At 36.4% G+C, this 71,768-nt stretch overlaps 4 protein-coding genes and 3 long non-coding RNA genes across 13 annotated transcripts; 4 read left to right on the top strand and 3 right to left on the bottom strand.

Annotated features, from left to right (window-relative positions):
- Positions 1-7,844: 7,844 nt before the first annotated feature.
- Positions 7,845-13,163, bottom strand: LOC126764930 (uncharacterized). 6 transcript variants are annotated; one of them, XM_050482609.1, is made up of 4 exons: positions 12,984-13,163; positions 11,125-11,176; positions 8,407-8,527; positions 7,845-8,361 (listed from the first exon to the last, which is right to left on the bottom strand). In XM_050482609.1, exons 1-4 carry the CDS (start codon positions 13,079-13,081, stop codon positions 8,324-8,326), a joined length of 309 nt encoding a protein of 102 aa, XP_050338566.1. In that variant the 5' UTR covers positions 13,082-13,163; the 3' UTR covers positions 7,845-8,323. The 6 variants fall into 6 exon arrangements, 1 of the variants encoding a protein (XP_050338566.1); XR_007668115.1 differs by having other exon boundaries at positions 7,845-8,338; positions 11,125-13,163; XR_007668117.1 differs by having other exon boundaries at positions 7,845-8,527; positions 11,125-11,159.
- Positions 13,164-23,609: 10,446 nt separating this feature from the next.
- LOC126764840 (trifunctional enzyme subunit alpha, mitochondrial) lies at positions 23,610-41,803 on the top strand. The gene is made up of 5 exons (XM_050482422.1): positions 23,610-23,799; positions 23,891-24,603; positions 24,654-25,564; positions 40,871-41,006; positions 41,138-41,803. The coding sequence occupies exons 1-5, from the start codon at positions 23,733-23,735 to the stop codon at positions 41,639-41,641; spliced, it is 2,331 nt and encodes a 776-aa protein (XP_050338379.1). The 5' UTR covers positions 23,610-23,732; the 3' UTR covers positions 41,642-41,803.
- On the top strand, positions 25,575-40,864 carry LOC126764871 (uncharacterized). Its single transcript, XM_050482511.1, has 2 exons — positions 25,575-33,093; positions 36,393-40,864. Exon 1 carries the CDS (start codon positions 27,471-27,473, stop codon positions 28,647-28,649), a length of 1,179 nt encoding a protein of 392 aa, XP_050338468.1. The 5' UTR covers positions 25,575-27,470; the 3' UTR covers positions 28,650-33,093; positions 36,393-40,864.
- Positions 41,804-41,897: 94 nt separating the features above from the next.
- On the top strand, positions 41,898-43,338 carry LOC126764898 (uncharacterized). Its single transcript, XM_050482576.1, has 4 exons — positions 41,898-42,342; positions 42,409-42,515; positions 42,579-42,756; positions 42,821-43,338. Coding segments are annotated over exons 1-4 (771 nt in total). The 5' UTR covers positions 41,898-42,341; the 3' UTR covers positions 43,306-43,338.
- A 186-nt stretch (positions 43,339-43,524) lies between these two features.
- LOC126764943 (uncharacterized) lies at positions 43,525-63,048 on the bottom strand. 2 transcript variants are annotated; one of them, XR_007668139.1, is made up of 3 exons: positions 62,664-63,048; positions 44,542-44,644; positions 43,525-44,477 (listed from the first exon to the last, which is right to left on the bottom strand). It is a non-coding gene; the product is annotated as an uncharacterized LOC126764943 (long non-coding RNA). The 2 variants fall into 2 exon arrangements; XR_007668138.1 differs by lacking the exon at positions 62,664-63,048 and having other exon boundaries at positions 44,542-45,044.
- A 735-nt stretch (positions 63,049-63,783) lies between these two features.
- Positions 63,784-67,462, bottom strand: LOC126764947 (uncharacterized). Its single transcript, XR_007668144.1, has 3 exons — positions 66,865-67,462; positions 65,801-66,793; positions 63,784-65,527 (listed from the first exon to the last, which is right to left on the bottom strand). It is a non-coding gene; the product is annotated as an uncharacterized LOC126764947 (long non-coding RNA).
- Positions 67,463-68,290: 828 nt separating this feature from the next.
- On the top strand, positions 68,291-70,859 carry LOC126765003 (uncharacterized). The gene is made up of 3 exons (XR_007668220.1): positions 68,291-68,573; positions 68,669-68,771; positions 68,846-70,859. It is a non-coding gene; the product is annotated as an uncharacterized LOC126765003 (long non-coding RNA).
- The last annotated feature ends 909 nt before the right edge of the window (positions 70,860-71,768 follow it).

Below are 71,768 nucleotides of genomic sequence, written 5' to 3'. Positions count from 1 at the left end.
ACTCTTCCGCCCATTACCGTGATTTCAAAGTTGGCCAGTTTTGTTGGTAACTGTAGCCTGTTTTGTGCCCTAGACGCTATAAATGATCGTTGTGATCCTTGGTCTATTAAGGCTCTGAGTTTAAACAGTTCTCCTCGATGTTCGATGGAGACAACTGCTGTGGGTAATAGTACCCTACTGTGGTTTTCGCTATGTAGCGTTTGGGTTTTCATCGCCTTTGAGCTGCATGGTGCTTCTTTGCAGTTTTCAGAATTTGTTGTGGCAACTAATCCTGTTGCTCGTTTTACGTTTGCATTGTGTGGGGGTGAGCTGAAAAAATTGGTTATATGTAACATAGAGTGATGTCTTTTATGGCAATAAACGCAATTAAATTTGCTTTCGCAATCTTTAAGCGTATGCGCATGTGACAGACAGTTGGTACATAATTTTTCGTTCTTACGAAATTGTTTCGATCGCTAACATTCATTTTTTTGAATTTTTCGCATGATTTTAGTTTGTGACCTCCTCTACAAAGTTCGCATGACGTTTGCTTATATTGTTCAGAAGTGAACGATTGATTTTTAAAAAAGCTTCTATTTAAATTATTGTGGCTACTTGCTTTGGGTCTATTGAAGCTTCTATTGAGGTCGTTTTGAACGTTTTTAGTTCTGACTAGTTTTTTATCTACCCTTTCTGCTATTTCATATTGGGTAGTTAGAAATTCTTTCATTTGCTGCCACGTTGGGCACTTTCTTCGCGATGAGAGCGATTGCTCCCACAAAAGTAACGATTTTTCTTTAGTATTCATTAGTATCGTTACTTGCTTGTCGACCAATATTCTCTCGTTTTCGTAACGTGCTTTAAGAGCTTCCCAAGAAAAATTTTAATTTTCGTCATTAAGAGCGAACTACTTGACTATTACGCCTGCCTGACCTTTGGTTTTGTATCTGAGGTGATACAACTTCTGCGCTTGTGATAATTTAGGATGGTTGATGTACACAGCTGTAAACATGTCCCGGAAGGACGGCCACTGTTCATAACCACCATGAAATATATCTGTGTCGCATACTGGCACTTTGAGGTGAATGCCTGAACTTGCCTCTTGAGCTTGTCTTTGTGGCAGCTCTACTCTCGGTTGTGGAGTAGGTGCACTTGCTCTTAATAGCTTTAGTTGATCAGAAATCAATGCCTTTGTGTCTTCGATTGGTCTATGCAGTGTTCATACTTGGTGTATGCCGAGGATTTAAAATTTTCCGGTAGATCTGAGTCGTCAGATTCTACGATTGCGTCATATGGCGCTTGGAGTCGTGACCAGAAGTTGTCTAAATTGTCTTTCTTGATTTCTAATACCGATTCAGAATTGTCTTGAATCGGTGAAGAGGAAAATCGAGTGCAGTATCGTATCAAACTGTCACTCTCAGCAATGAATTTTGTATTAGTAATATCTTTACCCCTCTTTAGTTTTGTAGCACCTTGCTTTGAGCGTGTAGCTTCAGCCGGTGTACACGGACTTTTTTCGTCTGTAATCATATTTGGAACTTTTAGCAACTGAGTTGTTTTAGGTTCCTTTGAGTCTGAGCTCATTTAAAAGATGTATATAATAAATCAAAACGTCTTAGTGAAAACTAGACTTGTAGATGTTTTGAAAATATTTCGTATTTTAAATGTTGAATAGAAGACTCTTTTGTATACAAGAGTCTCAAAAAAATCAATAAAACCGATGGGTTTTTGATAAACCGAGAATCAAATAATATTTCCGTTTATATATGTATATATTTATGTATATGATTAGACGGGAACTCTTAAGTAAATAAAAGTTTTGAATGAACTTGATATGACGAGAAGCTTTACGTATTTGATAGTGTGTGTAATCGCGAACTCTTTTAAGTTAATAAGAGTTTTGAACGAAATTTTTAGACGTGAACTCTTTTAAGTAAATAAGAGTTTTCAAGTAAAATATTACGCGTGTGCAGAATATCGCTTATATTTGATTTAATTATTTGTTGTTGACCGGAAATATTTTATTTGTTTTATTTTTCTATATATATTTGTTTTATGTATATTTTATGTCCTGTTCTATAGGGTATACCTATAGGTGGATTTTTTATTTATTATGTGCTAATGAGCGCTCGTTTTAGAGATCACTGCACTTTGTACATATGCATGTATGCACATATGTATTACGCTTTGGTTGGTTACACAATCCTGCTTGTTTTTGTGATCAAAAACCAAGGGGTATTGCGGGAAACATGCCAATGTGGACTTTGAATATATTATATACGCAATCCTGCTTGATTTTGTTAGCCAAAACCTAAGGGGTATTGCGGAATATATGCCAATGTGGACTTTGAAGTAGTGAGCGTATCTACATATGTATGTGACAATACGCATATGTAAAAATTTAAGTATGTTAAATAATATTTTATGTTATATTTAAGTTGTACCCGATGTCGATATATATGCCGGTAAAATTTTCAACCGGTTTTATTTATGTATGTATGTGTATTTTTATTTTTTTTTTTGTGTCCGTAATTCTTATTGGTTATGTGCTAATGAGAGCTCGCTTAGAGATCACTGCACTTTGTACATACATATGCATATACTTATGTATAACGTTTTATATGCAATCCTGCTTGTTTTTGTCGGCCAAAGAACAAGGGGTATTGCTAGATGTATGCCAATGCGGACTTTAAAGCGATATTTTTGTATCGTAAGTGTGGTGAATTAATGTATTAAACCGCGTAATTTTTGGTCGTTTTGCTTTAGAACTATCCGTGTGCCGTATGCACATATGTATATGTACGTATATATGAATATGCGTGTTTGCAATATTCCTAACGTGAGATCCAAAGAAAGCGCATATAAAATATATATATCTTTTTTTTTTAAATATATATGTAATAAATATATACGTGTATATAAGTAAATGCAATTGGAATATAATATATGTATGTTTGTATTTTGTTCTAAATATCGTTTTTTTTTTGCTTATTCCGTTTTCTCCGTTGAGATGTAGGAGAAATAAGAATACCGATAGTTTTTGTGTTTGCGTTTCGCTAACGTTATGATACCCGTTTTTTGAACCTGTTTAAATGGGGTATATGACTACAAACATACATATATGGTGCAAAAAATATTTTTTTTGTATATTTTGTATTAGGATGTACTTTTTGTTTTTTACAAATCTGCCTTCGCTTACGGTTTAAGCAATCCTGCTTAAAGGGGTATTGCGGAAAATAGTGCAAGTACTTAGTTAAATTTTTATTGTATTTGTATTTTTTTTATGAATATCGGCTTTTTTTCCGTTTTCTCCGTTAAGATGTAGGAGAAATGAGAACACCGATATTTTTTTGTTTTTGTGTTTGGTTAACGTTCTGGTACCCGTTTTTTGGAACTGTTTAAACGGGGTTTACCAGTTCAAACATACATATATGATATAAAAAATGGATACGATACACTTACACTGACTCGCATCAAGGGTATTTTTGGTTTTGACTTTGGGGGGGACAAGTGTTGGTATGTTTCCTTTATGACTACTTTGCGGTCAGTGGCCTCCTTTCCTTAGTGGTCAGCTGCTCCCCTTTTTTTTTGTTTTTTCCTGTTCCTCTGTGCCAGTCTCCTTTGTTGGTGTTGTAAGTGCGTTCCAGCCCAGGCGTGTTGATATTTTTGTTGTTTTACTTAGTTGGTTTAATTTCGCGCCCGTTTTCCGTTTATCGCGACCGGTTTAGTTATGTATTATTAATTTAGTCTTTTGTTATCGCGCCCGTTTGTTGGTTGCTGAACATACATATATGTATGTATGTATGTAAATATGTATTTTTCAGTACCGCAACTCCACCCTTTACTATTTTGGTTTAGTTTAAGCTCACCACTTTTTTTTTCGTTTGGTCTTGTTGTCACTGCACTCACTGCACTTTTTGCCCTTATATATTCACTTCACTATTTGATGTATTATATATATATGTATGTGGTGGTATTGTTCACAGTTTTGTCACCTGACGTCTCACAACTTTTTTTTTTTGTTTTCACCGCGCGTTTAATTTTATATTTAATATATGTATGTATTTGTTAATTTATATTACAAAAAATTTCTATTTTTTTTTTTCACAATGCTTTCACTTTTAATATTATCCCTTTGACCACTGGTGCCATCCGGTACGGCTTCGAAGGACCATAGATATTCTTAGAGTTTTTTTTTTAAGAATTTCGCGGCACTTACCTCACAGTATGGAATGTGTATGACGGTGGGCAACGAATGTAAAAGAGAGTGCACGGAAGAACGTACGCTGACTAGTCGAGTTCGCGGTGGAAATCAAAAAGAGGCTGGTGCCTTGTCCGTCAGTCCCTTTTGTTCTTTTTTGTGCGGTGTCCTCATGTGTGTAAAATTCGTGATGTTGGTATTGTGTGCGTGTGATGTGGAATGTGAAATGAAGATGTGGTGTAGAATGATGATGTGTGGAAGTGTAATAGTGTGAGGGGGGTCTGAGACTCATTTAGCCACCTGTGATGCCGCTATGAATAAAAAGCCGCACAGAGAAAGCCTGCTTATTGGTGGAATCGAGAAATCGAATCTCTGAGAAGTGGCAAATGTCAAGCGCCTACGTGCCCTTCATTACTCAAAAATGTTGTAGAAACCCTATTCCTACAACAAAACCAAGAAGAAGGAAATTTTTATCGCGAAGAAATCGAAGATGCGCCAGAAATCACCGAGCAGGAAATTGTTCAAGCTGCTGAGCGCTTTGAAAATAGCAAAGCACCAGGATTAGATGGTATTCTGAATAGGGCTCTTAAAATTGCAATCAGCTATCATCCACAGCCATTTTGGAAAGTGCAACGGCTGGTACTTCTACAGAAGCGAAACAAGCTGGCCGGAGAACCAAACTCCTATCGACCGCTCTGTATGAACAATACGACGGGCAAAATCCTGGAGCGGATAATCTGTACCCGTCTGGAAAATCATTTAGAAGGAGATGGTGGTCTTTCTGATAACCAATACGGCTTTCGTAGATAGGGTTCAACTCTTGATGCAATCAAGAAAGTTACAGGTATAGCAGAAAAGGCTGTTGAAGGAGACAGGTGGATATATGGGAAAAAGAATATTGTGCGGTCGTCACATTTTATGTGAGAAACGCGTTTAATTCGGCCCATATTTCTTGTACTGACGAAGGGCCAAAAAAGTATAGGGTAACGGGTGGTGTGCCACAAGGGTCTGTGCTCGGCCCACTCCTTTGGAATGGCAAATAATTGGATACGCAGATGATATTCTTGTGATAATAGTAGCTAAGGAGCTCCATCAAATAAAAAGTATTTGTAGTGATAGTGGCTAACTAGTGCAAAACTCGAACTTGCCGGCTACAAAATGGAAGCAGTGCTTATAACTAGCAGAAAAAAACTGGAAACCATTTCGCTTAACATAGACGAGCACAAAATTACAACACAGTCCGCTGTGAAATACCTTGGTGTAACGATTGATGCGAGGCTCAACTACAAAATGCATGTTGAAAAAGCGCCTTATCAAGAATAATGGCAAACATTGGAGGGTCGAAACAGAGCAGGAGAGCCTGTATGGGGACCAGCATTAATACATAAGACAAATGCTTGAGTGGCACAATCGGTGTTCCGGTTGAGCGCTATCAGAATAGTCAGTGCATTTCGCACGGTTTCTAATGAAGCTGTCGGGGTTCTAGCTAGGGTTGCCAACTTTTTTTGAGAATAATAAAGTATAACAGCCCTTGGATAAGAAAAAAATAAAGTATTTCCAAAAAAAAAGTATATTTCCAATACATCATTTTTTTATGCATATTTCTGTGTTCTTATAACACATTTTTAAAAATACAAATAAATAAAATACAAAAATAATGAAAATTTAAATGTACATAAATTTAAAAAGTAATTAAAGCGTATTTACATACAATTTACATTTATCTCTTAAAAGTATACTTTTGGGTGCTTCGAGCACAGGATATCAATTTTTCATTGTTTTTAAATATTTCAAAAATATTTTGGCAATCATAATTAAGGTTACAATTTATAAATAGCTCGTTTTTTATTAAAGTTAAAGCAGCTCTGTTCCTTTCTTCTCGCCACTTTAGATTCATTATTGAAAACACTCTTTCAATAAAAGCTGAAGTGGCGGGAACAGAGAGTATGTAGCTCATAATTTTTTTTACATTTATTACATCATCACCTGCATTTTTAAAGACATATTGCCATTTTTCAGCAGTACTTTTCTCTGAAAATTCATTGTTACTATTTTTTTATTTTCTTTGGATTTCTTTAAGTCTTATAGTTTCGGAATATAAGTCATCCATCTTAATATTTAACTTGTCGTTTAATTCAGTTTTTTGAATTATTTTTTCAAAGTGACTAAACGACGAGTAGAGTCGAAATCCGGATGACTGTCTGTCCGTCCGTCCGTCCGTCCGTCCGTGCAAGCTGTAACTTGAGCAAAAATTGAGATATCATGATGAAACTTGGTTCCTTGGCTCCATAGGAAGGTTAAGTTCGAAGATGGGCAAAATCGGCCAACTGCCACGCCCACAAAATGGCGGAAACCGAAAACCTATAAAGTGTCATAACTAAGCCATAAATAAAGATATTAAAGTGAAATTTGGCACAAGGGATCGCATTAGGGAGGGGCATATTTGGACGTAATTTTTTTGGAAAAGTGGGCGTGGCCCCGCCTCCTACTAAGTTTTTGTACGTATCTCGGAAACTACTATAGCTATGTCAACCAAACTCTACAGAGTCGTTTTCTTCAGGCATTTCCATATACAGTTCAAAAATGGAAGAAATCGGATAATAACCACGCCCACCTCCCATACAAAGGTTATGTTGAAAATCACTAAAAGTGCGTTAACGGACTAACCAAAAACGTCAGAAACACTACATTTTACGGAAGAAATTGCAGAAGGAAGCTGCACCCAGGCTTTTTTTTTTAAATTGAAAATGGGCGTGGCCTCGCCCACTTATGGACCAAAAACCATATCTCAGGAACTACTCTACCGATTTCAATGAAATTCGGTATATAATATTTTCTTAACACCCTGATGACATGTACGAAATATAGGTGAAATCGGTTCACAACCACGCCTTCTTCCAATATAACGCTATTTTGAATTCCATCTGATGCCTTCTCTGTATAATATATAGTACATTAGGAACCAATGATGATAGCGGAATAAAACTACAAAAATACGGTATTTGAAAAATATGTAAATGACGTATAATGAAATCTCGATTATCACTTTATCACGCGAGAGTATAAAATGTTCGGTGACACCCGAACTTAGCCCTTTCTTACTTGTTTAAAATAACTTATGCTGATATTAATAAAAATGCAAAAGTTATTGATAACAATTTTGGCTGTTTCTGGTGATGACTTTTCAATTTGTTGTAATCTCACCTTTGATTCATAACCAAAGTATTTATCAGTTTTTTGTTCTAATTCATTTTTTAAACCATTCATAACATTATAGACTTCCAATATGGTTACACCATTTCCTTCTAAGCGTTTTATTGTTTTATTAAATATATTTAACATATGATTTGTAAAGTGTAGATAAATTCCAACAACTTTCCGTTCCTGTGGGTCGTTTATATTTAACAATTTTTGAATAATTATCGGACAATCATCACTTAAACTTTTGAAATAATTTAGTATGGCTTCCCAATTAATCAGTAAAGTGTCAACGGCTGGAAGTAGGGGTAACCAACGTGTACCAATATGGCGTTTAATTTCGTGAAATTCGCCGTCAACCTGAGAAACAAATTGCTTCAAGTCTTCTCGTCTACAAGCGGAAACTGAGAAATGACTGTATAGTTTCAAAACAATATTTTCTACATCACAAGACAAGTGGCTCAAAGCATGTTTCACTGTATTATGGACGATATGTGCATTACAGTTTCCTTTTATTACATTTGGGGCTTCTTTTTTAATATTTGTGTACAATGAGTGGTGAATACCAAAATTTGCATTACAATTGTCAGCACTTAGTCCCGATACTTGGTTGAGTGACAGTTTTAAAGAGTTCATAGACTTCTTAATAGCTTCAAACATACCATCGGCGGATTCGTTAGAATTTTCGTAAAAATCTAACAGTTTTTGTTCGATTCCTTTAGTTATGGAAAAATATTGTATCACCAAAGGAAAGAGTTTAATGTTCTTTTTGTTTGATGCATCTGTCTAAATACAGAAAAATATATTTTTGTCTTTCAAATCATTTATTACACTTTCCACGGAATAGGGACCTAATACATCCGTCACTATAGCTTCCATTTTTTTCTGCCCAGGCGTATTTTATTGGCTATTTTGGAATCTGCATAGACAACTCTGCATAGTTTATTAGTGCAGTCCATGCTGTTGTAAGATATGTTGTGTCACTGTGTGAAAAGTTAATGCTAATTCCACTGCTGCAATATTGTTACCTTCACTTGATACTGAAGAATTCGACTCAGTACTTGATGTAAGGAAATTCTTTAATGCACCAGATGTTTTTTTGGCTTCAGCTTTAAACTTGTGTTTTTGAGTTTCTTGATGTTGCTTAATCTATGTATAAAAAGGAAAATTAACCAAAGCAATAATATTTTATATAGAACACTTCATAGTGAATTACACTTTAACTTAAATATCACTGTAAGCATGTATATATTATAATAGAAATAAAAAACTACACAGACCGCTTTAATCTATATAAATAAAAATGAATACCAAAAATGTATGTACGCGCATAACTCAATAACGCCTGGACCAATTTGGCCAATTCTTTTTCTTAAATGTTTGTTGAAGTTCAAGGATGGTTTTTACGGCGAGAAAAATTCGAATAGTTTCCGGAAAACCCCTAAAAACAGCCCTTTTCTTTTCCCCATACAATCGTTACAATAAATATGAATGTTTGTTTGTTAGTAACACTAAGAGAACGGTTGAACCAATCTTAATGAAATTTTTAAAGGTTGTTTGTTGTGGATCGGGAAAGGTTTAGAAACAAAATACCTTATACTTTTCATGAGGAGAAGTCGGAAAATTAGACAATTCCAAAAAGTAACATTTTCCATACACATTTTTTTAAATTTTTGTTTGTTTTGTTTTTCAATATTTTGATTTGTAAATTATATGAATCGTTCAATTGCGGTCGCTTACTTTTTTATTCCGGCTATCCAAAGGAAAAATTATTGAAAATTATTCAGTGAAAACTTTATGTATGTTTGAGACGATGTGATCAATTACAGATTGAAATTTGTTACGAAGCCACGAAGAGGTGGCGCTAATATTGGTCGGCGTTCTTTTTGCCATCAACATATGGCAGCCCAAAGAAAGGCAAGAAGTACTCCCAAAATGCGATGACATACGTGCGGAATTATGGATCGCGGTCAATCAGCTAGCGATCGTAACGATATCACAGCACGACTTTTTAAACAATAGCTGCGATGTTTGATGGTCTTTATCTTGAAGCAACCTATGGTATATATGATGCTGTTAGATGCTGAATGTGTTCTGTTGAGTAGCAAAAAGAGGTTTGCCGCACGCACACATTCTTCTTTGGATGCGGATGGTGATTACACCAGATCAAATTGATGAAATCATTTCAGCGGAAATTCCTGATTCAGAGATAGATCCAGAATTATACGAAGTGGTGAAAACCAATATGATTCATGGACCTTGCGAACCTTACAATCCCATTTTGGTTTGTATGTTTGACAATAAATGCATGAAACACTACTCATGTGCTTTTCTTTCGGAAACGGGGATGGGAAATGATGGATATTAACTGTATCGGCGTCACTCACCAGACGACAATGGCAGAACATTTAGCATTTAGAGGCGTGAATATCGACGTTAACAACACATCGAAGTTGACAACACATGGGTCGTACCTTATTCGCCCCTTTTGTTTAATTCACATTCAAAACTCATGTCAATGTTGAATATTGCAGATTGGTGTAATCGATCAAATACGTTTGCAAGTACGTCACCAAAGAAAGCAACAAGCAAGACACAGCAGTATCAAATGGGTCGATATGTGATCTGCAATAAAGCGCTTTGTAGGATATTTACTTTTGCAATTCATGAAAGTTTTCCGACTGTTTTGCGTCTCGCGGTTCAACTTCATTTAAGTCATCGCGTATTGTGAATGGTACAGTGTGTGCAACATTTTGAGAAGCATGCCAGCAGTAGCATTTGCTGGAACATGATAATCACTGGAAACAGACGAAGGACAATGCGATAGTACTTCGCATGCCACTGAGGTTCGCATACTTTTCGCGAAGATCATTTCGACATATCAGCCTTTAAATTCGCGTTAATTATGGGATACGAAAAAGTGGCATTGCCGATGACATTTTACATTGTATTCGCTAAGAATTGGAAATAAGCAAATTTCGGTTGATACTTCCAGTGGTTTGATATCAATTTCACCTCCCTTTTGTCAATTCACTTCAACGGAAGATGAACTCATCACGAATGTTTATCCGAACATTGGCCAAATTATCGTAACTGCGATAGCTTGAGCACGAGCATTTTTAGCTGCCAAAATTACCGATGTTAGTGATTTAAACTGGAAGATTCAAAGTCAAGTTCCGGGAGGTTTGCGCTCATATAAATCGATCGATCGTCTTGACAAGGAAGACGAAACCGTAAATTATCCAGTGGAATTTCCAAATACCATATCAAGCCTGCCCCAGCATCATTTGCGTCTTAAAGTTGGATCTGTCATTATTATGTTTCACAATCTTCATGCGCCGAAACTGCGTAATGGAACCCGAATGATTATGACGTAGTTATCGAATACAAGGGACAGCCATTTCAGTTCAAGCGTATTCAATTTCCAGGGAAAATTGCCCTTGCGTTGACAATCAACAGGACACAAGGAAATCGGGAAATGCTATGTATTTCACACGACCAGATATATGTGGTGTGTTGACGAGTTGGAAACCCATCTTCTCTATATATTTACGCACCAGAACAGAAATCAAAAAATTATGTTTATTAAGTTGCGCTACATAAAAAAAGTTTAGAAAAATCGTAAATAAATCATTTTCGACAGAATATAATTTCAACTTTTTTTCATTTCAAAACACATAATTTCACGCAGAGCAACGGCTGCGGGGTCAGCTAGTATGTTCATAATATTAAATGAAATAATTCACCTGGCCAATGCCACCTGAACCGATTGTAAAATTCACTGCGCAGATTGTACACCTTGCATTAGTTTTATTTTGGGAATCACTTGTTACCCGGGGGATGTTCGAGCAAGAAAATAACTGCGGCAATATTGCAACCCTGATGTTTTTTTGCAGATACTCAGCTGATACTTAAACAAACATTTTGCGCGGCGTGCAGGTGCATTGAAGAAGTGAAGTTTAAGAAGTCTTAAACATGAATTTTTAATCAATTTAACAGTGGATAACTTGGTGGATAGTGAGTGTAGTTTGCTCTTAAATACAAAAAAGCAAGGAAACAAAGTTTTTTGCGTAAAAAAGTGGCTTATGACTGGAATTTTAAAGAAGAGGGCAATAGTAAAATCGTAAAACTTCTTTAAAACAATTCGATGTTATCCTCCAGATATATGTATATTTATCACATTTTCGGATGTCTCGTGAAACACAATTAATGATAATAATTAGTTAAAAACAAAAATAAAGAACGATTTCGGGTCGGCTTTAGTATACCATCCCACGATTTCAGGGTTAAAAGTGGTATGGTTGGATAGTGCTGATGCTCCAGATTAAGAATATATATAATTATTGCCGCCGCAAATTTATAGTTTTCGACATATTTGCATTTAAAGTTGAAAATTTTGCAAATTTAATTTTGCAATTTCTCGACTTATGGTTAGTTTTTCTTCCGTATTATGCACTTTTTATACACTTACAATTCACTACAATATTTCTACATATTTATTTTTTATTAATATTTTAGATGTTTGCTTAAAATAAGCATTTTATATTTTACATAAATATTATTACACGCACAATAACAATAAGTGTTCCGTGTTGTCAAATAATAAGTATTGCCATATCTACACATTTATCAAACGAATAATAAATAGGTTTATACGCCAAACACATAAATCATTATCCTTTTTCTTGCTATATCATGAGTAATAATCAAAATAGGAGTTTTACTCGAAAAAAAACCTGACACACCCTGTTGTTGGCACACCCCGGTGTTGGATCGGCCAGGGTTATTTTTGTGAAGCGCGGCCGAAGGCCGCCAACGCAAAAGGATGTTTTACTCGAAAAAAACCTGACACACCCAGGTGTTGGCACACCCCGGTGTTGGATCGGCCAGGGTTATTTTTTTGAAGCGCGGCCGAAGGCCGCCAACGCAAAAAGGAGTTTTACTCGAAGAGAAATCTGACACACCCTGTTGTTGGCACACCCCGGTGTTGGATCGGCCAGGGTTATTTTTGTGCAAACGCAACGCAAAAGTTTTACTCGAAAAAACCTGACACACCCAGGTGTTGCCACACCCCGGTGTTGGATCGGCCAGGGTTATTTTTTTGAACCGCGGCCGAAGGCCGCCAACGCAAAAAGGAATTTCAATCGTAAAAACCTGACACACCCAGGTGTTGGTCGCCCAGGATAATTTTTTTCATGCATTTGAATTTTTTTTATTTATTTTTATTGTTTTCTATCATTTGTGATATGGCAATACTTATTGCAAAATTTTCAACTTTAAATGCAAATATCTCGAAAACTTTAAGTTTGCGGCGGCAATAATTATATATATTCTTAATCTGGAGCATCAGCACTATCTAACCGTACCACTTTTAATCCTGAAATCGTGGGATGGTATACTAAAGTTTCCCCGCGATTTCCCTTGCCTCATTTTTCCATCATAAATTTTGTTGATGCCGATTTTGTCACTTTTGCGGGCAAGAAATGTCAAAATTTGAGTTGCTCGAACGTTTGACATTTGCAAAAGTTGCTACATTTTTGCGTCGAATATGATGCTTTGCAATATTGACGCAGTGATTGAGACTCGAACATTCCCCCATTCGTACTGTTTTTCCCACTCGGGTTTGTATTTTTGCATTAACTTTTTTTTTGGCGTAGCTGGTATATCACTATCAGAAGAACACATTTTTGGAAAAAATAACATTTACTTTGCAATGGACAGAAAACTTGACTTTTGTAAGAGATTGCACGAGTAATTTGATATTTAAGCGATAGCACATGCCACAAAATTGTAAGAGATGGGACGAACATATTACATTTGTGAAAGATGGCACCAGTAACATGTATCGGTGTGTTTAGCAATTAATGATAATTTTCATCGTACGTTCATTTTAATTGAACTTAAACTCACGTCACTGTTGATAGTCATAACTTTGAAGTCGTAGACAATTTCGTCTATCTTGGAACCAGCGTAAAAACCACCAACAATGTCAGCCTAGAAATCCAACGCAGGATAACTCTTGCCAACAGGTGCTACTTCGGACTGAGTAGAATTGAGAAGCAAAGTCCTCTCTCGACAAACAAAAACCAAACTCTATAATTCACTCATAATTCCCGTCCTGCTATATGGTGCAGAGGCTTGGACGATGTCAACAACTGATGAGTCGACGTTCCGAGTTTTCGAGAGAAAAGTTCTGCGAAAGATTTATGGTCCTTTGCGCGTTGGCCACGGCGAATATTGCATTCAATGGAACGATGAGCTGTAAGAGATTTATGACGACATTGGCATAGTTCAGAGAATTAAAAGACAGCGGCTACGCTGGCTAGGTCATGTTGCCCGAATGGACGGAAACACTCCAGCTCTGAAAGTATTCGACGCTGTACCCGCCGGGGGAAGCAGAGGAAGAGGAAGACCTCCACTCCGTTGGAAGGACCAGGTGGATACTTTATAATAAAGTATGATTGGCAACCCTAGTTCGAGCAGGAATTATGCCTCCAGACATAATTGTCCTCGAACTTAAGCGAATATAAGATAAAAGTAAAAGCGCAGGCCGGTAACTAACGGTGGCAGAGCGTAGAGTAGAAAGACAAGCCAACTTACACGAATGGCAAACCCGCTGGGATACATCAAACAAGGGGATATGGACATACCGCTTAATCGGTAACATACAAGCATGGATGGAACGAAAACGCGGGGAGGTAGCATATTACATGACGCAGTTCCTAACAGGGCATGGATGCTTCAGGGAGTACTTGCATAAGTACGGCCACGAGAAGGGAGTAGCTTGCTCTTTCTGTGGAAGCAATAACGAGAACGCAGAACACATATTTTTGGATGTATCCAACCGAATAACACCTATGTGTTGCACTCGAGGAATGTGTGGAATTTAATGGAGAAGATGGCCGAACAGCAAAGAAGGAGTGAATCTAGAGCAGCGAATATCGCTCTAATGACGTGAGCTCACAGGCTAAGCTTGCCCTGCGATGAAATGCCTAACGGCGGTCCCACAGGGCCTCAGTAAAGCTACAGGAGACGGAGTTAAGGTTTAGTACCGTTTCGCAAGTCCAGAAGCAACAGTAGGGATTATTGACTGGGCGTGGTCCCGAAAGAGCGGCACCTATAGCGGATTATATACCGAATTTCCGTATAAATGGGGTATGTGCGGAAAGGGGAGCTTCTCCAGGGAAGAAATATCCAAAAATAATATAAAAATAACTTTTATTTTTTAAAATATTGACGATTAAAAGTTCAAAAATTTGCACTAATAACACATGGTATTTCTCTATGTTTCACTAAATTTTTTTACGTTTTTCACTCTGAATATTTAAATGTGCACTCTGAACATTGAAATAAGTTCACATTTCAGTTTTATTTTGGTATATTTTACCTAAATTTATTAATTTAAAAATCACTTAGCGCATTCATCGTTGAAAAGGTTAGATTGTTTACAATTATGAGGAAAAGAAGCCTTTCCACATCTCAAACAGCAAATATGTAGGATTTTTAACAATTTTTCTTTATTTGTTTTTTCGCATGATTCTTTTTTCTATATTAACTATAAAAAAAACTTTCTACATATGTATATGTGTAATATGTGATTTATGTGACTGAAGTACTTTCGCGTAGTACTCTTTTCTGCGTTGGCGGCCTTCGGCTGCGCTTTAAAAAAATAACCCTAGTCGAGCGAGTACCCGGGGTGACTGAAGTACTTTCGCGTAGTACTCCTTTCTGCGTTGGCAGACTTCAGCCGCGCTTTAAAGAAATAACCCTGATCGAGCGAATACCCGGGGTGACTGAAGTACTTTCGTATAGTACTCCTTTCTGCGTTAAAATAAAAAAAAAAAATTTTGAGTTTCGTTATAAAGTGGTTATATTTTTTGGTTACCTTGCACAGATATTGAAGCACAAATTGAGTCAGCGCTTTCCATTTTTTGTTGTATATTAGGTGACAACATATATACAATTATTATATAATATTACTATAATATATTATATTACTTATTTGTTTTTTTAAATTAAATAAAGAACATATCCATATGAATGGATAGAGGAATTTTTGGGAAAAAAGGAATTTCAGCGAATTTCCTTATTTGCACATGGCAGCGCTCCATTTCGTCGTAATTTTTAGCACACACATGATGTTCACTACGAGTGTAAAATGTAAATTTTAAAATAAAGATTTCTTCGGTGAAAAAACTGTTAAAAGTGTAAAATGTGGATTTATTTAAAAGTTTATAGTTTAATTTAATTAACTTGAAGTGAAAAATGTGAGTAAGGTGTTTTTAATGTGGTAAAATAGCTTGTTGAAATGTTCGAATTTTGGGAATTTTTGAAATTTAAGGTCGAATGTCTCGAAAACTAAGCGTTTGCGGTACCTATAACCCTATATATTTTTTAATCAGGAGGACTTCCTCTTTCTAACGGTACCTTCAAATCGCGGCGCCAAAGAAATCGGAATTGTGCCCCCCTCCGGCACAAAAAAAAAACATAGATCGGTATACGCACAAGCGCATACAGGAGTAAATTGCAATCGCACGCATAGCGATCGAACGCACATGTGTGTCGTGTATGGCCACTTTTATGGAAAAAATGGGAAAACAATAAAATCCATGAAATACGTGCATCAGGCAAGGCGTTAAAATTATTGCTTAATAAAAATACTTTTTCCTGTAACATGGTATAAGGCGTAAGTATAATTGGTGATAAGTGAGGACAACCCGTAATGGTGGTTATATTTAGTACTAGTGATGTCGGAAATGGAATAAGTATCGATATATATTGTATCGGTAATTTTTGAGTATATTGATATCGATATTGATATTTTTATTTAAAAATATCGGTATATCGGTATGATATGAAAAAAAATATTTGGCCTAATCTATTTTAGTCATCTTACATTACTAGATAAATACTAATTAATAGACATAATTTTTAATAAATCAAGAACAACAATTAAAATCTTAATTATTTATTATTCAAACCAATATCTATCTGATACAGACATAAGAAAAACTCTTTGATTTACGTGCTCGGCTGTAAGCCGACTTCTGGTTTTGGGAACTGCGAGATTCACAGCAAATGCCACTCTTTTTGAGGAAACCGAGGACGGAATTTGGTGTAATATTCACTTCACTTGACCTTGCGTTTTTATTTTTAAGTTGCAAAAACGCATGGTGATGCTTATTTTTTAGATGTGTAGATAAATTCGTCGTATTGCCGCTGGTTTTATATCAGGAATAATGGGATGCCGAACTTATTCCAGTGTGAGAGCGCCTCAAAATAAGCGTTTTTTATAACATTTTCCATTATGGCCAGATCGAACAAAATAACAATTTTTGGGCATTTATTAACCCAATACCTAACATTTAGTACGAATATAAATTACTAAATAGTGGTTATTTATTATATGGAGAAACTATTTAAATCTTATTAAAGAATATTATAACAACTGACTTTTGTCCTTTAGGATTCAAGGTTGTTAGCTCTCAACTGACTTTTGACCCTTCAATACCCAATAAAAGGATTTAAGCGTGTTACCTCTCAATCATTAAATGTTTTTAATCATTTTCCATTGAAAATAATACTATGATGTTTCAAATTACAAAACATTTCATCAAATACCTTTAAATTTCACAAATTTATTTAATTTTCATTGTTTTGCATTTTTGATAAGAGGTCTTGAACGATGCAACAAATCCCTCCGTTTATATATTTTTTTTGGTAAGATTTCAATCTGGCCATCGCTCGTTTCCAATTGCTAAACGTCACAACCTCTCCAATCAAGTCAACTGTCAAAGTTTAGGTGGTTTTGACGTTTAGCAATTGTTCTCTCTTTTCCAGTGAGAGAGGAGTTGGGCATCCCATTATTCCTGTTTTATATGTTTTTCCACACACATTTCACGAAACGTTTTGTCTGTCTATTTTTTTGAAAAAGTTCCATACAACACTAGACATGACTGGAATGCTCGAATGATTTTGTTTACATACGTAAATTGATTATTGATTGAATTTTTATTTTATTTATTTATTTAGAAGAGAAATAAATATAAATAGTTATTCCACTTATATACATGTAAAGCACTGGCTGCTAGGGCCTTCGGCTTGATTAATATTTACAGATTAAGTTATTACATTTTTATTACTTAAGACTTAAGCAAATTAAATATAGTTTGTACTTCAATTACTTGTATATTAAATAATTAATTTACATACTTGCATATATTTTATAAAAAGATTAATGTTATTGTCATCTGTCCGATCGAGTAAGTCAGATGGTTTGTTGTTACCAAAAATCAAGACTCTTTGTTGTTGTACGTGTGCACAGTGATCGAGGATATGAAGTATTGTGAAATCTTCCGAACCACATAAAGTGCATATGGGTTTGCTTCTACCATTCAAAAGGTGTCCATGTGTCGAAATTGTATGCCCGATTCTTATGCGTGTGAATGTTTTTATATTTTTACAGGTGATTGGTTTGGAATAATGTGGTTTTTGGCCTATTGGATTAGCACGTTTATAGTAGTGGTTATAGTGTCTCCAATCGGTTAGACAACATACCGAGTTATGTTGTTTGGCGTATTTCTTAATATCCTTTGTGGTGAAGTATGCTGACGTATGCAAAGGTTCTTTGTTTGCTTCTTTCGCTCGTTTGTCAGCCATTTCATTTCCTTGAATCCCTGCGTGTCCAGGTATCCACATAATTTTGATTATGTTATTGTGTTGAAAAATAATGTTTTTTATTTTTGTAATCAGGTAGGACTCGTTTAATTGGTTAAAAATAGCATCTATGTCTGATTTACTGTCGCTGCAAATAATAGTTTTCTTACCATTCCTAGCGGCAAAACGAACCGCTTCCAATATTGCAGCTGTTTCAGCTGTAAATACCGAGCAGTACGAATGCAAAACAAAAGCAGCTATAGTGACACCGTTCTTGTTTGTCAAAGCAAATGAGGTGGATGTATCACTTTTAGATCCGTCTGTAAATATAAGCTCCCAATCATCTCTATAAGGTTGAATGGTTTCTTTATATAGCTGAACATAATCGTAATGCGTAAAGCTGATACAACTTGAAGATAATGTCATGGAAGACGGAATTATTAAAGGTTCAACCATTGTAAGGCTATTAATTATCCCTAGTTGCTTGGAAATGGTTAGACATCGCATTCTAGTTGTGAGTTTGTTGAATCTGCGTGGACATTGGAGAGTGCTATTTACATTCATGAGTGTTAACTCGTTTCTGCATAGAAGCAACTTTGGAATGAGTAGCATTGTGTTATGTATGGTCCTTTGCTGAATATCTGATAACCCGGATTCTTTTAAAATAGCTTTGATTGGGGATGTTGGGAAGGCACGAATACTCCTTCTCGCTGCCGCATGGTAAGGTGCATTTAAGAGTTTGATATGAGTTTTGGGACAGTGTCCGTATATTGCAAGTCCATAGTAAATTTTTGATAACAATAGTGCTCTTGTCACATTAATGAGAGTGTTTGGGTGACACAAACAATTTTTTGATGATAAGTACTTTATAATGTTTAGTCTTAGAAATAAGTTTGATCGAATATATTTACAATGTTCTTTATAAGAAGGAGTTTTGTCAAATATTAAGCCTAGAATTTTGAAGTTATGAGTATGGGGAATTTGTGTATTTAAAAAGGATAAGGTGGGAAATGAGCAATTATGTTTTCTACAAATATGAAATGTGGAGCTTTTGTTTAATGAAATTTTTACACCTGAAATTTCGAACCATTTGTTGACATCACTTAAAATTTTTATAAATGCATGTTTAACTTGTGTTAAGTCTTTAATTTTTGTAAAGATCACGACGTCATCTGCGTAGATAAAGTGTTTTATTTGTGGGTTAGTACTAATTATGGAGCTGACTTTATTAAACGCAATGATGAAGAGAGTTGCCGAGAGTGGTGAACCCTGGGGTATACCATTGTTCAACTTGAAAACCTGTGATTGGCATTTATTGGCACTAACGATAAATTTCCGTTGATATAAGAAAGATTTTATAATGTTAAACATTTTGTTTCCAATTTTCCATTGCTTAAGTTCACTTAGTACCATGTGAGCTCCAACCCTGTCGAAGGCTTTTTCTAAATCCAGGCTTAGAACTGAAACGTGATTACGGGTTGTCAAGTTAGTGGAAGCGAAGTGTTCAAATTGTAACAGGGGGTCTATTACTCCTAATCCTTTGTGAAAACCGAATTGGTGCGAACTTATGAGTCGATTTACTTTTGCATACCACATCAGTCTCGAGGAAATTGTTTTTCTAATGCCTTGGACATACAAGGTAAAAGGGAAATGGGTCTGTAATTCTCAATGTAGGAAGAAGGTTTATTAGGTTTAAGAATGGGAATGACTAAGGAAACTTTCCATTGTTGAGGATATATACCTGAGTTTAGCATTTTATTATAGAGGTTCACAAGTCTTACTTTAAGCGAGTATGGGAGATTTTTTAAGTGTCGTATCGAATTCGTTAATTGTAATGTCAGCTTCAATGTGAAGTGCATTTGGAGAAGGTGACGAGTTAGAATAGGTTTCATTTTCTATTCGTTTTTTAATTGCGTTAAATGTAGGAGCAAAGTTTGTTTCAGAGGAATATGATGACCATGTTTCTGCAAATTTTTCCGCGATTTCTTGGGGTGTGTAAATAGGCCCTGAAGGTGTGTTAATGTGGGATATACTGAATCTGTGTGTGAATCCTGTTAGCATTTTTATATCGGACCATATTTGTTTCGGCTTCGTAGTTGGGTCTATATTGGCTGTTAATTTTTTAATGATTGCCTTTTGGCCAACCTTAACTCCTTTCGAAAGTTAGCATTAGCCTTTCTATATTCAATTAAATTATCGTCAGTTCTGTTGTGTTTGAATGTTGTCCACAAAGACTTTTTCCTATTTCTGAGGATAGATAATAGATTAGACCAATACGGTAATTTTGCTGAAAACCTTTGGGTGTTATTTTGGGGAATGGTTAAATGAGCTGCTGAACGAATAATAGTCTTAATAGCAGATGCTTCAGCATTTACGTTTTCGCTAGAGCTCCTAGTATTGGATAAACTTGCTGAAATTTTAATGAATTTTTCCCAGTTTGCCTTATCGGTTAGAAATTTGGATCTTGGCTTAACATTGTACGTTTTAGGGATGGAGAGGGATGTGACTATGGGAAAGTGATCGCTACTGTGGAGGTCATCGATTGTATGAGAAGAGAGTTTGGGTGCTTTGTGGATGAGGCCAGGATAATGTCGGGATGTGTGAAGGTGTTATGTGTACATAGAGAAGTGGGTTGCTTTACCATCGTTTAGTACGATAAGATCATTTGAAATGACTAAATCTTCGATGATTTCGCCTCTTTTATTCGCTGTCGATGATCCCCACAATGGACTCCATGCATTGAAGTCTCCCATTATGATAATTGGAGTAGTAAACTGTTTTATGATATTGTCGAGTTCTCTATAAGTAAAATTTTGATGAGGTGGTACGTAGCAATTAATAATTGTAAATTTAAATCCAATTTCTATTTCAATAGCTAAGCACGAGATGTTGCTGACGATTGAAATTTGCTTATGATTTACAGATTTCTTGACGAAAACTACAATTCCTTGTTTGGCGTATAAGTTTTGTAGTACACATTTATTGTGGAAATAACAATGATATTTATTAGGAGGATATACCTTTTTTTTGTAAGGGGTGTGGGTTTCTTGGAGTGAAATAATTTTCGGGCAAATTTCATTGATAAGGATATTTAAATCAGGGTAATTCAGGTTAAATCAGGTATTAAGTAAGCCATTCATATTCCACTGTAAGATTCGCATTGTTTACTCTATCATTTCATTATCTGTTGTCAGAGAGGGGAATATTGTAGGTTGAGGTGAGTTTATTGTTGGTGTTGTTAGTATAGGAGCTGTAAGGTGAGTAAGCAATGATGAGATTATTTCGTGGGTTTGAGAGTCATCGACTGATACTATTGTTGTTGCACCTGTTACATTTGCTGTGGTGTAATTGTTTTCATTTACTTCTTTATCTTGTGATTCGTTATGCATATTGATGGTAGGTTTGTTGTTTGTAATAGAAGGAATATTTTCTGTAGAAGAGATTTGTGAGAATTTGTAATACCTGAGACAGACATGTAGGAACAATACCATAGTAAAGGTATCATGGTATTCTGTTTACTACGTTGGTGACACACATGGCAATGTAGTAAACTGAAATACTATCTCTGTTTCATAGGCATTAAATATTTCAAAAAAAAATGTAAACAATAAATATGTATGTAGATGTGTGTTATGGAAAAAATAAGTATAAATATTTCAAATACTGTAAAGTTAATCTATTTTCATCGCGAAAAAGCGATTTGGTTAAAGTCTCTCTAGAATCCTCACATAAAAGGAGGCATTGTCTGCTTTTCCGGAAGAAAACTTTTGAAAAATATTTTGTTTTCTATTTCAATAATTAATTTTTTAAGTCATTTTGACGGATTATTTCGAAGAGCTTTTGTGAAAAAGCTTTTAGCAAAGTTTGTTACCTGCTTTTTAGCTGTGTTTATACAAATACCACAATGAAACATCATAGTATTGTTACCAGCAAAATACTACATTGCTCATATGGTATTTTACTGGTATTTGGTGACACACATATGGTATTTGTACCATATATGGTATTGTTACTACACGTCTGTCTCAGGTATTATTTTCCTCTGCGTTGTTGGTCGCATTTTTTGCCATACTATCGAATGTAGCAAAGTTTTCACTGAGTGCAGGAGTAAACTGGGTTTTTTTTGGAATTTTATTGCTTCTCGCATGGAGCACTTTTTGTCTGTTTTTATGGTTATTATTTGTTTCATTTGTATAAATTTGGGACATATTTTGTCAGAAGATGCGTGATTACCTGAACAGTTTATGCAAAAGGAAGTACAAGGGGATGGTTGATGAGGTGGGAGAGCGCACTTGTCGCAAGCAGCGGCTTTGGTACATCGCTTTGTGGTGTGACCTAAAAGTTGACAGTTTTTGCACCTCATAGGGTTTGGATAAAATGGCCTTACCTTAGTTGTGTACCAAGACACTTCAATTTTTTCAGGAAGGTGATATTTATCAGAGGTCAGGAGAACGACTCCACTAGGTACTGGCTTTTGATTAATGTATTTAGGGAATTTGAATATTGATACAACTCCCTGTGCTTTTAAGTGTTCAATGATTTCATCGTCGGAGATTTCATTGAGGCATGGTGCGTAGATTGTTCATTTTGTGTAGTTAAGGTTGTTGTGGAGTTTTATTTCTACATCACATATGCCATATAAAGTTTTCCTTGATATGCATTTTTGAGCTATGTTGTTGTTTTTTACTAGTAATAAAAGTTTTCCGTCTCTAAGTTCTGATATGTTTATTATTTCGTTGCTTATATTTTTTAACGCTTTGTGCACCGCAAAACACGAATATTTGCTTATGGGTTTTTGAGAGTTCATTGCACTCAGCACTAAATATCTTGGGTTATCTTTTGTTGTTGGAGGAAGGCTTGGGAAATCGTTATTGGGAAATCGTTATTGGGAAATGCTTGTATTTTTTTCTTTTTGATTTAGGACTTGTTCATAACAGAGATAATCTGTTATCACCAAGAGAGTGTCCCCCTGGGGCATGTTGTTTGTTGTTCACTATACTATAATATATGCAGTCTTTAACACTTGCTTTAAATGAAAGTTCTAGAAGTTAGAATGCACTTACGAAAAAGGTGTGAGAGAATAGCAAAAAAAAAACATCAAAAGCACTACAAAAACACAACCGTTCGCTTCAAGTATCAGTCGATGAATTACTTAGTTATATTGTTTGAGAACTACATAAAGAAAAAACAGAAATACGCTCGGGCTCGCGTTGAGGTTATAATACGCGGGACGGATAACAGATTGACACTGACAGACGACAGTTGAATTGAATTACAGACACTGACACTGAAATGACATTTACACTTGACAGACAAAGTTGCCAACTTAAAAGCCAACTTTAGTACTAAATTAAAAAAGCAGGAAATCGAGTCGACCATAAACAAAAAAAGTTAAAAAATGTTAGTATAAAAAAGGACTTAGAATTTTTTGATCATAAAAATATCGATTTTTATACCTTTTCAAAACTTAATTATAATATTATATCGGTACCTCGATATATCGAAACAATAAATATCGGTCAAAAATATCAATACATTAAAAAAATTATATCGATATATCGATATTTTTTCGACAAGCCTATTTAGTACACTCAGAATAATTGAATTATTTTAGTGTATGTTATCTTTATTCATATTGCAGATTGTGTACTATAGTTTTAGTTTAATTTAAATTATTGAAAAAACGAAATTTTAAGATATGGCAGCTAATCAACTATTGAGAGTTCCAAAGTTCATGTCAAGGACAGATCTATTTTGCCGATTTGGTAAGAATTTGATTTCGGACTTTGGACCCTTACTTAATGGTGTGAATGTACTTTTTAATATATTGTTAATTTATATTTATTTTATATAAAGGTGGATTAATGAATACAAAAAAGTTTGCTTCTACCATTGTTAAGGATGGGAGTGCAAAAGACTTACGGACAAAAATTGTAGATGACGTTTTAGTTGTTACTTTGGATTTACAAAATGCAAAAGTTAATTCTTTAAATGTATCCATGACCTCTGAGCTAAAGTCAATTTTACAAGAGCTCGAAACAAATAGCGCTATCAAATCAGCTGTGGTAATTTCTGGTAAACCAGGGTGCTTCATTGCTGGAGCTGATATAAGCATGCTTGAAAAATGTAGGACCTTGGAAGAGGCTTCAAATATTTCGAGAGAAGGACAAGATTTCTTTCATCAAATGGAAAATAGCCGAAAACCCATTGTGGCTGCTATTAATGGAGTATGTCTCGGAGGAGGTTTTGAATTAGCTATGGCGTGTCATTTTCGTATAGCAACAACATCAAGGACAACAAAACTCGGTACACCGGAAGTTTTATTAGGTCTTCTTCCTGGTGCTGGTGGTACAGTTCGGCTTTCGGAACTTAGTAACGTGAGAACAGCTTTAGATTTGTGTCTCACAGGAAAACGTGTATCAGCGAACAGAGCGAGAAAAATAGGATTGGTAGATTTGTTAGTTAATCCCCTAGGGCCAGGATTAGCTCCAAATGAAGAAAATACCATGCAATATTTGGAAAAAATCGCTATCCAAGTAGCAAAAGATATTGCCAGAGAAAAATTAAAGGTTTGTATATGATGTATTTCGCCCCATAAATTGTAACTTTTCGTATCAAGGTAAATCGTGGAAGTAAAAGTTTGATGGATAAAGTTTTGAAGGCCTCTATGGGCGTAGATTTCATTAGAAATAATATATTCAAAACTGCCCAAAAGCAAGTTTTAAGTCTATCAAACGGCCTTTATCCCGCACCTTTGAAAATAATCGATGTTATTCGAACAGGTATTGAAAAAGGAACTTCAGCTGGATATGAAGCTGAAAGCAAAGCATTTGGAGAACTTGCTATGACTCCGGAGTCAAAAGGCCTTATTAGCCTATTTCGTGGTCAAACTGAATGTAGAAAGAATCGTTTTGGACAGCCAAAATTGGAAGTTAAAACTGTCGGGGTGTTAGGTGCTGGCCTTATGGGTGCAGGCATTGCCCAAGTATCAGTTAACAATGGATATCAAGTTTTTATGAAAGACACATCCATTAAAGGACTAGCACGGGGAGTGGAACAAATCCAGAAAGGATTAGACGCTCAAGTGAAGAGAAAAAGAATGGGCGTAGTGGAATGCAATCAAATAATATCAAAATTAAAACCTACACTCGATTATAAAAAGTTTCAAAATGCAGACATAGTCATCGAGGCCGTATTTGAAGATTTAAAAGTCAAGCATGCAGTAATTTCAGAATTGGAGTCTATAGTGCCTTCTCATTGCATAATCGCAACCAATACAAGTGCAATACCTATCAAAAATATCGCTGAGGTCAGCTCAAGACCTGAAAATCTGATAGGCATGCATTACTTTTCACCTGTTGACAAAATGCAATTACTCGAAATAATTACACATCCGAAAACTTCTAAGGAAACTACAGCTAAAGCTGTGGCTGTAGGCCTTAAACAAGGAAAAGTAGTGATTACAGTAAACGACGGCCCTGGCTTTTATACAACACGTATTTTATCAACTATTTTGTATGAAGGAATCAGGTACGTATATCTTATTACTCACTTGTTTATGTAGTTTGTTCTTTGGGTCGGCTTTAATATACCGTCCCAGGATTTCGGGAATAAAATGGGTTGGTCGGATAGGGGAGATTCTCCAGATCAAGAATATATATAATTATAGCCGCAGGAAGCTAATTGTTTTCGAGATATTCGAGTTTAAAGTTGAAAATTACCACTACATATTTTTATTACGTATTTTCTCGATGTACAATTAATTTTGCACTTATATTTTCCACTTTTTTATTTACTAACACATCACTAATTCGTTTTGTATTAATTGTAGGGTTTCGCGGCACTCACCTTCTACTTTTTGATAATTGAAAGTTGAAAATAAATGCGAAGAAAAAATAATAAATTATGAAGATGGGTATGTAATGTGTGCGATGTAGCAGCGTGTGATGCGGCCTGTTGCATATTTGGCACAGACCCCTGGATTCACATTCTTGAAGCCTATGCCTCTGCGATAAGCAGTTTTGACAGTGCCCATGTGCCTGGCCAACTTGCTGTCGTTGTAATGGCCGCAGTTTTGACAGTGCCCATGTGCTTGGCCAACTTGCTGTCGTTGTAATGGCCGCATCCCTCTAAATATCCCACAATGGTCGAATCCGTGAGGAACGGTGGCCTGTTGCACGTGCTGTTGCCGGTGCTGTTACCGCGGCTGTTGCAACTGCAGCTTGGGTTAGGCCCGGTGCGTTGCACGCTGGTAGCCGACCGAACGCTTGGCGTGGCTAACCCTGGCGTATCTACGTCCATGGTAATCTTTGTATAAAGGCGATTCTTAATGATAAATCTGTCATACAATTAGATATGGGTGATCGTTAGGGTGGGTCGATTCCGGACTTTTTTCGTTTCGGGATTTCTAATATGTAGTGCGGGAAAGTTGCCTTAGTACTTCCTGATTCCAATGCAACTTTTTGTTTTGAGATCGGATTGCATCTTCAACCCCAACTCCGGCCTTGAAATTTCGGAAATTCGCCTAAAATCGTTAAATTGTCTACCTAGCGCCTGAAATACGCATCTCAAGGCAAAATGTATCAAATAAAAGTTATTTGTCACGTCATTTGCTACCGAAATGGTATATGTGATCATGGCCGTAGGACGAACCGTTCACGAGATACGAGCGAACAGGCGGCGCGCCACAGCGCAAGCTGAAAATCGGCTTGCGGCCACACTTCTTGACGTTGATTTCGCCGAGTGCTATCAGTCACATTCATTCACCTACGCCAAGGGACACGTTCGGATAGGTCTCCACACAAATATTGTTTCATCGAGTTCCTTCACTCTTGTCGGTGATTTCGACGAGTTCTATCACTTACATTTATTTCCCTGCGCCATACGACACGTTCGGACTGGTCTCCACATAAATATTTTTTCATCGAGTTCCTTCACTCTTGTTGATTTCGCCGAGTGCTATCACTTATATTCTCTCAACAGAACACAGAACTCAAAATGTCTGTATCTAAATTTAAATATAGACAGAAATGTCCTGTGTTTGGCATATATCCGTACAATCTCTCTGAGTCCCAGTTACCGACTTACCAGGATGTTTTGTGTTATCAGTTTGAAAGATTTCGTATAGGACGACTCCAAGGCGACAACTATGAACCTAGGAGTAAAGAGGTTACAGAAATAGTTGCAAAAAAGGTTGAAATTACTTTCAAAAAGTCATCTATTCCGATAGTTTCACACATCAGAGTTGTACAAATGCTCACTACATACCATAAGAAATTTCTGACTCTTAAACAAATGTTTTTAAGGAACCCAATAGGTTTGAGCTCTAAAAGAGACGACTTTGGCTCTTCTACCGGAAAATTATTTGACATCGCTGCTTGTAAATGCATTTATTTTTCTTCTTGCACTTGTCCAAAGGAAAGGAAAGTTCCTATCAATGAACAACCATTTCTCTTGGACCAGAGAACCAGAAGAATTGGTCGCATTTGAAGTGTTGATCTACCTGAAACAAAAAAAGATTACAAAGAAAAATGAACGTAAAGAAAAGCTTTCAAAACGTCATTCAACATCAACACTTACCAGAAAAGTATCAGCTAGAACACGTGACCATTCAGATCAGCCAGACTCTCATACAGACGACAACAATGTAGGTGCGTCGCACATGGATTCTTCCAAAAACGATGCTGATGATGAATTTTCTCTTACATCCTCTAAAACCAAACAAAACACACTAGTATTAGAACACACTGCTATAGCTGCCCAAAGATTTGGAGTAAGTGATAGAGCAGCGGCCTTGATTGTTTCATCTGCTTTTCTGGGTGCCTTGATTGTTTCATCTGCTTTTCTGGGTGCCAAAAAAGCAGGTTTGATAACAGAGGATCAGGGTAGCTTTGTCACTGACAAATGCAAGATTAGTCGGGCAAAAAAAAATGTTGGAGTTAAGCTCCAAAACACCGAAAGTATTGACTCTGTATATGGGCTGTATTTTGACGGCCGCAAAGACAATACACTTACACAAGTCAGCGAAGGTGAAAAGTACTACCGCGGCACTGTCAAAGAGGAACATATTTCTCTTATAGCGGAACCTGGTTGTCATTATTTTGGCCACGTCACCTCTCCTTCCGGGTCAGCTGAGGATGAGACCCAAGCTATATGGCAACATTTACAAGACAATTCAGTTGATGTGGAACATCTAGAAGTTGTCAGTGCTGATGGCACCAAGACGAACACTGGTTGGAAAGGTGGAATCATTCGGAAACTAGAAGAAATAATAGGTAGGCCATTACAGTGGGTTGTTTGTCTTCTACATTTCAACGAACTTCCATTTCGTGCTCTTTTCGAACACATAGATGGTGTCTCAAAGAGTCCAAATACATTCTCTGGCGACATAGGTAAACTGCTCCCTGATTGTGAGAAGTTGCCTGTTGTCAAATTTGAAAGTTTTCCATCCTGCCAATTACCTTCTGAGGTTATTATTCCGACCCAACTTAGCACAGACCAAGCTTATCTCTATAAAATATCAGAAGCTATTATTTCCGGTGAATGTTCCTCAGATTTAGCGTCGATGCATCCAGGTAACATGTGCAAATCTCGCTGGCTCACCTGTGCAAATTGAATTCTGAGATTATACATTTCTACTGACAAACCAACAAAGGAAATAAAGATTTTGGTCAAGTACATACTTACAGTTTACTCACCTTTGTGGTTTTCAATAAGATTCAACAGTTCAATCAAAGATGGCTCGCGCCATCTCTATGCTGCAATTCAAAGGTCGCGATACTTACCTGCTAAACTGCGTAAGGTTGTCGATTCATTCGTTCCACAGAATGCTTTCTTTGCTCTTCCAGAAAACATTCTCTTTAGTATGATGACTGACGAACGGATAGAAGTCAGAAAGTTGGCCCTTGACCTTCTACTGGCAGCCAGAGAAGCAGAGTCTGACACTGTAAATGGAAGGGTTAGATGTAATAAAATGCCAAAGCTGAATTTCAAAGCTAATAATTATTACGATATGATTAACTGGAAGACTATTACCTTGACTGTTCCACCAGTTCTTTGATCAGTTTCTAACGAAGAACTCATGAAAGGGCTGTCGGGAGACAACTGCAGAGGTATGGAAATTTAGTGTATTCACCTCTCACACCGTGGCAGGCGAGAGAACCGTCAAACTGGTGACAGAGGCATCTTCTTAAGTTATTGGCCCCCGATCTCGTGATCGTTTTATACGCTCTACACTGAAATCTAGGCAACAGGTGCCAAAGTTTAGTATAAAATCTGATTTTATCAATAAATTTGACACAGATTCAGACTAAAACAAGCCTGACATATGGCTGGTTGGTTGGGTTGGGCTTGGGAGGAACCCGAAGAGCTGCCACCTCCACGCGGTGGGTTTTGGTGACCAATACAGGTTAGCTGAGAGCTGCAACAATTTTCACCTTGCGCTGTGGCGCGCCGCCTTTTCGCTCGTAACTCGGGAACGGTTCGACCTACGGCCATGATCACATATACCATTTCGGTAGCAAATGACGTGACAAATAACTTTTGTTTTATACATTTTGCCATGAGATGCGTATTTCAGGTGCTAGGTAGCTAATTTCACGATTTTAGGCGAATTTCCGAAATTTCAAGGCCGGAGTTGGGGTTGAAGATGCAATCCGATCTCAAAACAAAAAGTTGCATTGGAATCAGGAAGTTCTAAGGCAACTTTTCCGCACTATTAGAAATCCCGAATCGAAAAAAGTCAGGAATCGACCCACCCTAGTGATCGTGCCACGATATGTGGCATGAATGTGTCGTCGTATTGATCGACCATTTTTTGTTAGTATTCTTTGTTATTTTTTGACGGTTTGTTGTTTTTTAACGGTTGTATTGGCGTATTTCTTGTTTTGATCGTTTTCATTTGATTGGTTTATTGTGTCGCGATAATATCGGTTGGTTTTTTGCGGTTTTCGGATTCGCGATCATCGGAGGTTGGCAGAAAGCGGTCTGGTTAGCGTTCCGTTTTGCGTACGGAGATCAATGACTCGTATGTGACCGTCGGAGCCGTAATGTAGCTTTTCTATGCGGCCAAGCCGCCTTTCGTTAGGGGGAAGGCAGTCATCATGGATGAGGACGCAATCTCCAAGTTTTGGCGCTTGTTCAGGAGTCTTCAAACGATATCTTTTGTGAAGATCCTTTATGTATTCTTCTTTCCATCGACGGTTGAAGTTATGCTGGAGAATTTTAATTCTTTCCCATCGATTTAATAGCGATAGCGACTCTACGCCTTGTTCAGGAATGGCCAGAATGGGTGCTCCCTTTAGAAAATACTATGGAGTTAAAGCGGTGAAATCTGATGAGTCTTGCGAGAGTATTATGAGTGGCCGTGAAATCAACAATTGACTAGATATTCAGGATGCGCCAAATCTTCGAAAAGATCGGTGAAAAAAGATCGACACACACTACCTTTTCGTTGAAAACTACGAATGCCACGTCGGTAGCAATTATAAGGAATAAAATTGTCAGTTCGGCCGATCAAGGTTTCAATACCGTCAAAAATTTTAAGGCGATTATTTCGCGGTTAGATTTTACACATACTGACAAGCAACCAGTCTATTTGATTGAAGAAGAAATGTTAACTCTTTGGCAAGGAAGACTTTCAATATCTGAGATTTACGACGAGGTTGAAAATAAATTGACTTTGATAATAAATAAAACGATTATTTTTAAAAAGAACTGATAGGGTCACTTTGCCAGAAATATAGGCATGATGTTTGTTTCTGGCTTGCGGAGGCCAATGAGCGACATCATGTTTTCGTCGCAACCCAAAGATATTCCTAGTGCCTTGACATGAGCACAAGAAACGAAGCAAATCACGCTCCATATTCTTTTGCAAACTCCTTCTATAGTAGAATGGATGCAGCTCATTTAGGAAAAACTGCTGGAAGGATAATTGCTCCACACCACTCACCTCATTACAAACAAGTGGATAAAAAATATTTAGACGCCTATGGAGGTTGGTCCTAATGTATCGCACTACAGGCAAGTAGGGAATTATAACCCCGATCGGAGAGCTGAGCGGGATTTTCAAAGAACCCGAATGGCATCCCAAAACTTTAGTCAAAGGCCGGCGGCCTATAGTAATCCACACTCAGGAAAGGGAATTAATAAAAAGAAGAAAAAGAATATGGCAAAAATACAGAGGGTTAATCACTTAAGCCAAGATTCGGTTTAAAATTTTGATGATAATGCATCACAATGTGACAGGGGCGGGAAAAAAGTTTATTAAACCCAACGACAATTTAAAAGGTGTAAGAAATATAGACAACTCATTTAAAGTAGGATACACCCATTGTACTGCCATGATAAATAAAAGGTGTTTTAATAATGTGATTAGAAGGACTTCTCCTTTTTGTCTTCTTTTCGAACTTAAAACCTTTGATGGGATTATTGGGTTTGATTTCTTAAAGTACGTTGACGCAAAAGAGATTTAAAAATAGGAATCCTTTACTACAAGGGTGGTGCAGAGAAATTGTCTTATTATGACTGTAAAAACGTCAATGATATAGTGACAAGTGGGAAATATTTCTTTTATGTATATTGGAAATACATTCATAAGTTTTCGCAAACCCAGATGAGGCTTTGCCGTTTTACACTAATGTGGTAGCCACCATTATGACAGTTGATAATGAACCGATTTATTCAAAGTCATAACCTTACTCGATAGCCGCTTCAGAATTTATAAATCAGGAAACTAAAAATTTACTTCCAGATGGAATAATTCGTTCTTCTCGATCACTATATAGTAATTCTATGGGGGTTGTCGACAAACAATGAATAGACGAGAGTGGGAGAAAGAAGATGCAGATGGTAATTGATTTTTGGAAACTGAATGTCAAAACAGTTTCTAACAGATATCTCCCTCCAGATACTTCGGTTATTTTAACTAACATGGGGAAATCGCATTATTCACTACACTCGATTTAAACTTTTGTCTGTCAACGACAGGCGAAATACTACACAGTGTGAAGTATGAATTTTGTAGACTCCTTTTCGGACTAAAAAATGCGTCTAAAATTTTCAAAAGGGCAATATTGTGATGATGTTCTTAAAGATGAAATAGGAAAATGCTGTCTTGTAGCAATGAGGAGTATCATTACAGAGACATCGAAAAAATTTAACAAAACTTAAATTTCTTAGGGAACAAGTGGAGTTTCTAGGATTTATTGTTTCGAAGGAAGGGATAAAAAAATGCCCTAATAAAGTCAATGACATTCTGAATTATAGAACACCTAGCACTTCGTGATTTACAATAATTTTTGGGGCTATCTGGTTAATATAGAAAGTTTATTAAAGATTATGCCTCTATAGTTAAGCCTCTCATAAGATACTTAAGGGGAGGTAACGTTCATGTGGGAACCAAACAATCAAAAAAATATTAGAATTGAGTTGGACAACAACGCGTTGACAGCTTTCGAAAAAGTTAAAAGAATTTTATCCTCTGAGGACATACTTCTGCTATATCATTTGACCTTCGCTGTCTCGGACAAGCAACCAAACACAAAAATAAAGCGCTGGCGAGCATTTGTGGAAGACTTTTCACATAATTTAATTAAATGATTAATGAAATAGAGCAGGATTTGTCATCTTTTACACTGCATAGTGAAGAATCTCTAACAAAAGTTATTCCAAAAGTGAAAAATCCTGTTAATCATTTCGAAATCAGACAATTCTTGAAGAAGGAAATATCATAACCAAGAAGGCAAAAATTATTTTCAAGTCAAGGATAAGGCATCAAATTGCATTTAAATTTTCGGGATTTACTAGAAATGAATGGTGAATGTGTTAATCATGATATTGTTAACAATATTCATTGCAGTTTGCCTATTTTGTGCAAAATTCAGGATGAGATTGTCAATCGAATTTCGTCACACAATGAAACAAGCTAATGATGTTTTTAACGAAGAAGATCAACACGAAATACTGGGAATGGGACACAGTATGGCACACCGCTCTATCCGAGAGAATATTAAACAGTTATTGAACCACTACTGTTTCCAAATAAGTGAAAGAAATGAAAGGTAATTATGGCCAACTGCAAAATTTTTAAAGAAGTCAAGTACGACCGGCATCCGACAAACTCAGAGTTAGGAAAGACTTCGATACGATCCCGTACAGAGGAAATATTGCACATAGGCATTTATTCCACTAATAAATACAACTTTTTAACTTGCATTAACAAGTTTTCAAAATTCACCACAGTAATTTCTATTGCATCGAGGACAATTGAATCATCGCCTCGAATAACGTTGTAAGTGACATTTTTTGGCAATCCTGTTTTTTTTGCAAATTACCGTTAATAATGCTCTCACGTATCATGAGAGCGCAAAATTTTACAATATCCATCAGTTTTTAGCTATTGAGCTGCGTCCCAAAGTCAGTAGTGAGTGGGAAAACGTTTTAAGTGCTGGTGATCATGGCAAATTTAGAGGTGTTGAGCACCATTCAAAAGTGCAATAAAGGAAAAAAACGTAAAATAAATTATGAAAATTGGAAAGATATAAGTAATAAGAGGCTGAGAAATAGTGGAGAAGCATATTCAGGAAGAAATGGAAAAGTTGTACATAAAAAAAATGCTCCAGAAACGGTAATGTGGAAAAACGTTGTAAGTGTAAGCTGTGTCAATATCAGTTTTGTTTTTGTATTCATCAGAGTTTCAACTGCGCTTGTTATCTACAGTGCTCAAGCTTCAAATTGGAGACTATTCAGAAGCATTTCTCTCAATTTTATCAAATGGACTATGACAAGCAAACAAATTTTTTACGCTCTTTAATCGAATTGAAAGAACCGCAAAGAAGAAGAGTTTCAGAGAGCACATCACGTCGAAATCTAACTGTGAACTATTTTCTACCACAGCACAATGAGAGAAAAGTGAGAGTGTGCAAACAAATGATTTGTCATACCTTTCAAGTGACCCAACGAAGACTACAAATTTTAGTTGAAAAACTGAAGGCGGGAGATAGTTTGAGTGATCAGCGCGGACGGCATGATAATCGGCCGAATAAAACCGTTAATGCTGAAAAGAAAAGTGTCATGGAACACATAGAAAGCTTTCCTTGTCAAGAAAGTCACTACAGTCGTTCTAGTTCAAAAAAATTGCCTCCATCCAGATTTAACTATTACAAAAATGTTTAAATTATTCAAGGAAAAATATCCAGATAGCACTATAAGTTATAATACATACAGAGATATATTTAACGCAGAATTCAGTTTGCGATTTGGATTACCAAGGTCCGACACTTGTAAGCTCTGCGATAAGTATTATATAGAAACGATTGCCGCTGAAGACCAGAATAAAATAAGATGCATAGAGAAACTGGCAGAGGCACATCACAAAAAGGCTGAAAAAGCATATTCTAAGCTGAGTGATGACACAAAGTCAGCTTTAGGTAGTTCCCATATTGTTGCGCTCTGCGTTGACTTACAGCAAGTGATTTATACTCCAAATCTCACACATACGGACGTCTTTTATCAGCGGCAGTATTCGAATTACAACTTCGCTATACTTAATTTGGGGCAAAATACTGTTGACATGTATACTTGGCATGAAACAGTTGCAAAAAGGGGTGCAGCTGAAATCGCTTCATGTATTTTAAGACACATCACTTCCACCTACGCTATTTTAAAAGCTGGAGATGTGAGAAAATTAATTATTTGGTCCGACAGATGTGTGGGTCAAAATAATAATTGGACCATGATCGCCTTAATTTACCATCTAATAAAAATGAAATACTTTTCTGAAGCTAATCAGAAATTTTTAGTTTCTGGACACAGCTTTTTACCGTGTGATAGAGATTTCTCTCTAATTGAAAGGAAAAAGAAAACAGTGCGGATTTATACCACAGAAGATGTTCACGAAATGATTAAATCAGCTAAGCCTTCTAACCCTTTCAGGGTGCATCAAATGCTTCAAATTGACTTTAAAAACTTTGATGTTCTCATAAAAAATTTAAACAAAAATACGTGCAAAATAACCGAAGGTAGATGGCTACAAATTACTGCAGATGACATGCAAGTTTTACGTCTCAGAATGAATCACAGTACTGGCGAACCATGGCATTGTCACAGCTTAAGGAAAAAGTCAAAATGTCAGCAGAAATATGCGCGAGATATATTACGTCCATATGAATTACCAGTTCTTCGAAAGAAACCAATAGCGATTTCTGCTGAAAAGAAAAAAGACTTGTTAGCAATGGCGGTCTATTTGCCCAATCAAGATGCTGAGTTTTATAGGGCCATTTGTAGTTAAGTTAGATACTGAAATTATGAATTATTATTTTTATTTTCAACTTCTTACATGAAAACTAAATTGCCGCTTTGTTTCTTCTTCTTTATTGAAATAAAAACTGAAATAGAAGCATTATTGTTTAATTTATTATTACTATTTACCACAGAAGATGTTGGTTCTTTAATAAAATCTGTAATAACGCAGGGTATTGCGTTATTTTAATAAGAAAGTAAATTTTGTAATTATTGAAACTTTATATTTTCCTTTAACCAGTATAATTGAACTCGATATTTAAATTTTAATTATCACTATCAGTGTGGAAAAATGTTGTAAGTGCCATCGGCTATGATGCTGCGTGTAGTGGAAAAACGTGTTATCGTCGCTACAAGCAAGGCGTTTACAACGTTATTCCATTAAAAAAAATTTAAACAGCGAACCTTGTTAATACTGTACATTTTTTTTGTTTAAAACTTTAGTAAAATATTAACAAAAGATGTAATAGAAATAAATATTTAAGCAAAAACTATTTAAAAAAGAATCCACGTGTTTAAAACGTTTTTCTTCTCTGTTGAAAAATTCCAAATTTGGCGCTTACAACGTTATTCGAGGCGATGATTCAATTATTGAAGTAAACCAAACTTTGTTACAAAAAAGAATAGAGAATAGCAAAACGGGGTTATCTTTTTAAGTATAGTTCTGAATAACTCACAAGTCTTTAAATAAGTATATAGTGGTCTAAATATAATTTATGTATATATAAGATAATATAGTTATATATATATATCTATCTCGATCGGTAAATTCAGCCTCCAGGAGGAAGCATCTTCAAATGGGTTTGAGGCTGATCGACTTCGTCGGGGCCGGAAATATGGTTTTCTGTAGTACTAGATTCATCAAGCTTATGTTTGTTAGTAGCCGCATCTTTTCGTAGAATTTTCAAGCATTGCCCCTGTCGGCCAGCTTGTCAAGCTCTTCGTACTTACCTTCCCTTATACCGTAGATGTAGAAAATCGCTCGGCTGTCTGTTTTGAGTGCAGTTTCTAGGCGTCGAACCTTCTTTGTGTTTGTTGACGTGCGGTTTTTGCTGAACAGAGGCGGGTCTCCGGATCGCATCTTGACAGCAATAAATGGCCGAGTCGATGATACATCTTTGGTCACATCGTCCTTCTCTTCCGTCGGGCGCGGGCGCAAAACAGCGATATGTTGAAGAACCTCGCTTTGATGCGAATTATTGATAGACGTTCATCCAGAGTAGAGCAGTTATAACAGATCTGGATAATATCATTTACTCCATAATTTTGGGTAAATTGAATGTTATAAATGTCATAATTTTGGATACAGACGAATTTTCAATATTCAAATATTGATCACACTTTAAATGTAAGCCTAAGTAATATTGTAAGTAATTCTATTTCATACTTTAGCTTAGTCCGCAAGCACACGTCGATAAAATAATTTTTGGAGATCGATAATTTCAGTTACAAACTGCACGGCAGCGCTATCTGCAAGTTTTTTTTTAATAAAAACGGATTCTACATGTGTGAGACAACTATTCAACAATAATAAGGCGGCATGCAAAACTACCTACAATAACCTTGATCATATTATCGAAGTTGACAATGGCTTAATTATCATAAACGACGAAACAGTCGAAGTTGGGGAAGAAGAAAAATCATGGGTTGCAATATCCGCTACTTATTTAGTGACATTTGAAGGAGATATTTGTATTAATGGTAGGACTTTTTTTTAACGAAAAAGTGAAGGCAACGGTCCGATATGGGATTCCTTCAGCACAGTTTAACTTGACCGAACATTTGGAAATTTTAAGCCTACCTTATTTGCGCAAATTTAATTTGAAGAACCTTGGATACATTAAAAACCTACATGAAATAGTTCATAACCGCATTGCCCAATGCATGTTAGTTAGAGGAAGCGGTAGCCGAGATCATGAGAGCGGCCGCCGTCCTCTTGATTTAGAAGGGGGACAGTTAACACATTAGTCTGCCCACTGTAACGTTCCTAGAACTACTCCACGCCAGCCATTAAGCGCGGGAATAGTCCGAGTCAACGTTTTCCCACCAACTTGCAAATTCTTCGCTACAACAGCAAGCTCATATTTCAACGCAGCAACAGCAAAATACCTGTTGTCTATACAATAACAACAATCGCCAAATTGGATAAAGTTACGCTACAACAACAAACAACATCAGGTGCAGTAGCGGCAGTAACGCTAAAATTGTGCCAAGAGTAAGGAATAGCAAGCAGGGCATACAAAATAAACAGGACTTTAAATAAAAAACGGAACGAACGGTTTTTTCGGCAAAATCAATTTATTTTATTCAAAATAGTCTCCTGCTCAATACGGCTTTTTGCACGGTCCAAAAGCATGTCGGTGCAAGCCTTTTGAATGGCCTCTACGTCTGCATAACGATTTCCTTTCATGGGCAAGTGCATTTTTCCGAAAGGAAGAAGTCGCACGATGCAATATCAGATGAATACGGGGAATGGTTAATGGTTAAAATGTGATTTTTGGTCAAATAATCTTACTTCGAATGTTGGATTCTGAGCAATTTTTGGTCGTCAGTCAATTTGTGCGGAACAAACCGTGCACACACCCAGTGGCGTAGCTTGGTGGGGCGAAGGGGCCGTCGTCCGGGCGCAACGTCTTGGGGGGCGGCAAAACGATCATCACTGTTTTTTAAAACTCCAATTCGGGTAAAAATTTCTGCAAATTGTGTCAAAAGTGTACAAGATGTAGGGCGAAAATGGGTTTTTTCTATGGCTTTTAATAAGATATCTTGTAAATTTACTATCAATTTCCTCAAAAATCGTTTTGTGAGAATTTTGGAACTTCAGAATTTGCGTGGCTTCTAGTTCCTAAATTTTATATACTTAATATCGAAGATATTTTGTTAAAAATCACTTTTGTTCGAACCACCTCATGAAACTTGTAGGTAGGTAGATAAAGGGGGGTGACAGAACATTTGTTCTGTTGTAGCTACGCCACTGCACACACGTTTCGTAAGCCCAAATGTTCGGTCAAAATGCGATAAATCGATGTTTTGGAGATGTTCAATTCCATTTCCATGAATTTCAATGATGATTTCTCCTGATTTTTGATGAATTCACACACAGTTTCGATGGAATTTCCGGTGATCACGGATTTTGATTGGCCCACATGTTGATCGCCGTTTATGTCCTCACGATCACTTTCAAATCGTTGAAACCACTCGTGCACTCTGCTACACTATAGACAATCCTCGCCATAAACTTGTTTCATCAATTGAAACGTTTCGGTAAAAGTTTTACCAGTTTTAAAACAAAATTTAATGTTGGCTCTTTGTTCGAAGCTCATTTTCGCACTGATAACAAACATACTGACACTTAAAATGCAATAACTTCACTTCCAAACAATGAAATGTCATGAAATTCTCACTGGACGATCGATAAAGATAGCAAATTCCAACGCACCGACATATATGTATGCACATAGATGGCGCCACCAGGGGGAGCTAGATTCAAAAAGTCCTGTTTATTTTAGTGTTTTTGTAGTTCGTAATACAAAAAATAGCTTTTCATGGAAAACAAAAATGGCTTTTCTTTGCGAATATATTTCTTAAATACGGACTGTAATTTTATTCGGACCTTTTGTACATTATTAAGAATACTTTTGACAATGTACCATAATTTTTTTTTATCCACGTTTTTCTCAAAACTACTATTTCAAAGTCCGTGTTCACAGTCATTTCAGAACTATTTGACAGATTCATTTCAAACTTTGTACACATTTTCGACATATAAAATACCTCCTCCCACCGTTTAGTAAATTTTTTTAAGGGGGTTTTCCACCCAAAAATGGAGGAATTTTTTAGTGGAAAATAGCAGTTTTCACTTTAAATGGCCGCCTAAAATTTTTAAATGAAAAAAATTATCAGAGAACGATGGGGGGAAGATTAGATCATTAATTGATTAATTTTCCTTCGTTTTTTATTTTCGGATAATATCCAGCCGAGCTGTGGTGAACACCGCATATTATTTTTTTCTCAAGACGTTCTGGGAGAAGCTCTGTTACCGGCTTATGCTTCAATATTTCTGCATGAAAAAATTACCCTAGATTTTCAAAAGTATAGTCAATAATGTACATAAAGTCCGAATAAAATTACTTAATACATATTTAAGAAATAAATTTGCAAAAAAATTATTTTTTCTATATGAACAAAATTTGGAGTTAGAGACTTCGAGTTATAGAAGTTTTCAGTTTTCATAAAAACATACAATTTTCAAAAAGCTGTAAAATATAAATTTATGCATATACAGCTTTATTTATTTACTTTGCATAAAGTTTTTTGCTTATGTACAGTTGCGGTCAAACTCTTATTAGTGCTAGGCATTCATTTCATAGCCATATGTGATCATACTTATGTACATGCGTGAAAGAAGTGTTTGAAAAATTAAAATTATCTAATTTTTTTTTTTTGTGAAAATAACGGTGAAATTCATTTATTTAATTGAAGTTTTTGGTTTTAATGTTAAAATTTTACTTGTTGCTCACCCTCAGTGGTACGTAATGCTATCAGGTACCAATCAAGTAATAAAAAACGTGGAGTCAATAAGAAAAGTCAGTTCCATTGAAGGCAAAACTTATGTCGAAGTCAAAAATATTCTTAGTTGCTCATCCTCAATGGTACGTAATGCTATCAGGTACCAATCAAGTAATAAAAAACGTGGAGTCAATAAGAAAAGTCAGTTCCATTGTCAGGTACCCAAGGCAGATTCCATTTGCGGCTGCTACAGAGGTAAAATACGCCTTTAATGTAATTAGAAGGTTTTAAAGGCAAAAAAAGATATATGATGTGTTTATTTGCGGCGACATGAGTAATATAATTTTATTAAATTTAATGACTTATTATTGTACAACTTTTGAAGTATATTAGCAAAATTTTCAATGAAAAATATTAATAAATAAGCCTGTGACGGTGAATTACCAGAAGCGCCTTGATAAAAGTGGTTTAGCGGTGAACATTACGGGATCATCTTAAACCAAAAAAATGGTATGCGTTTTAAAGGTGAGATATTTCTCGAGGTAGTCAGAAAGAGTTTTTTTTTCTATTTTTTGCAGCACTTGGAAGTACAAAGCACGATTTTAGTTAAAAAAAATCGCCGTTAATTTGTTAATAAAAAATAGAAAAAAAAATGGAAAAAACTCCATCTGAATACCTGTTGATTTATGTGAAGAAGTAATGTTCAGATTTTCAAAAGGATCGGTTCAGTAGATTTTGAGTTCTAATGTTCACGAAAAATAACGTTTTCGGGAAAATCGATTTGAAGTTTCAAAGTCAGGTATCACGGCCGGTCATTTAAAACGCTGTAGCTCCGTTAGTTTGACTATAATTGACTCAAAATTTGTACACAATATTCTCGACATATTGGTCGTTTAGAAAAAAAAAAATAAAAAAAATTTAAAACCTTAGCAGATATAAAATTAATATAGATCTCACATATATCGTTGTTAATTAGTTGCTCGCAACTGTATGTGTAAATCAATTGCTACATATTTTATTAATTTATAGGCTTATTCAGGAGGGCGTGGAACCAACTGAACTTGACAATTTAACAAAACGATTTGGTTTTCCAGTAGGCGCTGCTACATTATTTGATGAGGTTGGAATTGATGTGGGTGCTCACATTGCTTTCGATTTGGCCAAAGTAAGTTACAATGAAAATTAATTTATTAAATGTTTTTTTTACATTCACGTCAATTTTAATTTTATGTATTATAATAATCTGATAAATATACGCAAATATAAAATATTTAATTTACTTTATGCATTTTATAGGCATTCGGACAACGGTTTAGTGGAGGAAATTTGAATTTGTTGCAAGATTTAGTTCTAGCGGGATTTTTAGGTAGGAAATCCGGAAAGGGCATATTTATATACGATGGAACTCAAGGAAAGGGCAGTCGGCCTGTAAATATGGATTTCCTTACCATTGTAAAAGAGAAATATTCTCTTGTCTCAAAGGGAGCAAATACCACAGAAGATTTAACTATACGAATGGTATCGCGTTTTGTGAATGAAGCTGTTCTCTGCTTAGAAGAAGGAATTTTGGATAATCCTTTAGAAGGTGATATTGGTGCTGTATTTGGTTTAGGATTTCCACCTTTCTCGGGAGGGCCATTCCGTTGGGTCGATCATTACACAGCATCAAAATTAGTAGAAAAGATGAAGTCATATGCTGATTTGTATGGCATCGCATTTAAACCTGCACAAACCTTGGTGGATATGGCGAAAAATTCTTCGAAGAAATTCTATCCAAACGCTGGATCATCTAAATTATAAAATGTACGTAAATAAGCAAACTAACTTGCTCATATGAAACCTTTTCACTATATGGAAAAAGCAACATTATTGTATGTCGAATAAGCAATTTTTTACTCATTAAGTTAAAAATAAAATCGTAAATAAATCGTAAAATATCTCTAGTACAAGAGAATACAGGAACTTACACAATTTTTTTTTTAGCTGAAGGGGTAAGAGGGTATGTGAGGTCAAAGCTTGTATTTTATAACTTCTCATTTACAACTAAAATGAACGTCTGTTTTCAATTTTTATACGTATATTTATTTTTTCTCCCTTTAGATTTGTTTCGAAATCTTTTTGCAAATTTAAACATAATTAGGCTGTTCACGATAAGCTGGTTATCGGGTTATGTGGTTATGTGATTAAGTGAACAACAACAAAATGCGGTATGACAAAATAACCAAAGTTGACCAACCTAGGCCCTTGTTTACAGATTATGTGGTTATTTGCTTATTTCCAGTGTTAGAAAGTCGTTGCAATTTTACTAAATGGCAGCACAAAAAATAAATAAAACTAAGCGAATGGCATTTCCATTTAGATTTTCTTATTGGAAAATCTGCTATTAACAGCTGTTTTTTGTTTACAATCAGCAAATTAAAATCAGAATAAAAAGCATCCAAAAGCATCAACATTAATCAAAAATCTGCAAAAATCAACGAAAATCAACAAAAATCATCAAAGTAAGTAAAAAGATAAAGTGCAAAACAAATATACAATTTTGTCATTTATTTATACTATAATTTTAGTGTCTACAGAAATACGAAAGCGCCGGCGAGAAACGGAGGTGAAAAAATGGACGGAAGCCGAAATCAAAGCCGTGCTGTCCTATATGCAGGATCACCGAAACGTCGAGGTTAGTCTTCGACACATTAGTTATTTATGTATTTTAATTTAATCACATCTCCTTTAATTTCAGAAACCAACAGCGAAAATTTACTATAGTAAGTTGCTTGCAGTGACAAAAATTGAAGCAACGTGCAACATCTTAAAATGTAAGATTCGCTATTTAAAAAGCCAAATGAAGTCGGCAGAACACTGGCTAAATTCCACGGGCGCTGGAGTAGAGGATGGCGATGTGGAGCTGACTGTGATGGGTAGATTTTATACATATATATTTTAATATCAACTTTGGAATTAAATTGATTTGCTTTATTACAGATAAAGTGCTTAAAAGTTGTCCGCATTACAAACAATTAGCGGACATTTTTGCTACGGAGAGGGAAGCTGAGGTGGTGGTAATGAGTTCCTCTGCAATGGAACTCGACTCTATTGAAAATGTTGTGCATGATTTGGAAGAGCCCGAACCCGAAGCGGAGGAAGAAAATGACACATCTCTATTGGCATCTGGCTCATCTGCGGCCAGCCCGTTTGTAAAAAAAATTAAGGCCAAACATCAACACACTGCCATTGACAAACTGGCAACATTAGAAGCTGAAAGAATGAGCTTTCGGGAAAAACAGCTTCAATTTGAAATAGAAAAATTCAATTGGATGAAGCAAGTTGAAGCAAACAAACTGGAAAATGAAAAGAAGAAGATCGAAAACGATTTCGAACTCAAAAAAATGGAGTTGGAGCAGAATGAAAGAATAAGGAAATTAGAAATTGAAATGAAGTATAAAAATAATAATATAAACAACCAATAAACAAATAAATACTTTTTTTACTTGTTATTAAAACAAAAATATGAATTTTTATTGAAAAATTAAATTGTATAGTGCTTGTCTTTTTAGTTCGGGGGTAGGTGCAACAATAGCATCTCCATCATATTGGCATCCATGGGCTTCGACACTTTGCCTTTCAAAGTGTGAAGAATCTCGTCCTTCCAAGAGTATGTTGTGCAGCACACAGCAGACAAGTACCCATTTATTAAAAAATGTTTGACTTTCACGGTCTTTTATTTTAATCCGCATTTGTTTCAAACTACAAAACTTTTCTTTAAGAATACCGAAACAATTTTTGACTCTAACACGATACTGGCTATGTATTTTGTTGAATTTAGCTTGTCTTTCAGAGTCTGCTAAAGAAGAATTGCTTCGGTATGGTGTTATTAAATGTTTTGTCAACTTATACGCAGAATCCCCTGCAATCCACTCTTCTCCACTAAATAAGCTAGTTGTGTTTCTTCCAATATGAGATTTCCTAAACACTTTAGAATCGTGGTAGCTTCCAGGATTGCCCACTTCTGCATGTAATATGCGTAACTTATGGTCACATACGACTTGCAATTTGATAGAGTATATTCGTTGTCGAGAAAAATACACCTCATGATTTTTATTCGGCTTTTCGGCCAGTTTAATCTCGCTACCGTCAATGTAACCAATGCAATATGGTAATTCGCAGAATGTTTGGAAAACAAGTTCCCGGCGCTCTGCCGGTCCAGGCCAATGAATGAATTGGTGTAGTTTATTCAAAATTGCCGAAAAAACTCTTTTGGTGATATTGGTCAATGTACCTCCATCTCCCACACCAAAAGTTGTAGCGATTTTACGTATAGAAGCACTTTCACCCGATGAACCTAATCGGAGCAATACGATTGCGAGTTGCAAATCTACAGGTATTTGTAAACTTGAATTAGTAAAGTTCATATCATTAGAAAATATTTCTAGGAGATGAGCGAATTGTCATTTGCTGACGCGCAGCATTTGTAAAAATCTTCCATCGTCAAAGCAACACAGAACATTTTCTCGCCAATGAATAGATTTTGGAACATGTAGTTCATCTCCCCGTCTACTACAGATGATTAAAGTTATGTCCTCTAGCAGTTCATCTAGTACTTCATCCATTGCATTATGACACTCTTCAGGGCGCAAGATGTCTGCAAATTTTATACAAAAAAATTTTTGAACCCTTAAAATTCGGATTATTTAATAAGCACATACCTTCAATAAAGTCCATTTCCTGAATAGCAGAACTTATTTTAAAATCGATTATTTTGCTTTTTAAACTTTCTTTAGGCATTTTATAAGTAGGAATTTCATTGAACTAAAATTGTAAACAATGAACAGCTGTTTAGTAAAAATAAGCAAATAACCATATAACATAGGGTGCTCACGGAGCATAGAGGTTATTTTCAATCTAATAAGCACATAACCCGATAACCACCTTACCGTGAACAGCCTAATAATGTTTTAATATGAGCATTTGATTCTTAACGGACTGTTCTAGTCTAACATTTTAAAATAAATATTTTTTTGTATTTATTCCTATTATTAAAGATGTTCCAAAATATCTCGTTAGAAGGATTTCTCAAAATTTAAGTTATTATCAAAGTAAAGACCGCTATATTTTTATTGTAACTCGACTGATTTAGATCTAACTTAAAGCCTTAAAAGTGATTTTTTCGAAACTATTATTTTGCGATGCGATCGTCGAAAATTGAAAGTCGAAGTTGTATGTTCGTTTACATATTTAAATAAAAGTCTTTAAAGTTTACTTTACTTAGTTTTCTTTCTATTTTTGGAGTGGTGTTACGTAAATACGTACAATATATACATAATAATAGAAGAAAAACATTCTTTAAAATTTTGTTGTTTTACTTAAGTGTTTGTATCACATCTTGGTACCCTAATATAGAAATAGGATCCAACTATAAGCTGCTAAAGAACAGACAAAAATAACAAAAAGTTATAGCTACAAACGTCTGTATATAAACTTATGTCCGGCTGGCCGATTGCCTTGTAAGTTTCCAACAACGTTTCTGAATTTTTGCGACAATCGCGGTCATATGAGGAATGAAGGAGCATATACCATCAAAAGTTACACCTAAAATCTTAGGATTATTGACAGTCGGGATCTTGATGCCATCGACTGCAATATTAAGGTTAAGTATGTACTCCTTCGTCCAATTTCTAAATATTGGTGAGGGAGAGTGTCAAGTTCAGTGCAGTGAAGAAGCGGGAAAGGTCGGAGAGATAGCTGTTTACCTTTGAACACTTGCCAATCTTTAGCGTACGAGGTTATGGAAAATGACTCTAGTGGCTGTGGGAGTTTCCAGGTAAGAAGTTAAACAATAGCGGGAAGAGAACACCACCCTGCGGAACCCCTTCTTCTAATTTTTTTTCTCGAAATATTACGGATGATTGACACCCGCTTAGGTAGTTCATGGTCCACCTCTTCAGTCCTGGAGGAAGCGTAGTTTTTTCAATGTCCTGCGGTAGCGTGGTGTGACTGACTATGCCAAAGGCTTTTGACAAATCCAAGGCTACGAGGATCGTTCTCTCACAGGGTGGTTTCTGGTTAAGGCCACGAACTATCTGGGCGTTTATGAATTGCTGTGGTAGTGCAAAGGTTTCAAGTGTCTTCACTACTATGAAGTGGAGAGTTATCGGACGATAGGACCCCGTTTGTTGCCGGGTTTCCCAGGTTTCAGTGGTGGGACCACTCTCTCGATTTTCTACACATCGCGTATTTGAAGATTGGACAGTGACAGGTTGAGGACCTTTGTGAGGTAACTTACTACCGTCGAGTTAATATGCTTTAGCATAAGCATGTTGATTCCATCGAGGCCAATGGATTTAGATGATTTTGCCTTATTGTTGACATTCTGAACCTTCTCATCAGTGAAAGTAACTCATAATTTCTCTTCGGATTAGACAAAGCCTTGATAGTAGTATACCAAAGCTTACTTATACCTGTGAAGAGGCTGTAAGACTTCAAGTGCTTTATCCATTTCGTCCACTTATGTTGATTTAGCAATCGCCGTATCTCCAAATTGAGATCCCTCACGTGTCGTTATCTAAAAGCGCTGCTTTGGCTGGGAAATTTGGGCGGAGTTCCGCCATTCTTTTAGCCGCGATGAAGCGAGCGGTAGCTGCTGGAATCACCTTGTGGAATCGACGTTCGGCAATGGTTACGTCCGTAGGAATGGGTAAAACGGTATAGGTGTTCTCAATAAATTCTGTGAAGCCGACCCAGGTACGCTTGTCCACAGAAACAAAATCACGAGGTTTCTCTATCGAGATTTGAATGAGCAAGTGGTCTGATGCGTGAGTTAGGTAATATCGGGTGAGCTATTGCAGGTGCCCATAATTCTGTATATTCGGTACGCGTTAAAGTCCCCCCAAAGTAGCGCACCTATGTTCGGGTGATATCCTGTAGGGCAACATGTAACTGGGGGGATGTATATATTAAATATTTCGAGCTCAACATCGACTGACGGGATAGCTACACTCGTGGCCACGCACACCTTACCACTATACTTTCTTTAATTTTTTTTTGGCCTTTTCGTTCGTTCGGTATTTTCTACAATTTTTTTTTTATGTTTTTGTTAAGCTTAAGTAAACTAAATTATATTATCTAATTATAATTACAGTTTTTAATTTTTTACGTTTAATGAGTAAAACACAAACCTAATAAACTTCGTGTTTCAATTAAACAAAAAATTAAAAAATATGAATTTCAAATATAGTGTAAATGAAATTAAATTAGAAAAAACAAAATATATAATTTTTACATCGCATGGCAGTATCTTACATTTCGAACTCATTTGGTAAAGTTCACTATCGTTCAATTGATTTATCTATAGCTGAATGTGTTTGGTTTTTAATTTTTAATATTTTTGATTATCAACATGTCATTAACTTATTTCTAAATAAAAAATGTCTATACCGCAAAAAGTACTGCTATAAAATGTAGTCAAATTAACGCAATACTTGGAAATTTTGAGCGGTAAGGCTTGCGTGCTCACGAGTGTATACCCTGACATTCTAGAGTAGTATCCCTCCGATCGATGTCTCCATCTTCGCCGGGCGTACCACCAGATTCCTGTCGAACCTAGCGATATATAAAGACAGCAAACACATAAACAACAGCGGAATCTCACCACCAGAATAGCATGTGGCTTGCGACGATTTATGTAAACCAATTTTACTCTCCTATCTTAAACCCGGGGTTAACTCAGTTTGACGATGGATGCATGTGGAACCGTTGGTGCGGTATTACAACAATACGACAAAGACCAAAGGCAATCACTAAGTTTTTATTCCGCACGCCTTACAGAATACTGCATTTACGGTTGTAGACTGTTAAACATATGCTAGAGGGCAGATAATTTTTTTTAGTGTTATGTAACCTCTCAATATCAGAATTTCCAATATGATTGTTAGGCTTCGTTAAATGAAAAGTTATATTTCCTGTTTTCCAGGAAGTAAGAAGTAGTAAATTTAGAGAATCGATCTATTAATAATAAAAAATTTACATTGTGTTAGTATATACCGTATGTACATGTGTATAACCTGGTTAATATCTTTCGGTGTTTCAGTTAAAATAAATGTAGACTTTATTGGAGTACGATTGTCTTTTGCTCTAATACAAACGTCGCAATTTTTTTTTATATATTTTTGAATTTAGGCCTTTAAATTTGGGGAGTATATATTTTTTTTCAGTCCTTGGTAATTTTCATTAATACCAGCAAGTCCTGTCGCATTTCTGTGGTACAAGTAAATTTTTTTAAATGTTTGCTCTTCCGACTTCATATCCTTTGCCATGTATGAACACTTAAAAAACTTCACATTTGGTTCATATTCATATAACTTTATTACCTTTTTTTGTAAAATATTATATTTGCTGTCGACCTATTTTCTCATTTGTTATATGTTGTCGCAATTTGTCTTCTAAATCACTATTAAGATCTTCTAAATTTATATATATTTTTCTCTAATCGTTAGTGATTTCTAAATCCTTTATTTCCGTATTTTTTAATATATTTTGTGTTGGAAACATATTAACTATTGTATCTAGAATACCAATATGGTCATTTAAGGCTTCTTGTTGGGAATGTTATGCATATTATTATACAGAAAATTTTAGCTATCGAACCTACCTAAATTTATTTCGTGGGTATCAGAATTTATTCTGCTTAAGAAGTATGATACGCGATTATCTCTCCCCCTTAAGTAATTATAAGTAGAAGTATATTCATATTATAGTCCCTTAACATATACACTTACTTTTTGAAAAAAAAAAATAGTTTTTTTAAGATTTTTTTTTTGCAAAGACTCAATTTTTTTAAATAATGGAACACTGTTGATAGGTTTATATATGTTTAAAGTTGTTAAATTTAAATTTTCAGTGAGAAATGTGCCTACTTGTTGGTACTACAGTTGTTGTGCTGATCCACTTTTTTTCTTACACGCTTTGCGGTGAGTATGATAAGTAGGTGATGATTCATTTGCAATCAAATAAAAGAACAGTTTTCTTTAGTTTATATCATAACGCCGTATTTGAACGAAGGATTTGGCGAAATAAACATTTTTGTGGGTCTAAAAATTCAGTTTTTTCATTCCAAAAAAAAAAATATGTTCAAAATAAACAATCCTTCGTTCAAGTATGAGATATTGTAGTTTTCATGTAGATAGAAAAAATTTGATCGATAGGCCACATGGTTTTTGAGAAACTTTGCTCACCGCAACGGTAATTTTTAAAAAATATCATTTTGAGATAAGCGCACTCGTAGTCGCACTCGGGGGAACATGGGAGAAGCGCGCTGTTGACAGCTGTAATTTTGGTTTTAGTGCTCAGATCTCCATGAAATTTGGAAGAAATAATTTTAGAAGGATATACTTAAAGAAAATGCAAAAAAATATCGATTTGTCCTGCCCACACCAGTGTATATAATCCCTTAATCAACCACCGGCAAAGTCTTGGACGTGCGTCTTTTCCCTGCGTTTTTATGTACAACTACTTGAGTGGCTCATGATCAGAGGAAATGGTAAACTGAGCAAATTTGACCGAAAATAGCCAAAAAAAACGATGGCTAAGAGCTCTTTTTCTGCGACCGAATAATTACGCACATGATCACTTAAGTTTCGGCTGGCGAAACATATAGGGTGCTTGTCTTATTGCAGCACTGCTCCTATTGCAAAAGAGCTTGCGTCGGGGGCCAACTTAAAATGTTTATTAAAGTCGCGATACTTTAGTACCGGGGTTTACATAATGATTCGTTTCATCTTTTCAAATTAATTTATAAAATTAGAATCACTTGTATTAATTTTAGCGTCCTTCATAAAATATTTTACCATTGGATATGCCACACTCGCAAAATCCCTAACGAATTTCTTGTAATAACCACAAATACACAGAAATGATTTAATTTTTTTTAATGTTTTTTGAAATCTTTAAACCCAATATAAGTTTCACTTTTTTGGGGCTTGGCTTTACACCGTAGGGTGTCAAAACGTGACCTAAATATAGAGTTTCCTTAGAGAAAAATTTATATTAATTTATTTGTATTTTTAATTTAGCTTCTCTTAACTTGGTCATAACTCTTTTAATACTTTCAATATGTTCGCTCAAACTTGTGGAAAATATGAGTACCTCATCCAAAGATACTACGCATATTTTATTGATTAGGTCTTTTAGTACCCGATTAATAATCTTTGAAACGTTGCAGGAGCATTTTTTAGACCAAAAGGCACCCGAACGTATTCATAATGTCCGTGGGGTGTAGAAAAGGCAATTTTCAACCGGTCTACTTCTTTGGCAAGAATTTGGTGAAACCCTTTCGCCAAATCCAAAATCGAGAAATATTGTGCACGTCCAAGTTTGTCTAGTAAACTGTCAATATCAGAACAAGTCTCCACTTCTTTTCACCACTAATGTCTATTATAAGGGGAATCGCTTTCTTTTATAATACCTTGTTTCAGCATATATTTTATTTGTTTATTTACTTCTTTTTCATGCATTTGTGGATTCTTATGTATTTTTGAATAAATGGGTCTATCAGAAACTGTTTTTATTTCATGCTATTTTATGTTTTTATTTGTTAAGTATAAATTAAATCTTGATATTCATGTAACTGATTTCTTTCTTCACAATTTAAGTTTTATAAGGATATTCTTTTATATAATCATTTTCACAGTTATTTATAGTAACGGTCTCCTTTTCCATGTTTATAATAGCTTTAAGTGGTTTTAATACTATATTTTGACCAAAAATTGCATCAACATATTTTCCTTCAAAATTAGTCAATTTCCACGACATTGTTTCACTTTTATGAATTTCTTTTGGTAGTTCAGTAATTATTTTGAAATTTATTTTTATTTCGCTATTAAGAGATTTATTAGTTATTGAACTTCAATCGCCACTTTACCGCCAAGTTCAAATAATGTTCACATGAACTGTATTACTTTATATATACTATAGCCACTAGAGATTATTAAATGAAGTGCTTGTTTATGTTAAAAAGTTTTTGATTAAATATACTTTACTTCTCGTAAAACCAAATTTTATTTGAATGTTTATTTTTCTAAAGATCAGCTGTAATGCACTATTTTTTTACCATACGTGAACACTTTTTGAAATCACTGTATGTATGTATATGTAAATCGTATGTAGCTGTATGTGCTCTTTGTTTTGAGCTGCGGTTTAATACTGCTATACGAAAGTTCAAAGCTTAGCAAAGGCATGGAAGTTCTACTTGCTCATTCAACAAAATTAAAAGAGGGGTATTAAAATATAGCACTCGTGTTAGACATAGTCAAACAACGAACACCAAAGGAGTATTCGTGTTGATTTTAAAATGGTCAATTTCTTATTAGGACAGCAGAGTGGATACACCAAATACCCATCAAATGTAAGAATAAAGAGATTGGCCTATAAAATGTTATCAAACTCATCTTTGGTTTCAAGAAATAAAATTATATTGCCCCCCATGCACATAAAACTTGGCTTAATGAAATAATTTGTTAAGACGCTAGATGAAAATGGACAATGTTTTTCTTATAAGTATATCAAAGAAAATTACTGGTCTAAGCCTAGAAAAGTTAAAAGCAGGCATTTTCGCAAGTCCAAAGATAAGAACATTTATTATGGATACTGTATTCTTAATTTCGATGAATAATTTGGAACAAGTTGCGTGGACTTCGTTTGTCCATTAATGTGCACTACCTCCACAGTCATCATTTCATTCAATTTGGAGAGAATCTTGGATTTTATAGCAAAGAACAAGAGGAGCGGGTTCATCAGGACCTTAAAACCATAGAGGAGAAGTATCAAGGTCGATGGGATCGGTATATGATGGGCTACCAGCAGTAGGGGTATGCAACGCGATTATCCTAATACATCTCATTCACGAAAGTCGCGAAAAAGAAAATTTTTGTATACATGATAATTTAATAAATGATATTTTCCTTTATAAATTTTTTTTTTTTGTTAGATTCAAATATTAAGAAAAGTACACGTAGGAAGTCGGAATTTTTGGTATGTATGTAATCATAATACAGTCCTAACTTAATAAAATAATACAGTTTATTGGCACCAAAACTAGTGTTGACCAGTGTATGCCGTCAATACAAAATTCATTATCGTGTGATGAGTAATTTAAAATCTTTCAGAACTTTCATTATCCTGATAAATCTCGGTTTTAGATCGGCCAGGGTTATTTTTTTAAACGGGGCCTAAGGCCGCAAACACAAAAAGGAGTTCAACGCGAAAGAACTGAAGACGCTCAGGTGTTGGTCCGACCAGGGTTATTTTTTTGAAGCGTAGCAGAAGGCCGCCAAGGTGAAAAAAAATTCAACGTGACAGGACTGAAGACACCTAGGTGTTGAACCGACCAGGGTTATTTTTTTAACACTTATGTTAGTAACCGGGTACCCACCGCGGTGTATTTGTGTGAATAGCTTAAAAAAAATTCAATATTTCATTTTAAGCTCTCAAATCGTCGTTTTTTAACTTAAAAGAAAGCTATTTGTAAGTTCATTTAATTGATTTATTTTTTATTTTTTTTTTAAATAAGCTTAAACCTTAGCAATCGCCCTATTAGCAACCGGGTACCCACAGTGAAAAGCATAGGAAATAAATTGTATATAATTTCTATTAATGCATGCAACTTAATTTTATTAAAAAAAATAAAGAAATATTACACTTTTTTATAATTAATGACATTGAACACATTGTACACGATTAACTGAGTGCTCGTCACAAACAGATTGGTGACAATTGGCAAAGGCCTTCCGTGTCTTTCGCCGTCTTCTTATTAGCAAAGCATTGCAGACATGACAAGATCTTGTTACTTTTTTTATTCCGGTTTTATCTTTTGGAGTCTCTGGACCAGGATTTATCACGACTGTTTCTGTCAGTGTATGGCCTAATACACTTTCAACGGCAATCTTTGTGGAGAAGTGGCACATAACTTGTGGATTCGCCGTGCGATGTTCAATCATCGGCAATGCTAGTTCTTCACTTAGCTTACGCATAAATTGGCGACGTTCTGTCGTTTTTTTTGACAATCATTTTATTATTTTTATATTTTCTCGAAGATCGTCGTTGACTGGCGTATCTCCGCACCATTTGGTCCATTGTGTCAACTCCAGCTTTATATTTATTATAAAAATTTATTATTTCTGGTTTTTGTTTAGCGTCATCACCAACTGATATATCTGATGATATCAGAATGACAGCTTTATTTTTTAGGAACGTAGGAACACATGGTAACCTTTTCGTGAAATCCAAAAACTGTCGAATACTGCTCCCGTGTCTTATTCGCTCCAATAACACTAGGGATGTAAGGTTTATTATTTTTCAGCATGCCAACAATGGTAATATTCCACGACAACAAATGTTTAGCAACTGGTACAGTAGTAAAGAAGTTATCCATGCAGATGTTTCTATCACTACCTCGGTACGGAGCCGCCAATTCTTTCAGTACTCTTTCACCCTGATTTTTTCTCAAGTATTATCTGTTTTACCAGTGTACATGATTCCTTGCAAAGGATATGCATTTTCTGCATCACAAATCCACCAGATCTTTATACCATGCTTAGCTGGTTTCGATGGAATATACTGAGTAAATCCAGTACGACCACGGTATGGATAAAGCTGTTCATCTATCGTTAAGTTAGCAGTTGGTTTGCACATCTGAGCTAAATTTGAATTAAACATTGTCCACACATCACGAATTGGAGCTGCCTAGTGTGTGATAGAAAGCAAAGAAATAACCTTGAGTTTTTCTTTCTCTCTCGAACGGCATCTGCTCGGCTCCGAACAATAAAAGCCGACCGACAACCTGGGGTGCCCCAAATAGGTTTCAGATGTCATTCACGATTCTACGTTGTTTTTATTATTTTTTTCTTTAAATTGTCATCGACTATAAATATTTGAAAATTTTTTATTTAATAAAACAAACAAAATTTTTAATACTCAGATGGTGGGTACCCCGGTACCCGTTTGCTAAAAGACGTCGGTAGAGTTGTTTACTAACATAAGGGTTAAGCACGTCCTAAGGCCGCCACTGCAGAAAGGAGTTCTGTGCAAAAAAATAATAATGTGTTATTTAAACACCCATTTTAAAAAGTTAAATTTTTGACCTTTAAAAGGAAATATCTCAAAAGCCATAAGTCAGCGCCATATATATATATAGTAAAATTAGTCAAATAATTGTGGCACAAATCCCTAATAAATTAAATACAAACACAGAATTGCGAGTGCACGTCTTTATTATTTCGGATTCGGCTTAAGATTATTTTTTGGTGAACAGAGAATCTTAACTATACGAGCGAGACCGCCCAGAATCGCTTATTGTTACTTTGGATTTTTAATTAACTTTGAGCTGCTGGACCGCGAAAAACGATGTGAAGTGTTATTTTTTATTTGTTTATTTAAAAGTAGCTGAGTCACAGTAATTGGATATTATTAGGTGGAGTGTAATGTGAATATGTCACTGTGAAGTGAATACGTGGGTTCTTACGCCCAATTATATTTGTAATACACTCGCTATTTATTTCTTTTCTTTCTTTGTTATAAAAATTATTTTTCAGTTTAAAATAACCATTAACCATTATGGTTGGGATAGGGAATTACTTGAATTGTGTTGATTAATACGTAATGAATGGGGATATGTGATATCATTAGTAGTTCATTACTTTTATGATTAATCCAGGAGGATGTTTTTATTAGTAGTACGTTTTGGCTGTTAACATTGTTTAGTTTGTCGTAATTTAGTAATTTTGGGTTAAACAGTCCCAGTCGCGAATGCTGCATGCCCATCTCCAAGTCTTCAATATATTCAATAAATTGCTTGAGTTCGTAGACGAGTGCATCAGTACTGTTTCTGTTATTTTCTCTGTAGTCCATCATTAACGAATGTTATTACGTCGCTAAATTCATGCATTGTAACTGAGTTTTTCAGCGACCGCGTTTAATTTCTCCTGAATTATTACTCGAGCAGATTCGTCAAATGTTCCGAAAGGATATTTGAAAGCGGAACCTACAATGTTAAGAACACCACGTTTTTATATTTGTACCCTATGCAAAGTTATTGCACTTAATTTTTTTTATTAGTTTATTGTATTAATATTTTATCCGAGATGTGTCTGTATTGTTTTGTATTTTATTGCCAAAATATGTCGTTATTGCAGTGATCTCTGTTAAGTTTATTGTTAAACAATGGTGTTCGAACACTGATGGCACTTGAACTTCTTCTTCTTAATTGGCGTAGACACCGCTTACGCGATTATAGCCGAGTTAACAACAGCGCGCCAGTCGTTTCTTCTTTTCGCTACGTGGCGCCAATTGGATATTCCAAGCGAAGCCAGGTCCTTCTCCACTTGGTCCTTCCAACGGAGTGGAGGTCTTCCTCTTCCTCTGCTTCCCCGGCGGGTACTTCGTCGAATACTTTCAGAGCTGGAGTGTTTTCATCCATTCGGACAACATGACCTAGCCAGCGTAGCCGCTGTCTTTTAATTCGCTGAACTATGTCAATGTCATCGTATATCTCGTACAGCTCATCGTTCCATCGAATGCGATATTCGCCGTGGCCAACGCGCAAAGGACCATAAATCTTTCGCTGAACTTTTCTCTCAAAAACTCGCAACGTCGACTCATCAGTTGTTGACATCGTCCAAGCCTCTGCACCGTATAGCAGGACGGGAATTATGAGTGACTTATAGAGTTTGTTTTTTGTTTGTCGAGAGAGGACTTTGCTTCTCAATTGCCTACTCAGTCCGAAGTAGCACCTGTTGGCAAGAGTTATCCTGCGTTGGATTTCTAGGCTGACATTGTTGGTGGTGTTTACGCTGGTTCCAAGATAGACGAAATTATCTACAACTTCAAAGTTATGACTGTCAACAGTGACGTGAGTGCCAAGTCGCGAGTGCGACGACTGTTTGTTTGATGACAGGAGATATTTCGTCTTGCCCTCGTTCACTGCCAGACCCATTTGTTTTGCTTCCTTGTAAAGTGTGGAGAAAGCAGAACTAACGGCGCGGGTGTTGAGGCCAATGATATCAATATCATCGGCATACGCCAGCAGCTGTACACTCTTATAAAAGATGGTACCTTCTCTATTTAGTTCTGCAGCTCGAACTATTTTCTCCAGAAGGAGGTTGAAGAAATCGCACGATAGGGAATCACCTTGTCTGAAACCTCGTTTGGTATCGAACGGCTCGGAGAGGTCCTTCCCGATTCTGACGGAGCTTTTCGTGTTACTCAACGTCAGTTTACACAGCCGTATTAGTTTTGCGGGGATACCAAATTCAGACATCGCGGCATAAAGGCAGCTCCTTTCGTGCTGTCGAAAGCAGCTTTGAAATCGACGAAGAGGTGGTGTGTGTCGATTCTTCTTTCACGGGTCTTTTCCAAGATTTGGCGCATGGTGAATATCTGGTCGGATGTTGATTTTCCAGGTCTAAAGCCACACTGATAAGGTCCAATCAGCTTGTTGACGGTGGGCTTTAATCTTTCACACAATACGCTCGATAGAACCTTATATGCGATGTTGAGGAGGCTAATCCCACGGTAGTTGGCGCAGATTGTGGGGTCTCCTTTTTTATGGATTGGGCATAGCACACTTAAATTCCAATCGTTGGGCATGCTTTCGTCCGACCATATTTTACAAAGAAGCTGATGCATGCTCCTTATCAGTTCTTCGCCGCCGTGTTTGAATAGCTCGGCCGGTAATCCGTCGGCCCCTGCCGCTTTGTTGTTTTTAAGGCGGGCAATTGCTATTCGAACTTCTTCATGGTCGGGTAATGGAACGTCTGCTCCATCGTCATCGATTGGGGAATCGGGTTCGCCTTCTCCTGGTGTTGTGCATTCGCTGCCATTCAGCAGGTTGGAGAAGTGTTCCCTCCATAATTTAAGTATGCTCTGGGCATCGGTGACTAGATCACCTTTGGGGGTTCTACAAGAGTATGCTCCGGTCTTGAAACCTTCTGTAAGCCGCCGCATTTTTTCGTAGAGTTTTCGAGCATTACCCCTGTCGGCCAGCTTATCAAGCTCTTCGTACTCACGCATTTCGGCCTCCTTCTTTTTTGTCTACAAATGCGTCTCGCTTCCCTCTTCAACTCTCGGTATCTATCCCATCCCGCACGTGTTGTGGTCGATCGTAACATTGCGAGGTAGGCAGCCTGTTTTCTCTCCGCTGCGACACGGCACTCTTCGTCGTACCAGCTGTTCTTTTGCACTTTCCGAAAACCAATGGTTTCGGTTGCAGCTGTACGTAAGGAGTTTGAAATGCCGTCCCACAGTTCCCTTATACCGAGTTGTTGACTAGTGCTCTCAGAGAGCAGGAGTGCGAGCCGAGTAGAAAATCGTTCGGCTGTCTGTTGTGATTGCAGCTTCTCGACATCGAACCTTCCTTGTGTTTGTTGGCGTGCGTTTTTTGCTGCACAGAGGCGAGTGCGAATTTTAGCTGCAACAAGATAGTGGTCCGAGTCGATGTTAGGACCACGGTGCGTACGCAGAAATAAACACCGGAGACATGCCTTCCGTTTATCACAACATTATCGATCTGGTTGGTTGCTTTTCGATCCGGAGACAGCCAGGTAGCTTGATGAATCTTCTTATGCTGGAATCTAGTACTACAGATAACCATATTTCGGGCCCCGGCGAAGTCGATCAGCATCAACCCATTTGGGGATGTTTCATCGTGGAGGCTGAATTTACCGACCGTAGTACCAAAGATACCTTCTTTGCCCACCCTGGCGTTAAAATCGCCAAGCACGATTTTGACATCGTGGCGGGGGCAGCTCTCATAAGTGCGCTCCAAGCACTCATAAAAGGCATCTTTGGTCACATCGTCCTTCTCTTCCGTCGGGGCGTGGGCGCAAATCAGCGATATGTTGAAGAACCTCGCTTTGATGCGGATTGTGGCTAGACGTTCATTCACCGGAGTGAATGACAGTACTCGGCGACGAAGTATCTCTCCCACCACGAATCCCACTCCAAACTTGCGCTCCTTTATATGGCCACTGTAGTAAATGCCACAAGGACCTACTCGTCTTTGTCCTTGTCCCGTCCATCGCATTTCTTGGACGGCGGTGATGTCAGCCTTTATTTTCACGAAGACATCAACCAGCTGGGCAGCGGCACCTTCCCAATTAAGGGACCGGACATTCCAGGTGCATGCCCTTAAATCGTAGACTTTATTTCGTTTGCCGTGGTCGTCATCAAAAGGGGGGTCTCTCATCCGAGGCTGGTTGTTACTGTTCATTGGGGGTGTTTTTTTACGTGGCGGGTCCCAAACCCAGCGCACAACCCTATGTAGGGGATATTTCGCCTTCTCACTTTAGCTCGCCTTCAAACGGATGTTCTTAGGCTACGCAGAGGATACTTGGTCAAAGACCGGAAGTAGTGAGCTGCTTGAGTCATATGTAAAAGAATCGTTTCTGGCCACTCCCAAGTGAATGGCGATCAGAGAACTTTCCTCACTTGCGTGAACTTCTACACATGACTCCATCCTCCACTTGAACTGGTTTGCTTGAAAAAAGAAGATAACCGTCTTCGGTATCGGTTGTTTATTTGAATTTGTTGGGTATGGCCTATGGTAAATAATAGTAATAGTATAGTCAATGTTCGCCAGGAACCTGTAGAATTGGGACTTTATTAATTGTTTTCGTTTTTTAATCTTTGTTTTGTAACAGTTAGTTATTCTATTTCGGTTAGTTATTTTGTAATGGTCAGGGTCGGTTTGTTCAGGAAGAGGATTCTTTATGTATCTAGTGTAAATTATTTATTATTGTCGGTCATCGTTTATTTTGTTTATTTTTTGTTCTTTAATTTTTTGCGTGTCTAGTATTGGTTGTCCGGCGTACAGAAATATGTGAGCAGGTGTCTGCAGAAGTGCATTTTCCATTTCCCCTAATTTAAGTTCCTTGTCATTTGAGGAATTGATTAAGCGTCATTTATTGTTTTGTGCAGTTTATAAACATCTGCCACGCCCGTCTTTGCTGTATTTAGTTGTAATTTATGCCCTCGCTTTTTCGCCATTGCTTAAGAGAAAGACTAGAGAATGCACCGTTCCTATCTGCTTTTAACAGTTGCCCAGTTGGTTAAAAATACGCATAAGTGCATTTTTGCATTCAATCCAATCCTTCGAGTAGGTGTCTATGCAACTAAGGTAATGTTTTCTTTCAGACGAATTGATGTCTACTATGAATTTATCGCGACAATGTTCTGGTCTGGGGGTAATTTTAAATGGCATTTTAGTGTCTCTGTGTTCTCTCTTGGTCAAGTTACACACATTGCATTAATTTATAATGTTTTGAATTAATAATTGGCTATTTGGGAAATAATTTTTTCTTTAAATAATTTGGTAATTTTTTGGATGCCTGTGTGTAAAAGTTTTTCGTGGGATTGAAGTATTATTTCTTTGAATTCGCATATGAGTTTGCATTTTTAAGCAGGATGAGGCTACGAATCACCATAGGGATACTAACTATAAGCTGCCTGGATGATTTCGAAATCGGTATCACTTTTAATGTACATTGCAATGTTTTTTGAAATGAAATGGTCAAAAGGAAATTGTTTAACACTTTCAATTGTCATTTTTCGTAAAAAATTTCCAAAAATATTTGTTTCTTTTACATTATTTTGTTCTGATTGGATGAATATTATTTGCCTTTTGAATAAGTTTATTGGTTTTTCTGTTAACTGAATAAATTCGCTACTGTCTTCTTCTGCACTATGTCATATTAGTTGTGGATCCTGTGTCAATCAAGCATTTGTAAGTACAACTTCTGTGCTTGATTTTTAAGTATTTATATTTTCCGCGGCTGGTAACTGAAAATTTTGGTAAAACTTAAATTATTTTGATCGGTTGGTGCTTGACATAATTCATTATTAATCTGGTCTTGGTGTTGAATATAGTCAGGAGTTCTTGAGGAGTTCTTGATTGTTTTTTTCGTATTCTTGTACGTCTTGTAGTCTGTGTTTATCAGTGAACATTTTAGTTTGTGCATTGTCCGATGGTCTTTGTCGTTTGATTCTATGTGTTGTTTGAATATTTGGGTTATTTGGTGTGGGTACTTGTTGTAGTTGATGAGACTGAACAGACTGCCTACCTCGCAACGTTACGATCGACCATAGCACGAGCGGGATGGGAAAGTAACCGAGAGTTGAAGAGGGAAGCGAGACGCATTTGCAGACAGAAAAAGATGGAGGCTGAAATGCGTGAGTATAAAGAGCTTGATAAGCTGGCCAGGGGTAATGCTCGAAAATTCTACGAAAAAATGCGGCGGCTAAGGGAAGTTTTCAAGACCGGAGCATACCCCTGTAGAAACCCCAAAGGTGATCTAGTCACCGATGCGCCACGTAGCGAAACGAAGAAACGACTGGCGCGCTGTCTTAACTTGAAGAAGAAGAATTCTACAATATCATGGTGAGCTAAAATGATAAATAGTTGAATTGGTAGTTTACGAATTAATATCTTTATTGAGTAACTCATCGCTTGCAAATAAATTACGAGGTTTGTCTGATTACCTTCTAGGTGTAGTTTTGATCCCAACAGTTGTCGTCCTCTCTCAGCTTCGTCGCAGAGTACTCGCAAACTTCCCTTGTAAGGTGTCTCGCGGAAGCTCCCAACAATTTGTAGTTAGGCGTCTGGAGTTTGTACTCCGCAATCAATCTAAGGTTCAGGGTTGTCCATACTTCAATGTTTGGTAGGCCCAATGATCTGGTTACAAGTCCATCCAGGTTTCGTTCGACAGCTCCAAGTGGAATGCGCTGTTGTCGTACATCATTAGTTTGGTAGAGCGACAAAATATAGTCATCTCTACTGATGAAAGTAAAGAGAGTTTCTGGTTCTCCCTTGAATGGGGGAATATCTTTTAGTTGTCTAAGGGACTCACTGAGATTGCCCTCATTTAAAATGATAGCTGGTAGTGCCACTTTGTTGTTTGTTTTAATTCTTTTATTTCACTTTATTTATTTATTTCTCTTTTTCTTATTCTCCAGTTTTTCTACCGTACCTTTGGACTTTTTAAGTTTTTGTTTCGTTTTGCTTCTACTTAGTTGGGATAACCGATTTTTTCTCCCAGTTGAAGTGCGAACAGAACAACAACGTTTTGCAATTTATAAAAGTTGAATTATAAAAGTTAATTTATTATTCACTCGCTGTTCCTTTTTCGGATATTTTAAGTATCCTACCACCTATCCCAGTAAAATGAGTAAAATAATTGTGGCACAAATCTCTAATAAATTAAATACAATTCGGCTTAAGACTATTTTTTGGGTGAACAAAGAATCTTATCCATAATTGCGTTATTTGTTTATGTTGAGTAGACCATACGGTCTATTTGTTATTTGTTCATGTTACTTTGGAGTTTTAATAAGGTTTAAGCTGCTGGGCCGCGTAAACGATTTATATTTTATTTGTTTATTTAAAAGTGACTGTGCCACAGTAATTGGATTTTTTTAGGTGGAGTGTAAAGTGAATATGTCACTTTCAATTAGGTTGAATGTGAAGTGAGTTATCATATTTTTTTCTTGATCTGGAGGACCTTCTCTATCCGTATATAATTAACCCACTGTTTATGTTTTGATAATCAAAGGTTGTCATCATGAGTTAAATATATGAAGTATTTTGTATTTGCTTTTGTTCTCAGTAGACTTAGATGCTAACGGTACTAATCATGTACACTGGCGACTTATTTTAAACTTTTATTAAGCAGTAAAATAATATTGTAATTCTCAATAAATCGTTTCCCTTGATAAATTAAATATCCAAATTAATGGCTATGTCCTTATCTTTATTTCCTCATCAAACATCTTAAAGCGTATTACTCGTCGTTCGAGTTTACAACTTCTTGCTAATAGCTCTTTATTAAGCAAAACTCTAATAGAAATTGCGTCTTCTAAACAATCCGGCAACCTTAACGAATATTCTGGCAACTACGATTTTCGATGTCTTGTTGGATATACAAGGTGCGTTCCAAAGTAAGCAGGACATAAAAAAAAACAGAACAAATGGTTTTTCAGCAAAATTAAATTATTTTATTCAAAGTAGTCTGCTTCTGCTTCAATACAGCCTTTTGCAGGGTCTAAAAGCATATCGAACCAGTGTTAAATTTCGTCGGCCGGTCTGGCCGTCAGTATGCCGGCCTTTTGAATGGCCTCTAGGTCTGCATAACGCTTTCCTTTTATTGGAAAATGTATTTTTCCGAAAAGGAAGAAGTCGCAAGGTGGCATATCAGGTGAATACGGAGAGTGGTTAATGGTCAAAATGTGATTTTTGGTCAAATAATCGGTCACATGCGTCGATCGATGAGAGCAATTTTTGGTTGTCAGTCAATTTGTGCTGAACAAACCGTGCACACACATTTCGCAAGCCAAAGTGTTCGGTCAAAATGCGATAAATCGATGTTTCGGAAATACTCAATTCCATTTCCATGAATTTCAATGATGATTTCGATCAAGGGGTTTGATTTGCCAACAAGTTGATCGTCATTTTTGTCCTCACGACCACTTTGGAAACGTTGAAACCACTCGTGCACTCTGCTACAGTATAGGCAATCCTCGCCATAAACGTGTTTCATCAATTGAATCGTTTCGGTAAAAGTTTTACCAATTTTAAAACAATATTTAATGTTGGCTCATTGTTCGAAGCTCATTTTCGAACCGATAACACAAACATACTGAAACTTAAAACGCAATAACTTCACTTCCAATTAATGAAATGTCATGAAATTCTCACTGGACAATCGATAAAGATAGAAGATTCTAACGCACCAGTTGACGCTACCAGGGGGCACAAGATTCAAAAAGTCCTGTTTACTCTGGAACATACCTTGTAATAGTATATCGTTGATTCGTTTTTGTTCTAGTATTCGTGTTCACCACAGTATTTTACCTTCATCCAATATTTTTTTCGCTTTGTTTCGTTTAATATCGAACCACATACTGTTAAAAATTTATAAGTTAATGCCTTATGCTGGTTGCCAAAAGGTACAACTTTTTCGTGTGTTGAGTTGTGTGTTATTGGTGTAAACAAATTTTACATTTTGCTATGCTAAATGGAAAATAATATATTGACAGTTAGAGTTCAAAACTTGCTTGCGTCCTTTGAATGTTTGCCTTGTTGTTTAAGTTATTAAATATACATATACGTATTCGTAAAATAATTGAAATGGAAAGCAAGTAATTTGCATGCTAATAACTATACTAATGAAACTCGACAAACAGCATTAATTTGAAGACAATTAATTGACAATTTTAAGCAACGTGCCTAAAGCTACTATGGCACTATTGCATTTGGTACACATTTTCACATATATAATTACCCTGCCACCCAAACGTTGTGAAAAAACTAGTGAATCACCAGCTTTTCACATTTTTACAACTGGTGAACACGCAAAAGGTGCTGTTTAGATTCTAATCATAACATCTCTGTTTCGCTCATTCAGTAGTGTCATACAAAAAAAAATATAGCTGAGCTGCTCTAATAACCCTAATCGACAGCTGATTCAGGGGTATATTTCTTGATTCGTGATTTAAAATACTTTTACCATTTTAACCCTTGTGTTGCCACCCGGGTACCCGGGAACCCACCGCAGTGTATTTTGTTGAATAATATTTTTTCTAAAAAAGATAGGCTAAAATCCTCTTGGATCCCCATGGTTTAATCGATTATCTAGCGAATTGCCCATTATACATAGTTTAAATTGTTTTCTAACTTCGGAAATGTTACATTTTAAAATAAGAACCCGTCTCAGCCACCCGGGTACCCGGGTACCCCGATAGAAGTTCGTGTAATACATTACGATTATACTTTTATTTTATATCTAAAAGAAGTAAATAAGTATTTATATGCTAACTTTAACAAATTATGTTCATTTCTAATTATTTATTGATATTTCATTCAAAATTTTTCATTTTTTTTGTTCAAATTATTACTTATATTTCACTATGTAAAAAGCTAAAAATTCGTTTCATTTTTTTTTTTTTCATTTCATTCATTTTTTTAACTTCATGTCGCAAAATAATATTATTATTACTATTTTAAGAATTAATTAAAAAATTAAGAAAAATTAAAATTTAATTATTGCAATGTAAACATTTAGAAATGTTTACCGAATGCTGTTCGCATACGGGCTTATCGCACATTGCTAACTCTTCTGACAATTGTCGAAGAAAAAGTCTCCGTCTGTTCGTTTTCTTATGAAGCATGCTGTTATTTGCTGGATATTGAAAAAGAAAGCCAGCGGCCATCTACACGTTCGCCGTTGGGTGGAATACCTCGAACACATTTGATCCATGGTGTCAACTCCAGCTTTTGTTTGATTATAAAACAAAATCATTTCTTGTTTTTTGTGAGCTGCATCAGAAATTTCATAACCGTAGTGCATCGCACTAAGAAGTATTACAGCTTTGTTTTTCTTTGGAACGTATGAGCAGATAGTAGCTTTTTCATGAAATCCGAAAAGAGTTGACAGTACTTCTCTAGACCTTGACGGTTTCATTTCTTGAGGTATAAACGTCTTATTTTTTTTTCAATGTACCGACGATAGTAAGTTTCCAAGATAACAGAGTCTCCGCCAAAGGTAAAGTTGTGAAAAATCTGTCCGTGGTTATATTTCGGCAAGATCCTTTATAATCGCTGACCAGGTCTTTGACAACTCATTCAGCTTGATTGACTTCTCGAGTATTACCTTGTTTACCTGTATACAAAATCCCTTTCAGTGGATAAGCATTACTTGCATCGCACAACCAAAATACTTGCAGACCGTATTTAGCAGGCTTGGATGGCATATACTGAGTAAACTTAGTTCTTCCTCTGAAAGGGTAGAGCTGTTCGTCGATGGTCAAGTGTTCCGTTGGTCGATACAATGCAGCTAAGTTGGCATTCAGCATCTTCCATATATCTGAAATAAGAGCAGCTTTATCATTGGCTACTCGAGCCGGGCGTGTTGTATAATCATCGAAACGTATGAACCGTAAAAGCGACTGAAAGCGTATTCGTCCCATTGTTGCACGATATAACGGATAAGCATTTTTCTTCCACATTTTATTTACATGATCTGTGTTTGAGTTATTTGCACCAGCAGATATCAATACTCCAAAAAAGGAATACATCTTTGTCACTGTTACTTTTTTCCATACACGAGGTTCATTTTCTGGATGTTGTTTGTTGTAAACTCAATACACGGCTTCTGCTTTTTTATTCGTGCAGCGAACAATAATATCGACCATTTCCAACGTGATAATTTTTTTTAATGTTTGAGCGATTGACAACATTTCCGTACTCCTATGAGGTCCAGCTCTTTGCCTCACAATATTTCTAGCAGGAATCTGATGATTTGGGCGTGCGGTTTTATTCCATCTTTTGCTATAAATGTTGTACTTGTATTGGGTGGAACACTTGAACTGTCTGACCGACTATTAGAAGTCGATACAGCTACTTCATTGTCGTCGCCCTCTTCCTCATCGTCGTCATCATCCTCTTCTTCTTCACCCTCTGGAGCTTCACGATCACTTGTATCCTCTTCAATTTCAGCTGCTCCATCCTGTTCGTAATCTTCAGTATCTGACGCTTAAATACCGTCCGGAAACCAATCGTCGTCTTCGCTGTCTGACGGATCTTCACTGTCGATCGCGGCGTCAACGTCCTCATCCAATTTTCTGATATACTCCTCTTTTTGAGCCTCGCTCAATCTAAATAAAAATAAATTTGAGTTTTACAATAATATTACATTTTGAATAATATCAAATACATACGGTGGGTTTTAACAATATGAATACGAAAAATACGAATAAAATAATTTTTTTCGATGAGTGTGGGCTACATACAGTAATGTAAAATGTATTTTCGTATATTCTTGCTATAGCATCAAAAAATATTTTATTCATATTTTTCGCATTCAATTTTCGATAAAATTAAAAACCCATCGTGCTAACTAAATCGTGTATTTATTGTTTTTACGTTACCTCAAAAACTGCGATTTCGATAACTCCTCCATCCTTTTATTTATCTGACTTATATAAATAAAATACAATTACACGCTAAAGAACTATCCAAACAGCGATACGTCTGGCTTCTTCGAGTCAATAACAGAAACTGAACTATACAGCTTATATTCGTTTCACAGCATTCTCGAACGTTCCTGAAGTACAAACCAATTCAAAGAACGACCTGTTTCCCCACAACTCGAATTCCACGGAACTGGCCTTCGCAGAATCCAGAAATTTACATTAGAGCAGCGCGCGTTTTATTGCTGATTTAGGACTATGTAGGTGTCTGTACATAATTTATATGGTACTTTCAAGCAGAAATACCTTTCTAAGATGTCAGTAAATAGATCCTGATAGAATGCACTCAATTATTTTTACGTATAACGCACTTATACGCACCAATTTGCGTACGGGTACCCGGGTACCCTGGGCGGCAGACAGTGTGATTTTTTTGGGTGGCAACGCAAGGGTTAAGCAAATATTTTTTATTAACATTTCTTTATTTCCTCTTTATTAATATACAATTTCTAATGAATTAATACTAATTATAATAGTACTAATAATTATTATTAAGAAATCGATAGTAATAAATAATAATATTTTCTGAAAAAGATTAATTACTGTATCAAAATATGCCACCCTAGTCCTTTATCGATTATTATCTAAAAAACAAATAGAAATCACTATGAAATCATTAACGTATAACAAGTTATTTAAGTCGATTTTCGTTTGTTGTATATAATATGAAAATAAAACAAACATTTGTATTCGCGTAATTTTTCCACTACGCAGGCCACTTTAAACATAGAAAATACACATTTGTTTTCACACATTATATTTCACTGCACAAGCCGATTAAAAACATGAAGTAAACACCTATTATCTCATAATATCATGTGATAAAACTTATCCAACAATTTATATTTGCTGCTCCTGCTATAATTGTTGAAACTGCTGATATTTCCAATGCTAGAAAAAACAAATGAATTAATTATTTGCAAAATATTTTTAAAATATCACATAAAATTTCTCCAACTTACCTTTTTTAATTAGCGCGAATGACTTGCGTTTTTTAATCGTTTTTTTATTACCCTTTTTGGGATTTTCTTTTTGCCTTAATGATGATTATGTTTTCTTATTCGCACTCATTCTATAAGATCAAGAAATGAGATAACTTTTTTTCATCGTATCTAGGTTAAAAAAAAGCCCGAACAAGTGCGTTGGTGTTAGTGCATACAGAAAAAATATGTATTGTGTTGAAATGTCTGAGGGTAAATGTTCAGCGCAGTGGCTTTTCTGAAAGCATGGTCCAAATTTGTTGCGAAATATCTGGAAATTTTTGTTTTCAAATCTACTTCAACATGCGCACTATTTTTATATTGTTTGTAGGAAAAAACCATAAAAAATATTAGGATTATGCACGATATAAGCGCTATATATAGCACCACTGTTTGAAATTCAATTGGGTACTATTGATGCAACCAGTGATGGCTTTCGTAATATCGATACTTTCAATATTTGAGGCTGAACAAGAATTGATAAAATTGAGAAATATGTATGTTACAGAAAAAAATTTCATTCGTTACTTGATACACCCGATATTCGTACTTAATGGGAATGTTGAAAAATATAACCCACGTCGATATGACACCGGGGTGCTACTGGTCTTTGGTATCCAAGTGTTTTCTGCGCTAGCGGAAGAATGGGGTACCACGGCGACCTTAACTAAAATATATGTATGCTTTTATCGAGATAGTCTAATTCGAAATCGAAACTTTCCAATGTTACAGGCAAATAAATGTAATCTAAAGTTTTAAGGGAAAAGTAATAATGAATGATATTTTTTTCTTTTATGTATTTTTGATTTTTGTCGATTATCGTTCAGACTCGAATATCGAGAGTATCGTTAATTCGAAAACGATCAGTACACCTTATCAATACCCTGCAAGACGGAGGTAACAGATTGCACACAATAGAAACAATTCCAGCTGTTCACCAACACTGTTACATTTTGTGCAATTTTCGATTGAATGGGAGAAAGCATAAGTAAGAAAGAGAGAAACTATCGACTTTCTAGCTGATTGAAGTATCAATATGTTAACAAACAAAAGGCGATACACAATTTTTCAGAAAGAAGTATTAATAACTAAGCTGGGAAATGCGCAATAGTTTGGTTACTTATTTCTTATTTGATAAATATTTTAAATACGAATAATGCCTTTAAATATTTCTACACTCGTGGCCACGCAGAGCTTACCACTATACTTTTTTAGATTTGTAATAGGTCTTTTTGGTTCGTTCGGGATTTTCTTCAATTTTGTTTTTTGTTAAGTTTTTGGTAAGCAGAAGTAAACTAAATTATATTATCTCATCATAATTATAGTTTTTAATTTGTTATGTTTAATCAGTAAAACACAAAATTGCTTTTCTGTTCTTATACAAATGCGGCCGATTTGATTGCTTTTAAAGTATACCTCGACTAAACTTCGTAAAACTTAAAAATAAAATAAATTTCTGTACCACAAAAAGTACCGCTACAAGCTACAGTGTTGAGAAATATGCACAGCACTTGAAAATTTTGAGTGGTAAGCTTTGCGTGGCCACGAATGCGAAAATAGAAATCAAGGCAAATTTTTTTAACTAAAACTTTCTTTTTTGCTGATTAACAAGATGAGAAAGAATGTTTGAAGTAAGTTTACAAAAATGGCTGGACATTGCTAGTAGTGATATCACACGATATCTGTTTAAGGTTAGTAGCACTTAGTAGATACTTATGTACATTAGTAATAATAATAAAGCTAGACAAAAGAAGCTTAATAAAAATATTATCTTATTTTTTTACAGGTGCAGCGGCTTGGTGGTTATACGTTTAATCAAACCGCTGCCTTTGAAACTGCACAATGAAAGAGAAACTTTCCAATATCATCTATGACATCGAGATGGAACAGTGAGTAGCGTTGGAAACAGCTGTGCTTGTCACTAATAGCTTTCAACTAATATAATATTTTTTATTTACTACAGGTTGTGTGATAAAGGTTTTGATGTGCTAATCCCATCGCATTTAACAAACGTTGAAGGACAAGACATCGCTGGGTCAGTGTTTAACACCATACAAACGGGCGATATCGATATACTTGTATGACTGGAATTGTACAAGCATATCGTGCGCGTGTGGATGTTATTGAAAATGAAAAAATGTTACAGAAAAAAATTTAAAAATATTCTATTTTGCACAAATTTAAAAATCATCACGAAGATCCGCTACAACTAAAAGATTCGGTCGTTATTTTGGCTGAGATGGCAAAGGATCGCGATGGTTTTTGGATGTGTGTACGAAACAAGAAAATTAAGAAAAGTATTACCGTAACTTTCAAGGAGCTCACAACTTCTCTATTCGTACCTAACCATTCCAACCCTGAATTCTAAAATTAATCAACCTTTTATGTTTTGACAAGGAAAGGTTGTCGTCATTTGTTAAATATCTGAAACATTTGATATTTGCTTTTGTTCTCAGTAGGCTTATACAATGTGCAGACCGCAACTTAATCACACGATTTCGGCTGCTGACTAGTTTATCCCACTAATCTTAAAAATTTATAAAGATTTTGCCAAAATGACAGTTCGAAATCACTTCTTCGAAGTGATTCGAAACTGATCCACTCTAAATCTCTCGTTGCGACTCTGATTTTGCGCCATCTACTTCTCAGGAGGATGGAGTCATGTGTAGAAGTGGAGGATGGAGTCATGTGTAGAAGTTGGAGGATGGAGTCAAGTGTGGAAGTTCACGCAAGTGAGGAAAGTTCTCTGATCGCCATTCACTTGGGAGTGGCCAGAAACGATTCTTTTAAACATGGCTCAAGCAGCTCACTACTTCCGGTCTTTGACCAAGTATCCTCTGGGTAGCCTCAGAACATCCGTTCGAAAGCGAGCTAATATGAGAAGACGAAACATCCCCTACATAAGGTTGTGCGCTGGGTTTGGGACCCGCCACGTAAAAAAACACCCCCAATGAAAGGAAGCAACAAGGCTCGGATGAGAGACCCCCCTTTTGATGACGACCATGGCAAACAAGGAAAGGGACAAGGGACAAGGACAGAGACGAATAGGTCCTTGTGACATTTACTACAGTGGCCATATAAAGGAGCGGATGACTATCATTCACTACGGTGAATGAACGTCTAGCCACAATCCGCATCAAAGCGATGTTCTTCAACATATCGCTGATTTGCGCCCACGCCCCGACGGAAGAGAAGGACGATGTGATCAAAGATGCCTTCTATGAGCGCTTGGAGCGCCCTTATGAGAGCTGCTCCCGCCACGATGTCAAAATCGTGCTTGGCGACTTTAACGCCAAGTTGGGCAAAGAAGGTATCTTTGGCACTACGGTCGGTAAATTCAGCCTCCACGACGAAACTTCCCCAAATGGGTTGAGGCTGATTGACTTCGCCGGGGCCCGAAATATGGTTGTCTGTGGTACTAGTTTCCAGCACAAGAAGATACATCAAGCTACCTGGCTGTCTCCGGATCGAAAAGCCACCAACCAGATCGATCATGTTGTGATAGACGGAAGACACGTCTCCAGTGTTCTTGACGTGCGTACGCTCCGAGGTCCTAACATCGACTCGGACCACTTTCTTGTTGCAGCCAAGATTCGCACCCGCCTCTGTGCAGCAAAAAACGCACGTCAAAAAACACAAGGAAGGTTCGACGTCGAGAAGCTGCAATCACAAAAGACAGCCGAACGATTTGCTACTCGGCTTGCGGGATGGGATAGATATTGAGAGTTGAAGAGGGAAGCGAGACGCATTTGCAGACAGAAAAGAAAGAGGTTGAAATGCGTGAGTATGATGAGCTTGATAAGCTGGCCGACAGGGTTAATGCTCTAAAATTCTATGAAAAAATGCGGCGCCTTACAGAAGGTTTCAAAACCGGAGCATACTCTTGTATGACCCCCAAAGGTGATCTAGTCACCGATGCCCAGAGCATACTTAAATTATGGAGGGAACACTTCTCCAGCCTGCTGAATGGCAGTGAACGCACAACGATAGGAGAAGGCAAACCCGATTCCCTAATCGATGACGACGGAGCAGACGTTCCATTGCCCGTGAAAGGAGAATCGACACACACCACCTCTTCGTCGATTTCAAAGCTGCTTTCGGCAGCACGAAAAGGAGCTGCCTTTATGCCGCGGTGTCTGAATTTGGTATCCCCGCAAAACTAATACGGCTGTGTAAACTGACTTTGAGTAATACCAAAAGTTCCGTCAGGATCGGGAAGGACCTCTCCGAGGCGTTCGATACCAAACGAGGTTTCAGACGAGGCGACTCCCTATCCTACGACTTGGTATGATCGGCCTCAACACCCGCGCCGTTAGTTCTGCTTTCTCCAGGCTGGACAAGGAAGCACAGAAAATGTCATCAAACAAACAGTCGTCGCACTCGCGACTTGGCTCTCACGTCACTGTTGACAGTCATAACTTTGAAGTTGTAGATAATTTCGTCTATTTAGGAACGAGTATTAACACCACCAACAATGTCAGCCTGGAAATCCAACGCAGGATTGCTCTTGCCAACAGGTGCTACTTCGGACTGAGTAGGCAATTGAAAAGTAAAGTCCCCTCTCGATGAACAAAAACTAAACTCTATAAGTCGCTCATAATTCCCGTCCTGCTGTATGGTGCAGAGGCTTGGGCGATGACAACAACCGATGAGTCGACGTTACGAGTTTTCGAGAGAAAAATTCTGCGAAAGATTTATGGTCCTTTGCGCATTGGCCACGGCGAATATCGCATTCGATGGAACGATGAGCTGTACGAGATATACGACGACATCGACATAGTTCAGCGAATTAAAAGACAGCGGCTAAGCTGGCTGGGTCATGTTGTCCGGATGGATGAAAACACTCCAGCTCTGAAAATATTCGACGCAGTACCCGCCGGGGGAAG

The sequence above is a fragment of the Bactrocera neohumeralis genome, unplaced genomic scaffold (assembly GCF_024586455.1).
Source record: "Bactrocera neohumeralis isolate Rockhampton unplaced genomic scaffold, APGP_CSIRO_Bneo_wtdbg2-racon-allhic-juicebox.fasta_v2 cluster10, whole genome shotgun sequence".
Taxonomy (NCBI): domain Eukaryota; kingdom Metazoa; phylum Arthropoda; class Insecta; order Diptera; family Tephritidae; genus Bactrocera; species Bactrocera neohumeralis.
The sequence above is the reverse complement of the archived record's forward strand: the minus strand, read 5'-3'. Positions and strand labels throughout refer to the sequence as shown.

What these genes read in the sequence shown, in the direction of transcription:
- LOC126764930 (XM_050482609.1), bottom strand. Translation starts at nt 13,081, where the DNA reads ATGTTATTTTTTCCAAAAATGTGTTCTTCTGATAGTGATATACCAGCT. An exon ending in AAACCCGAGTGGGAAAAACA is followed by an intron (nt 11,177 to 12,983) that starts GTACGAATGGGG and finishes AACTAATGCAAG; the next exon opens with GTGTACAATCTGCGCAGTGA. An exon ending in TTCTTCAGTATCAAGTGAAG is followed by an intron (nt 8,362 to 8,406) that starts GTAACAATATTG and finishes CTTTTCACACAG; the next exon opens with TGACACAACATATCTTACAA.
- LOC126764840 (XM_050482422.1), top strand. Translation starts at nt 23,733, where the DNA reads ATGGCAGCTAATCAACTATTGAGAGTTCCAAAGTTCATGTCAAGGACA. An exon ending in ATTTTGTATGAAGGAATCAG is followed by an intron (nt 25,565 to 40,870) that starts GTACGTATATCT and finishes ATTAATTTATAG; the next exon opens with GCTTATTCAGGAGGGCGTGG. An exon ending in TTGCTTTCGATTTGGCCAAA is followed by an intron (nt 41,007 to 41,137) that starts GTAAGTTACAAT and finishes TGCATTTTATAG; the next exon opens with GCATTCGGACAACGGTTTAG.
- LOC126764871 (XM_050482511.1), top strand. Translation starts at nt 27,471, where the DNA reads ATGAACAACCATTTCTCTTGGACCAGAGAACCAGAAGAATTGGTCGCA.
- LOC126764898 (XM_050482576.1), top strand. An exon ending in AGGATCACCGAAACGTCGAG is followed by an intron (nt 42,516 to 42,578) that starts GTTAGTCTTCGA and finishes CTTTAATTTCAG; the next exon opens with AAACCAACAGCGAAAATTTA. An exon ending in TGTGGAGCTGACTGTGATGG is followed by an intron (nt 42,757 to 42,820) that starts GTAGATTTTATA and finishes GCTTTATTACAG; the next exon opens with ATAAAGTGCTTAAAAGTTGT.